We start from the raw sequence: 72,089 nt of genomic DNA, 5'->3' as shown, positions 1-72,089 counted from the left end.
TTTTGAACTTTATAGTTTCAAAATTATTGATGAATAAAAAAAATATTTGACATTTGGCATCCTAAAAAAATATCACTACAAATATTAAATTTATATTTTTAGCTTTAAAAAATCATTTGGGGTGCATTATGCATGATTTATTGTATTTCGAGGGTGCAAAGTGCTATTAATTTATTTCGAGGGTGCAAAGTGCCAAAATGGTATATTTCAAGGGTGCAAAGTGGAATTAAGCCTTATTTTAATAATGATGGATCCAGCTCCTTTTTCTTTATTAGTGGGAGACCCATCCTTTTTTTATTCTCAAATTTACCCTTCCTCTATTCACTACCTATTATAAACTACTTTGATTCACTTTTATTTTTTTATTATTTTGTATTTTAATTTTAATTTTAATTTTTTTATTTATTTTTTATGTAAAAAAAATACTTTTTTAACTTTTTTATTATATTTTTTAAAAATATTTTTTTACTATATTTTTTTGTCTTCACTTAAAACAACTATATTTCAATAAAACAACTATTATTAAAACAACTGTTATTAAAACAATATGATTAAAACAACTATATATCTCCAACAACTCTCATTTATCAAAATCAACTATTACATTCAACTAAAAAGTAATAAAAACAACTATATTGCTGACGAAAACAACTATATTGCTGTACGAAAACAACTATATTGTTGTACGAAAACAACTATATTGCTGTACGAAAACAACTATATTGTTGTACGAAAATATCTATAAATCTGTAAATAACACCACACAATTTCAACAAAAACAAAACCTACATTATACTATTGATTGAACACAAAATTAGCCTTCCATATAAGAATTCAACGAAAAACTCCAATTAAGAAAATTATAAGATTCGAGAATTGGATTCCAAAAAAAAAAATCAGAGAAGAAGAAGAACAACAACAATGAAACAATGGGGCGGTGGTCTGTATTGAAATCTCAGACGCAATATCAACCCTAGCGCCGCTGCATAATCTCGTCTTTCTCCCTAGTGAAAACCCTAACGCCGTCCTTGACGAGAGAATCCCAGGGGTGAAGACCATCTTCTTTTCGCGTCAGTGGAGGGAGGAACGCCGTTGGGAGAAGAGAATAACGATGGCGGCGCAGAGATTGAAGATGGTTGGAGGCGGTGGCAGAACACAGATGGAGGAGAGTTGGAGGCGGCCGATATGTAGAGAGAAAAGAGAGAGAAGAATAAGAGAAATAGAGAACGTGAAATAGGTTTAATTATTTTAGATATAATAGGGCAAATTAGGTATATTAGTAATGTCTAAAATAATATTAATTAAAAAAATATTATTTAATATAAAGTGGGGGGTTTTCACTAATAATGAAAAAGAGGTTATATCCACCTTAATATAAGTAAATGAATTGGGGGGTTTTCACTAATTATCCCTATTTTCAAACACATTAGGTTTAAAGTACTAGTTCTATACACTTTTTTTCAAAACTTGGGCCAACCACTAAACATTGACAGACCTTTTTATTTATATAAAAAAAAAAAATTCCACCCTAAACATCTACTTAGAAATATTCTATATGTATTAAAATATTGAATTTACAAGAATAAACATATCACAAAAAAGGGCATTTCTTCATTTATAGGGGTGAAAATTAGAGCCATATATTTATTATTATTATTATTATTATTATTATTATTATTATTATTATTATTATTATTATTATTATTATTATTATTATTATTATTATTATTATTATTATTATTTTGGAATAAAATTTTCCATTCCAATTTCGGAATTTTGATTTTCATTATTTTCGATTTGTTTTTGGAACAAAATTGGGATTCGTATTCACTTCCGAATAAATGATATTTTCCAATAAAACTAATTTTATCCGTCCAATTCACACCCCTATTCATTCCAAGCTTAATCGGATCAATTTATCACAACCAAAATGTATTGGGATGGACCCGAAGAGCATCGGCATAGGCGTTTCGGGCCTCATCTTTCAACCGTTTATTCTCGTAATCTCAAAACCTCATACACCTTTTGGCATTATCTTCTATCAACCGAATCCACCAAGTCTTCCACCGCCCCCGCCACCCTCAATTCCGCCCTCTCGAACAGCGCGTCCCCTCTCTCTTCATCGCTCAGCGCCCAGCAGATACAACGTCGCATCCAGTGAATCGAGAGCCCATGTCTTGAACCACAGTAGCTCGAGCGCAAGCTCCTTGAGAATGCGCGGCCCGACTTCCTTGGGGTCGAGGGTGATGGCTTTGTCGGCTTTGACTGCGGCGCATGATAAAGCAGAGCTTGGAGAGGAAGTTTTGGGGGATATCGTTAATGAAGAAGAACATGAATAGCAAGACATACGTCTTTGATGTATGTTAATTGAGATTTGAGGCTTCGAAATTCAAAATGAGGATTTTGTTTAAAAAAAAGTATTCAAGATATGTTGTTATCATTTTCTATTTATGAATATATATATATTTTTAAACTACTTTGCCATAATAACTTCAAATTAGAATATTGTTACCGGATAAAAAAAAAAATCTAATATTTGAATGATATTACAGGTCAGATTTGCTCTTATTGACACTTATATATCCAAAAAGGAAATTGGTGCCTTTGTTCCGGCAAAGAGAATTGCTATAGGCGATCTAATAGATGAATGGTTTCCAGTGGTAGGATCTAATGGGACTTATACTGCAATAAGATTGCAAATCACATTCACTCCTTGTGACATAAATCCAAGTTACACGAGTGGAATCTCTGAAGACTATTCAGTAAAACGTAGTTACTTTCCCATGCGACACGGAGGAAAATTAACTCTTTATCAAGACGCACACGTGATTGATGGGAGGCTACCCGAAATTGGGTTGGATTATGGAAGGAAATTTGAGCAAAACAAATGTTGGGAGGATATATGTCATACAATATGGGAGGCACATAATTTGATATATGTGATTGGGTGGTCTATATACCACAAGGTGAGGCTCGTGAGGGAGGATAGTAAACAACTGCCGAATGGTGGAGACTTGAATTTAGGTGAGTTGCTCAAGTATAAGTCTCAACAAGGGGTGAGAGTTGTACTACTCATTTGGGATGATAAGACTTCACATGACAATTGCTTTATTAAAACCGTAAGAAATTGATTTTCAATTGTTACATTTTGTTGTAATATGTACGTAGAAGCTATTGTTGTAGATTATTTGATGATATATGGTTGAACTATTCTAATACAGGGAGGATTGATGAAAACTCATGACAAAGAAACTCGAAATTTTTTCAAGCACTCCCCTGTCACTTGTGTGTTGGATGCTCGTTACAGAATTAACAATGTCATACCGCAGGCATGCTTTACAATTTACTTTATGCAAATTAATTCCACTAAACTATTGCCTTAATAATTTCGAATTTTGGTTGATTTTCTGAAAAACCTTGGACGATGATCATTTGTACTTTTCATCATCTGTTTAGGTTTGTCGAATATTCTACAGTCAACATCAGAAATGTGTGATAACAGACACCAAAGGACATGAAAATAATCGAAAAATAACTGCATTCCTTGGTGGTTTGGACCTTTGTGATGGGCGATATGATACACCAGATCATCAATTATACGATGACCTCAACACTCTCTTTAAGGATGACTATCATAATCCTATATTCCGTGTAAGCCACTTCTTCATTTAAATCTCTTGCATCAATTCTTCATGCTTATAAGAATGCACTTGGTTAAAGAAATATGATTGGTGATAAGAATATGAGAGGATTGTGAAAAACAAGTCTTATAATATGTAGATAATAAATAAAACGATTGGGTGTTATGGTCTAAGAACTATCATCGCTCTTTTTTCTACTTAAACAAATTCGCAACAATATCTTATAGTATCTTAAGGATGAATTTAAAAGCTGAAAGTTTCATCATGTAACTTAATAACTTATTATGTGCATTTTCATTCTTGAATAACTTACTCATGCACTTCTGGATATGTGAATTTTCATTCTCGAATAGTTTACTCATGCATGTCCCAATTGAAAGGGAATACACTTTCTTATTCTAATTCGCGAATAATTTACTCATGAACTTCCCCATTAAAAGGGAATACACTTTCTTGCTTCCTTTCTTGTGTTTTGTTCCACTTCGTTGGAAATAAAAGAAATTAAAATCTAGCATTAATGTGGATGTTATTGCCAATACCATTTTATGATTTTGCATCAAAAGCGGTAACAAACATGTTAATAAACCAAACCCATTAAGTTATATTTGAATATGCATGTGGTGTAAGTTTTCACATAAAATTTTTATTTTATTTCTCAATAGCAAAGAGAAAATGGCCCAAGACAACCGTGGCATGATTTACATTGCAAAATTGAAGGTCCAGCTGCTTACGATGTGCTCAAGAACTTCGAGCAACGGTGGAAAAAAGCCACTGAGTGCTCTGAGTTTACACGGTTTTGCAAAAAAATATTAGGACGGGATGATTATAATTTAGTTGACATAGAACAAATTTCACAAATATCCAGTCCTTCAGGAACCATTCCCAATGACCACCCATCATTGTGGGCTTCCAAGGAAGATGATCTTGAAAACTGGCATATTCAGGTAATGCATGTCTTACTAATGTAGAAATATTCTCTATTCAAAATTGGGTCATAAAAACTTGATCTTGTGTGTTATTTGATTTGAATAGATTTTTCGGTCTGTGGATTCAGAATCGGTGGTAGGGTTTCCAAGAAATGTCCTTGCAGCAAAGGAACAAGTAACTAAAAGCTTTCACCTTTATTAAACCTCCATGTATATATATATATATATATATATATATATATATATATATATATATATATATATATATATATATATATATATATATATATATATATATATGTATGTATATATGTTGACTCGACTTTTTAACTTCTCTCTTTCTAGTAAATATGTTCATGAATATTTTGTTTATTGCAGAACCTTGTGTTTGAAAAAAAATGCGCAATAGACAGGAGCATTCAAATGGCCTACATCCAGGCAATACGATGCGCTCAACGTTTCATATTCATTGAAAATCAATATTTCATTGGATCATCTTTCGGTTGGACCTCTAAAAGAAAAGCGGGTAGGTTGCCTCTAAAATTATTTATTGTCATATGATTATTCAAATAATGCACCCATGTATTCGTCTTGTATTAAGTGATTTGAAATCTACTGGGATATATGATATAAATTGTTTTAAGAAAGAGAGTATATGGTTTAAATAATCTCTTGAAGAAACAGTTAGATCATTCTCTTTTAACCGCCATAAAATTTGAATAAATAACTGGCTTCAGGTAGGTTGCTAGCTAATACATATTACTAACAAGAGATGTTTAAATATTTGGCGTAAATTTTTATTTTGGCCTAATTTTGGAGGAGTTATACGATTTAAAGACCAAAATAGTTATTAGTATTTTAGCGCAACAACTTTCTTTTGGTTAAATTTTTGTCCTATGCAGTTATGTTACTTGAATGTTTCATAATTGATTTTGCCAGGTGCTAATAACTTAATCCCAATGGAACTGGCACTAAAAATTGTTAGTAAAATAAGGACGAAAGAGAGATTTAGTGTTTATGTTGTTATCCCAATGTGGCCGGAAGGCGAACCCGATTCCGACTCTGTACGAGCAATTCTTTATTGGCAGGTAATATTTCAGTTTAAAATAAGAAGGTTATCGATTTTGTGGTCATTAATCTTTTAAAATTAAAGCATGTTTGAAGAACTAATTGATTCATTACTTTTTAGCTACTACATTATTATTCACTAGACCAAAAAGACACTTTTCTACAGTTATATCCCTTAGAAATAATTTTCCAATGGAGCAAAAAAGTTAGAAATACTGCGTGAGAAATTCCAAGCCATAATATTCTAATGGATGAAACTGTTAATAAAATTAAAAATACCATTAATAATTAGTTCTAGCGGTTGCATCTGTTAGAAATCTCCTTCTAACTGTTTGGTTTGCAACACTTTTTGTTAAATTCCTGAAAGATATATCCGCTAATATTTTTTTTTGTAAATATTAAAAAATATTTATAAAAATAACTTTAAATAATAAAACAAAACTATTTTGATCAAAGTTCACTACAATATATTTTCCATCACTCAAGTTCAACCTAAAGTATGAAAATGATGGATGTTCATATTAATTAACTCAATTATAAAAAATATCTAGACCATCAGCCGTTACATGATATTCATCCACTAATATTAACCAAATACTAAAAATATCCATGTAAACTAATTAGGAAAGAGTACATAAACTCCACGACACTCTTGTGCTTGAACTTAGAACTTAGATTTCCTCATGTGTTTTGGTACTGTAAAAAAATCTCCACTCCTGGATACTCATGATCATGTAGACTCTACTGAATAAAAAATCTCCACTCCTAGCTGCTCAAGATCTTAAGGAAAAAAAAATTCAAAGTGGAATAAGAAGATGATGAAGATTTTGATTTTACCTATTTCATTTTGAGATAATAAGTAGCAACAAAAAAAGATGAAATTGAATTTAATCATTGTTTATGTACCTTTGTGAAGAGTTTGTTCATCGATGACGTCGTCAATTTTCCCCTAAAATTTATTGCAACCATCTTTCACTTTTATGATTAACATCTATTCTCCATTTACTTCGTTCCTAGCATCTTTCACTTTTATGATTACCATATGTGGGAGAGAGAGAGAGAGTTGAAGTTTTGAGCGACGATGAAAAAGGTGGGGAATGAAACAAGTACAAGAGACTTTGTGTTATTGGATTGATTTGGCAATTTAATAGAAATAATTTGTTACAAAGTTTATAATTTATTACTAACAACATAGCTACCGTTATAAATAAGCTTTAACATTTATGAATTTTATAAAAATTACGTATTACTAATTGTAACGGATTAGTAGAATTCCTAACGGATAATGACTGTAACAAATTTCTAACGTGTCTACTTTTAAGAAATCTTCATTTTGGTGCACTGATTTTTTAATTGTTCACTACTGTAGGGGCAAACAATACAAATGATGTATCAAATTATCGCTCAAGAGCTCAAGTCTGCTAATTTTGAGAACGCACATCCAAGCGACTATTTGAATTTCTACTGTCTTGGCAATCGAGAGGAACGCCATAGAGAAGAATCATCTAGTGTAAGTGTATATACTGTAAGTGTCCTTCCGTTTTATATATTCTCTTGGCATAAGGTTTTTATACATATTTTTCATGTTCATTGCTCAATTAGTGTAATGCATAAGACTTAGGTTCACACACAAATTGATCTTGTGATGAAACAGTTTTATACTAAATGTCTACTAATTAATCTTCACATCATGCAACTTTTTTTACATCGAACCCTTATTACACCTAAAAGATATGTATATCGGTACACTTATTTTCTTAAAAAATCAGCGATGCTACAATTAATTCAAGGAGAATGTCATACATGTTTGAACATCAAGAAAAAAAATTAGACCCTCAACTTTCCGAATTTTTTGGTTCACACAACTTAATATATTTCCAAATTTAGATACTTACAGTTTCAATCTATTTATTGAACAACATTTAATTGAAGCACGACTGATAATGGCAGGATTCAACTTCAGAAAAATATGATCGATTTATGATCTATGTACATTCCAAGGGAATGGTAGTGGATGATGAATATGTGATAATTGGTTCGGCCAATATAAACCAACGGTCTATGGCTGGTCATAGAGATACAGAAATTGCAATGGGCGCTTATCAACCCCATTACACCTGTACTAGAAAGAAGGAACATCCATGTGGCCAGGTTAGCTCCTTTTTGCATCTTATTTGACTTTTTAAATTTGATCCGAGAAAAAGAAAAAAAAGAGAGAATCTCCGAAGATGTTAAACTATTGTAGCCTACTATGATTATAAGACACATGCAAGAAAGAATTCAAACGATTTGCCACACCTTAAGGATGAATTGTTTTGCAAAACTCATCTACCCTGATATGAGCTCAAATTATAAATCATCCTTTTAAAATGAGATATGTGACTACTTGCAGATATATGGATATAGAATGTCACTTTGGGCAGAACACCTTGGTTGTATTGAGAATTGCTTCAAATATCCTGAGAATTTAGAGTGTGTAAGGTACATAAATAATGTTGCCGAAGATAACTGGAAGAGATACACAGCTGAGGAGTATAATCAATTACAAGGGCATATTCTCAAATATCCGATTGAAATCGGAGTTGATGGAAGCGTAAACCCCTTGCCTGGACACGAATTATTTCCAGACGTTGGTGGTCTAGTTCTAGGGAATCCACCAATTTTTCCTCCTGTGATAACTGCTTTATCAATCGAAAGAAATGAAATTGGAAAATAGTCAATTATTCTGCACTCCTTGTTGGTGACAAAGACAACTATGCTGATTTTTATTACTTGTTAGTTTACTTTATAATTTATATTAGACCCGTTTGTTTCACTTTTCATGTCTTTTATGTGTTTCCTTTTGCTTTATAAAAATCTATTCCTAGCGTCCTCTTTCTTTCCTTTTATTATGGTTGGACATGCAAAAGAATAAGGTAAAAACATGCATGCCAAGTGTGGTACATTCTTAATAAACTAATTACAATAATTCACTTGAAAATTTTAGTTAAAAAAAAAAAAGAAAAGTTGGTGAAATTGAAATGACAACTTTTCCAAAATTTCCAGACATAAGTTTAAATCTTTATTCTAATCAATTTTTATTTATTATTTTTACTTGCACCTTTTGGTGTATTTGATCATACTGCATATTCATAATTTATAAGAGCTTTTATGTATTGTAATTAGTGTCCAACTATAGAAAAAAACATGAAACTTTAGTTGATGCCCCAATGAACCAATCAACGTAAATTGAATTATGTATGGACTTGATTAATCGCACATCCATATATATTATTACTTCACAACAAAAGAAAAATTAATTATTACATATGAGTTTGACTCCGTTTCTGGCTATAACTTCACTTGAGAAGAGTGTTTTGAAGAATTGTTTAATTGAGAAATGTTTGATTCTATTTGACAACAATAACTCATTTGTTGTAAGAGTATATAATAAGAGTGTTTTGAAGAATTGGTTTTTCTTTAAATGTGAATAATAATGCAAAACATGTCCAGAAAAAAACAAAAACTAATGGAAGTGTTATTCCTTCTCCTTTCCATTTTTTGAAAATCCAAATTAAGAAGCTTTCATACGCAGCCTCACTTGAGTGAAAAAGAAAAAAATATTTGAAAAATAATGGGGATGTTTGTTTTCATTTCCAAAACTCATTTCTAGTTTTTTTTACTATTCATAAAATTGAGATCATGTTTGTTTGATAATTTTATCCAGAAAATCCCATTTTTTATTCTCAAATTTCCATTGGATATACACTATTCATACTTTTTTCAATTTTCAAACCTACCAAAACCTACTAAGAGCAACTCCAATGGAGAAACTAAATGGGGTATCAAACTAAAAAACTACCACTTTGATGCTTCAAAATTAAAAAATCCTCTTCCAATGGAGGCATTAAAGTAAGAACTGTTTTGATATTCAACCACCCCGAGGTGCAAAAATAATCCCTACAAAATGAGGTATCAAACATGTAACCACTCCATTAACCTATCAATTTTCGCTTCCTCCATTAGGGATTTGTGCGATCCCTATTTGGGGCTGTTTAGGGATGGGTTGGCTTTGTGAGGGTGGTGGTCGACGGGATGACAACTCCTTTTTTCTTTCTTTTTCTTTTCTTTTTCTATTTTTTTTTATGTTTATTTTTTAATGATTAAAATATAGAATGTTAGTGAATGGACAAATTTGCCCCTGAAAATCTCATGTGCAACACACGTGTTGTAATATTCCGGTCAAAATTGTCGGAATATTCCTTTTAGGAGGCACCGTGCAATGAATTAACGAGTTCAGGTAAGAACGTGCAATTTTTTTTTTTGTTTAGGGGGCAAAGTGCAAAACGAGCCATAGTTTAGGGGGTAAACTGCTTTTTACTCTATAATTATTCATATATTTAAAATTTGATAATCTATTTGATACTTGTGGTTGGAGTGAATTTTTTTCCCTAGAAGTATCAAAGTATTATATCAAGTATCAAATGAATGTTTAATGCTCCATTTTGATGTTTCTCCATTGGAGTTGCTCTAGCTAACCTATATATTTTATTCCACCAACTCATTTCTCTCTCCTTCTATTCATCACTCCTCATTAATATTTACACTCTCTTTCTCCTCTCATTTCTCTCTCCTCGTTAATATCTACACTCTTTCTCATCCCAATTTCTCTTTCTAATAATAATAATAATAATAATAATAATAATAATAATAATAATAATAATAATAATAATAATAATAATAATAATAATAATAATAATAATAATAATAATAATAATAATAATAATATAATAACAATAATAATATAACAATACTAATAAATAATAAAATAATAATAATTATAATAGTTATAATAATATAAGAATATAAACAATAATAATAATAATAACAAAAACAATAATACTGAAAACAAAATTAATATATGATAATAATAATAATAATAATAATAATAATAATAATAATAATAATAATAATAATAATAATAATAATAATAATAATAATAATAATAATAATAATAATAATAATAATAATAATAATAATAATAATAATAATAATAATAATAATAATAATAATAATAATAATAATAATAATAATAATAATAATAATAATAATAATAATAATAATAATAATAATAATAATAATAATAATAATCACTATCATCATCCTCAATCATTATATTCTACTTTTGCACGTACTTTCGTAGAGAAAATTCACCAAAACCAAACATATTCCCATTTCTACATCTACATAAAACTAAGGGTAAATAGCATTAAACCACCTAAACTTTTTGAGTTTTTGCGGATCACCACCTGAACAATTTTTTTTTGCACAACTTCACCTATACTCAATTAATTGTGCCACTTTACCCTTTTTTGCCGGTTTGCAGGTCAAAATGACCGGTTCTCAACTCATGTGCGTTGCACATGATAAATCCAAGGCTATTAACGTCTTTTCCATTTTAAAATGGAATAAATGTTAATTTTAATTTATTTATTTTATTTTATTTTTGTTTTTTGAAATGGAATTTTCTTAAATAGAATAATTAAAAAAATAAAAAGAAAAAGTAAAACGTCATCTTGTTCCCAGCAACTCAGCCTGGATTTTGAACCCATGGCCCGAAAACTCCGAACAAACCACCACGGACATAAACACTTTCTCGCTTCTGCAATTTCAAGGATTACCACTGCCGTCGCACCAATCTCACCACCCACCGCCCACCTTCGCACACCCGATCTCACGGCAGAGCGCCGCACACCTTCGCCGCGGCATGGGGCGGCCTCAATTGTGAGAATCTTCGTTGGAAGAAGATCTAGTCGATTCGGAGGAAGAAATCGAGAGAAAATAGTGTTCATATAACCTCAATCGGGGAAATGGGGAAATTAAATGAACATTTTAGACCTAATTTTAGGTCCAATTTCAGTCAAGATGGCGGCAGATCTGAAGAAGATGTGGTGGTGGACGTCAATGGCGGACGGCTACCACTCTGAAGAACAAAAGTGAGAGGAAACCCTTGCCCAAAATCCACTCTGACAATACCAGAAGATCGTCAATGGCGGACGGCTATAGGAAGCCGACGATGAGCCTCAATCAGCTTCACAGCCGATATCTCGTCGACCTCTCTGCTTCTCAACCTAATAAACCCAAACCAAAACCAGGTAAAATTTTAAAATTTCTCATGTATATATATGCATATCTGTAGTTATATACGCGAGTTTATCCTTGCCCTAATTTTTATTTCTATTTTTTTGGCGTTTGATTTTTGGAAACCTTAGTCGATGATGTAATCCAATCAACGGTAAAGCCCAATGAGAGATTTGACGATGTTCCCCGATTTGACTTCGGTACTCCTTCTCCGCCTGTTCAAGGTATTTTTATTTCCTTGTATGTATTTAAATTAAGAATTTCGTTTTTGTTTGAGGAAAATGAGATATCTTTTTTTGTATTAAATTGATGCACGGAAAGTGAATGATGAAGAGCCTGTGTCAAAGATGAAGGAATCATCTCCGTGCTTGTATGGTGGCTTTTCCGACTTTGATTCCCCTTCTTCCGTTCTTGGTATGTATTCTGACCTCTCTGTAATTTTAGGGGAAATAAAATTGCAGCAGTAGTAGCTATGGTGGGCTGGTGAACAAGACGAAGACCTTTGTTGTTTTTTTTTTCTTTTTTTTCTTTTTTTTTTTTATTTATTCTATTTAACATTTATTCAATTTTAAAAATGGAAAAGACGTCAATAGCCTTGGATTTGTCATGTGCGACGCACATGGGTTGAGAACCGGTCATTTTGACCTGCAAACCGGCAAAAAAGGGTAAAGTGGCACAATTAATTGAGTATAGGTGAAGTTGTGCAAAAAAAAATTGTTCAGGTGGTGATCCGCAAAAACTCAAAAAGTTTAGGTGGTTTAATGCTATTTACCCTAAAACTAAAAATACCCCTTCATCCAAACATATTCTCATTTTCTACACAAAAACCAATAATCTACTTTTTCCATCAGAAATTTTGAAAACTAGAAATTCCGATTGGAAACATAACCAAACATCCCCAATATATTCCAAACATAATATATCGTGACATTTTTCAGATATTTTGGGAAGTGATCATGAGATCTGGGTGGGGTTATTTTTGGGAGAGATACATCTTTTTTTTTTTAAATTTTCGAATGAATATTTTTGGGAACATGTTTGGAGTTTGCAAGTGAAGGGGATTTCTTGGGTTTAAAATTGACTTATCCCTATTACTAAGTTATATGAGGAGGTGAGATCAAAGTAGGGGTAGTCAAGGGTGGACTCAAGCCCACTGTCATTTTATAATTTTCCCTATATTATAGATATATATCTATTTAGCTCACCCATTTTTTTTTTAAATTAGCCCACCCAAAATATAAATATATGAAAAAAAATCTCTTAATTTTGTTTCTTTTTTATTTGTTATTTTCCGATTTTATGTATTTGTCACAAGAAAGTCCTAAATTTTTTTCACTGCGTTAGCCCCGAACCCCCGAAATTTAAGTCCACCCGTAACAAATTCCTGGTCTCACCATTGGATCAAGGAGCCCCTCGTTTATAAGACGATTAGTGAAATATTACTCATTTAAATTAGGATAAAATGCACTTCGCCCCTAGAAATTTTTACTTTTCGCACTTTGCCCCTTAGAAATTAAAAAATGAGACCCTCCCCCTTTCCAAAGTTTGTGATAGTTGCACTTTGCCCCAAATGGGATTTTCCGAAGTATGTTTCACTGGATTTTTCATATATATGTCAACTTGAAAGGCAATTTTGTTCTTTCACCAATTTCACCCAATTATTAATATTGTTAAAATCCTAGATGCTGAGATGGGCTTCGTATTTGCTACTGCATCAATATCGATCGAAGCTGCAATGGATTGGATCTTTTGCCTTGGAAATCGAAGTTGCCGGTAATTGAACCTCGGCATAAAATGCAGTGGCGCCTGCACCGTGTTTCCTCCGGCGTCGTCGCCGTGGGGGTTGGCGAACACGCACATTTGGGCTGCCTCGGAGGATGAGGGGGTGTTGCCGCGCCGCCATCGGGAGTGGTCACATGCATGGAGCATTTAGAATGTGCTGTCCGAAACGAATGTGGTCGGCACTGCTGGCATTACAACCCAAATGGCGGTGGCCGGCATGAAATTGCGTGCCTCATTAAGCTTCTCGGAGATTTACATGTGGCCACCAGCGCACTGTGGAAAGAATGAAGTGCAGATTTCGACGGCGGGGCCAATAGAGTTGGGCCACTCCTTCTGAGAGAGATGTTTATGCATAATAAATTGGCCGGAATTGTACCGGTACCAGAGCAATTATAGTATTTGGCTGGGATTGGTAAAATGACAAAAATGCCCTTCAAGTTGACGGAGATATGAAAAAACAGTGAAAAATACGGCGGAAAGTCCCATTTGAGGGTAGAGTGCAACTATAACAAAATTTGGAAGAGGGAGAATCTCAGTTTTAAATTTATATGGTGGAATGTGCAAAAACTAGAAATTTCTAGGGGGTTGAAGTGCATTTTGTCCTTTAAATTATATACCGAAAATTATGTTGACACATTTGTATGACTATTTGATATGATACGCGTTATTTTACCATAACAAGTTTTATTTTCTATTAACAGTACAAAAGATAAATATGCAAGAGTAATTAAAGGCAAGAAGACATTATTAAAAAAAAAAAAAAAAAAAAAAAAATGACAAGAAGAGATATGTACTATCACCTGTTACAAATGATTGTCTAATTATTTATTAATTATTATAATAACAATTATTAAACTACATGTCCTTTCTTGGTGGATGCCTGAGAAGAATTTGTGAATAATTCATCCGCTTCATCACCACGCTGTAATATCTGCATTAGAGAACATAAATGTCAAAACTATCCCTTTTATTATTTTTACCATTTTGTATTGTAAACTTATTTTTATTTTGACCTATTCCACTCTCATTTTATAATACTTTACTAAAACTAATTAAATCTTCATTATCACTTATTTATAAAATAATTTTAAAACTATTGAGTATTCCAAATTGACTTCTATTTATGATTATTTTTTCAACTAATTAATTAAACACGACTTTCACTTTATTCAGCTAGCTATCGTAGTTAAAAATCTTAACGGTTATTATCTTTATCTAAAATAGTTTATATCAAATTTCTATAGTTATTATCCGATAGTAATAACAATTTTCTAAATGTAACATGGTTTCTATGAATTATGCATTTACACTAGTAATAAATAAATGTCTCAACTATTTTACCTATTTAATAACATGCACAGTGAATCATATATTATTTATGAACGAAATAATTAGGTTCAAATAATTGTAAACCAAAAACTTACTTCCACATTTTGTACCCTTGGGAAGTCGATTGCGACAATATATTCCAAGGTCCACCACTTTAGTAGGCTTATATATCAGATCATACTTTGTCATCAATCTCTTGCAAAAGAATACTAGATCAGTCTTTTTAGCATAAGCACAACATCTTTCGTTTGGTTTGTAGAATATAGGATAAAGTTTGGATATGTAAAATGAACAATATACGATGAAGTTGGTTATACTCGAACAACGTGACAAAAAGCTGGGGGATTTAGGGTCTTGAACCAAGGTTATGTCATTGATACAGCTTGTAACCTTAATTATCATAAGAAAAATTACTAGCAAAACACTATGTGTGTCTATGTGTATGTATAATATTCAGTTTATGCTAAATATTTTTTTCTGACGTGAATTATTTATTACAATAGATTTCCTTGAAATAGGATTGGATGTCGTAAGATAAGATGCTCATTAATTTCATAATATACAATGGTGAGACAAGGTAATTTACAATTGATGAGCCCTTAAATATGTGTATAATCCTAGCTCTTCTTTATTTGTGAAAGTGAGGGGGCTTTTATGAGAAACTGTTTGAAAAACAATACTAATGGATCTCATAAAGATATAACACAAAAGTTAGTATGAACACGTAAATAAATGTCAGTCCCAAACTAGCAAGCCTAACTAATCAATTGGACAATATTGAAGTGATGAAGTTTTCATGACAAATTAAAGTATTTTTTCTTGAAATAATATTGGATTTTCTAAGATAAGTGGCTCGTGAATTTCGTAATATGCAGTAGTGAGATCATGTAATATACATTGATGAATATTTAAATTTTATTAACCGACACCTAACCTTAGCGCTTCAAGTGATAAGATTTCCATGATAAAGTGCCATAAAAAAGAATCAATGTCTAAAAGATATAAGTCAAATAAGTATGCATAAACAAATGTCACCTGTGTAAGTTGGCCCAACCTAATAAGTCAGAAACAACTCCTTTTTATTTTTGTCTACTAAGATTGTACACTATTTTATTGTGTTAATTAGATAAAAATATGCAATAATTAATTTAATACTAATGGATAAAATATATAAAATCTAATAAATTTAATACTAACATCAAACTAATGAATTTAGTTGGAATTGTTTTATTTTATAAAAAACAATTAAAAAATAGAAAATATTAAAATATAAAAATTTAAAAAATAGACAGAAGACGCCACTAGTGGTGGCGTCTCCTTCTGGTGCCGCCGTTGGAGGTGGCACCTCCAGCCGGTGCCGCCGTTGGTGGTGCCGCCTCCTGGCGGTGCCGCCGTGGGGGGTGGCGCTCAACCCCAATTCGTTTACACCCTCCAAAACTACACCATTTTAAAAACTCTTTTCTAAACCAACACCATAAAAAAAATTGCCCCCAGAAGACGTAAACTTCAACTTCGATAGTTATTGCACTATGTCACTTGTCAACTCATCCAGTTGGAACAACTTTGTTTTCCACCTTCATGTTTCCACTATCATGTTTTCTCTAATATTTACTGCATTGAGTTCTTAATATCTTGCTTTTGTATGTACCTTTTGCTTGTTGTAATATTTACTGCATTGAATTGTAGTTTATGATTTACGAACATGCCGTACGAAGATGAGGAGATTGTTGTTATTCTAACTGAAGTTTTATTTGACATAAAAATGTTTCTAATTTTGTTCATTGAAGTGTGGGCTTGAATTAGACGTCATCGGTTATGGTATACCACAAATGGCCCTACTAGGTACAGTCTGAAAACTAAAGTCATAACCCTACAAAAAAAATCCGAGGTTTGTAAAAAGTACACAAGACAACAATTGTAGAAATAACCTTCGAATGAATATGGACACATTTGAACGTTTGTGCTACTTTCGAGAGGATATTGGGTGGGTTTTTGCTGATAAGAAGTGTTGTTGTTGAAGAACAAGTTGCAATTTTTTTCTTCATTTTAGTGAATCACAAGAAAAACGTAGTTTGTCAAACTACTTTTCTACGGTCCAGGTACACCATAAGCAAATACTTTAACCAAGTTCGTAAAGCATTGTTGAAACTATACTCATTACTTCTCATCAATCCTCAACCTGTAGATGATGATTGTGATGACGAGAGATTTTCATACTCTGAGGTAAAATTTAATTTTCTTTTGTTAAACGAAAGGTAATACTTGTACATACAATAAATAATATATTAACCATTCAACCCTAATGATTTTCACATTTATTCAATAATAGGATGCCTTAGGTGCTTTAGATGGAACATACGTAGCTGCTAGAATTGCAAAGGCTGACAACCACGTTACAAAAATAGAAAGGGAGATATTTCAATCAATGTCCTCGCAGTTTGCGATACCAACATGAATTTTATATTCCTCTTAACTGGTTGGAAAGGATTTGCCGCCGATAGTTGGATTCTTCGTGTCGCAGTTACAAGACAAAATGGTTTAAAAGTGCCTATTGGTATGACTAGATTATATTCACAGTTTACGTAGAACTTTTTCTTTTTCCATTAATTACTCTTGTGCAGTAACTATTAACAACCACCTTAATTACAAATGTTCCAAGGGAACCACTAGTTGGTCGATTTTGGGTATACCTATGGCGATGGTTTTTTAGCGCCGTACAAAGGTCTTAGATGCCATCTTCAGGAGTTTGGTACTTCAGCCAATGTCCCTAAAAATCACAAAGATTTTTTTAATTTAAAACATGAAAAAGCACGTAACATCATTGAGCTGTCATTTAGTCTACTAAAAATCAAGATTGTGCATAATTAGGAGTGCAATGCACTATCCAATCAAATAAATAAACCATATTATAATGACAACACAACTTCATACATGCTAATAATGATCGTGATTCCGAGGAAGCTAGGGTTGTAGTGCAAACTCAAAATAACCATGAATACCAAGAAGATGATGTCACCGAGAACGTAGAGGCCTCACAACAATCGACAGATTGGAGAGATACTTTGGCGTTGAACATGTACAACAATTGGCTGGCATCTCGTTAAGTGTGTAACAAAGAGTGTATTCGACAAATTTATGATGTCTTAGTTGTATTCGACACAATACTTTATGTTGTTCAGAATCGATGTAGTATAACTTGGTGAGCCAGTATATTTTATATTTAAATTGGTAATGATGCAATTTGAAATTTTAATATCTAATTTATTTTTTTAAATTTTTACATGTTCATGTTTTTAGTATGCAGTTTGGAATTTGATGGTGTTCATAATTTGAAATGTTTTTTTTCAAGGTTAAATAGCACTTTACCCCCTGTGGTTTCAACTTGTTGCACTTAACCCCCTGTCATATCAATTTAGGCCTTTTACCCTCTGTGGTGTGCACAATGTAGCGGCCGTCAGTCTAGCCGTTAAAAGTTAACGGAGTGTGCATCTCACTCGCTAAAAAATTTAATGTTTAGGCCTTTTACCCTCTGTTGAGTTTTTTTTTTACCATAAATTAATGTTTTTACACCTTTTGAATTGGAAAATTCGAAAATTACAGATTTACCTCGAGTCATAAGCCCCAAATTGAAGTTTATGAAAATTTCAATTCAGTCTTCAACATTTTTAAAAACCACTCTTCTCCCAAAATAAACCAACACCATTACCGCAATTATCTTCATCTTCACTTTCCCCGCGAGCCAATGAGATTGAGAAGGAGAATCCCTAAAATCCATTTTCACATTTGAATTCACAAGAACAGATAAGCATTGCGATCTAGTGTCCGCGTCCAATGCCAGATTATTAGGCGGACGCGAGTGCCGATGAAGTGGAAGAGGACGGGGCTAATGGAGGGTCATCTTTGGCTGGTGTCGGTGTGTGTATGGTGTCAGATTTTGATGGAGTAGAGAGACGCTTGGATTCCTTTTCGGGACAGCATCTATTTAGAATCACATTCTTCACTTAAAAATGAGAGATGGCGGAGCAAAGAAGAAGACGGTCGCGTAGATGGTTGATAGGGGAGATGGAGCATGGCGTCAGAGAGATGAAGATGACAAGTCGGCAGAGATGAAGATGCAGGTTGCAGAGGAAGAACAGGGAAGACAAACTTCTCTCATCTATGTGTTTTTTTTTTTAACTTTTTGTTGTGGAGGAAGGGTTCCACGTGGAACTTAATGAGTTATTTTAATTTTATTTTTATTTTTATTTATTAATGATTTAAGGGATGTGATAAATGTCGTTCGAGCTTTAATAATACCGTTACCACTTCAAACGTGATTTTGATCATTTTTAATTCCAAATTTTGCAAAACCCGAAAAAGAGAATTTGTAGTATTCTGAGTTAGTTTTCTAATCCAACTTGAATCACGAAAATTGGATGTCAGACGAGAAAGATATACATGAATCAATGGATACATGCCACAACTTTGATGTATTGAGGTATCTAAAATTCAAAATATGACTCATTCATGCATAACTTTGTCAAACGTCATCCAATCTAGCGGATTTAAGTTGGATTAGAAAGATAACCCAAAGGACTACAGTTCTCGTGTTTCGAATATTGCCAAAGTCAAAATAGTAATATGTCAAAATCAGGTTCGAAGTCAAAACGACATTAGTAAAATTGAAAACGACAATTAACATTTCAGATATATTTTATTTATTTGTATATTTAACTCGGGGTAGTTTGGTCATTTCCTTTCAAGTCAACGGATTTATCTCGTTCAAGAGGCGGTGGGCTAAATAAATGAAACATGGGGGGGGGGGGGGTGATTGCTAATTTTTTTTAATATGAGAACTTATCCGACAATTAGACATTACACAAGGGGTTGTGTGCTGTAAGTGTATATTTTTACACTTTAACACATCTTTTAATTGGAGATTTTAGTATATTTTATTGATAATTGGTGCTTAACGTTTTGATTTATTGTGTTTCAGGCACAAAATGAAGAATTGAATAAGTTGTGGGTCAAAACTACAATTTAGAAGAAAAGGTGGACAAAATTGGAGAAGTCAAACATCCGAGAAGGAAAGACTGCGCAGTAAAGCAACTTCCTAAAGTTGCAAGGAAACTGCATTTTTCCCAATTTTTTCCACCTTATAAAAATCATCCAGTATCCACCCATCAAGGAACATAATTTTGAGATCAAGCAAGGCCTCTTGACAATGCTCCAAAATAACGGGTTATTTAGTGGATTGGCAGGTGAATATCTGAATCTTCACATTGTCAATTTTCTTGATACCTGTAACTCCCATCGTCAAAATGGATTTCCCAAGAGACGCTCCAATTAATTCTCGTCAAAACACTCCCTACAAGGGAGAGCTCGACAGTGGTTGATGTCCCAAGCCCATCACTCTATCTGGTCATGGTCTCAAGTCCTAAAAATTTTCATGAAAGTTTACAACTCACTAGAGAATGATGAACGAATACGACGGGAAATTCATAATTTCGTCCAAGATCAAGAGGAAGCATTATTCGATGCGTGGGAGAGATTTAAAACCCTTTTGAGGCACTGCCCAACTCACGGAGTGGAGAAATGGCGGCAAATCCACATCTTTTACCAAGAAATTATTGAGAATGCGAGAACCGTATTAGATGCATCAACTGGAGGTAATTTTATGAGTCAATCTATACTTAATGCCTTTATTATGTTGGATCAGATTGCGCATAACAGGTTTGACAAATCAAGCGAAAGGACAATTAATGGAGACAACAAGGTTCCCGGAGTTTTGGAATTATATGCAATTACGGCCCTTCCAGCTCAAGTGACCCAAATTGCTCAACAGAATCAGCTCCTTTTACAGCACATCAAGGCAAACCAACCACAGCAAGTCCAAGTCGTGGATTCTCCATGTTGTGAAATTTGCGGGGGAAATCACTACACGGTCCAATGCCAACAAGATGTGGAATCACTCAACTACGTCAACAATGCACCTCGGCTAATCCAAAATCAAGGGTGACGATCACAAAGGCAATACGGAGGAAATCAACAAGGCCAAGGGTACCAAAGACCTCAAGGTGAATTCCAAAATCAAGCCCATCCTCAACAAAGCTATCAAGGCAACTATCCACCGGCCCAAAATTCACACATTGATGAGGTATTAGCCCAATTATGACCGCCACTCAAGCCTCGTTGCGCAACTTAGAAACTCAAATGGCACAACTAGCATCGAATCAACAAAAGCGTCTAGCAGCAGCATTGCCATCAAATACGGAAGACCCTCCAAAGCAGAAGTTTGAGACTTGCCAAGCCATCGATTTAAAGATCGAGAAGAAAGAAGAAATTCAAAGAAAGTCACAATTCACTGTAGACGAAAGGGATGCACCAATCCCATAACCCCAAAGATTGCAAAAGAAAAAGATCGAGGCCGAAACTTGCCAAGCAGTCACCCTGAAAACGACAAGAAATTGGAGAAAACCCCACGAAAAGAGAAGAGAGACACGATAATCGAGAAACCGAGAGAGCTTGAGAAAAAAAAAGCAATTCAAGAAAAACCACCATCAACTGTGATTGCATGGGCCCCACCAATTCCATATCCTCAAAAACTTTTAAAGAAAAAGCTCGATGCCGAATACCAAAGCTTTTTGGACAAGTTGAAGGAAATTCACATAAATATGCCATTCATCGAAGCACTTCAAAAGATGCCAAAGGGGGTGAAATTCCTCAAGGACCTCGTGACTAAGGGGAGGACATTGCACGGGAACGACCTGATCCAACTCACCGAGCAATGCAGTGCAATTCTTACTCGGCCCCTTCCACAGAAACTCGGCGACTCAGGTAAGTTTACTATCGCTTGTACTATAGGAGGTAAAAAATTTAGGTCGCTTATCGATTTAGGCGCTAGCATTAATTTTATGCCTTATTTTACTTATAAAAGTCTTGGGTTAGGAGAGACTGAACCTACAGCTATAATTCTTTAATTAGCCGATAGGTCTTTAGTTTACCCAAATGATATTTTAGAGAATGTGCTAGTAAAAGTTGATAAACTTATCTTCCCTATTGAGTTTCTTGTACTTGATATGGATGAGGATATGGAGATACCTCTAATTGTAGGGAGACCCTTTTTAGCTACGTCTAGAACTCTAATTGATTGTGCTAGCAGTTATTTTACGATGACGGTGCATGATCAAACGATAAAATTTAATGTTTTTAGTGAAAATAAAAATCCATGTGATGATAACAATGATTGTTTTGCTATTGATATTATGGATTTTACAAATCTTGAAAACTGTGAGGTTTTGATCTTGAACCCTTAGGAAGCGTCTTTGAGTGCATGAGACGATGGCAGAAACAAGAGCATACATGAGCAAGTTTGTTTTGTAGACTCAACCACAATTCTTCCAAAGCATGGTCCTATGAGTTGGGGTGTTAACAGCAATGAGAGTGCGAAGAAACGGATGTTGCCACCCAAAGAGCCAAACAAGCCACGAGATATTGGGGTCGTAAGGATAGAATCAAACGAAAATTTCACGAAGGACAATTGGTGTCATTGTGCAATTATTCCCAAGCAAGCTCAAATCAAGGTGGTCGGTACGGTTCATAGTCCAAGAAATTCTTCCTCATTAAGTAGTCAAGATAAAAGACCGTGACTCGGATCGCACGTTCAAAGTGAAAGGAAGCCATCTCAAAGCTTATCGGGAAGCGAGTAAAGATTGCCAAGTGACTTCGGTCACTTCAGCTTGACAATAGAGAAGCAACGTCCGGCAGAAGACTCTAAACTTAGCGCTTCTCGAGAGGCAACCCGAGCTTTATTGTTTTTGTATTTGTTCTTTAATTTTATGTTGTGTTTTTATTTTCATAGGCATGCATTCTAATTAATGAATTTGATTTTTTTATTCAGGGTCGAAATTGCAATTAGGGGCTCCAAACGGCCGTCCAAAAATACAAGGGAAAATCCAGACGGTCGTCCTAGTTCAAGGGAGACAGAACCCAACTTATAGCTTTTCAGATGGTCGTCCGAGTTTTAGTTCAAAATCTCAGACGGCCATCCGAAATCCTGAAGCCGAAAGCCTAACTTACGTAATTTAAGACGGTCGTCCGGATTTTAGTTCAAAACCCAAACAGCCGTCCGAAATCCAGATTCCCAAAATCAACCTACGTATTGTGAGACGGCCATTCGAATCCTAGCACAACATCTGCGACGGCCGTCTGAAAGGCAGATCGGACGTCTTAAAAGAAGGAAATAAAAAAAATTCCCGCATAAATTCTCACACCCCGATGACGACGATTCCGACTAAATCATATGCTTTCTATCCTTGAACTTTGTTCTAATTTCGTTGAGGGCAACAAAAAGTTTAAGTTTGGGGATGAAAAAACAAGTATTTATGCTTATTTGCTTTAGTTTGCATGCATTAGGTTTTATTTATGTGGGTCTAATAGCGAGACCCCTCAATGTTTGTTTTAATAGAACTAAACCCGCTTTGTTATTTACAATTGAGACACCCCTAACTTCTCGTAACCTCATTTTACCATTACATTATTCCAATTTTCCAGCCCTCTTACCCACTATTTATATATCATTATTTATCTACATTTTTCTTTTTTCTTTTTAATAAATTCATTTATTTAATCAATTTGTTGTTTTTTCCCTTGCAGATTAACCATATCGTAAACAACTAAAATTTACAATAATCAACTACAATTAGTAAATTGTAATCGACTACAAATTTCAGTAATCAACTATAAAATTATAACACGACTACAATATATAACAAACACAACTATAAAAACAGTTCAATCCAACTACAATATTTAGCAACCAACTATAAGCTACAATTTATTTTAATCCACTACAATTTACCGAAAATAACTAAAAATTCATCAAAAACAACTACAAAATCATCGAAATCAACTACAATATTATCGGAATCTACTACGAAAATAGTGGAATCAACTACAAAAATCATTGAAATCAACTACTACTTATCGAAATCAACTACAAAAGAATAAATTATCTTATACTGTGCAACTAAATTGTAAGAAAAGGGCTGCAACTGATACCAAATCCTAGCCTTGTCGTGTCAAAACCATCGACGCCACCAAAACCTATATAACAACCAATACCAAACCTTATAGCCGTCTCCCAAAAATATAAACATTGTTGCGCGAAAAACAGTACAAAAACACCACCAATCGCGTTGTACCACCTCATCCGCGGATATCTAGATCACACCATCACGTCATTGCCGGAATAGAGGTAGTCTTACTAAGAAACGTCGTGGATTTCAAGTGGAACAATATCGTCCATGGAAAAGCACCTTTGTGGAAGACTTTCAGATGGTTTCCGTCGCCGGAGATTTCATCACAGCCTGGCAAGCCCTAGCCACCGACCTAACGCAGCAGATGATTGGTTTTTTGATTTTCGCCTCCGATCAGAGATTACCCGATGAGGAGAGAGAGAGAGAGAGAGAGAGAGAGAGAGAGAGAGAGAGAGAGAGAGAGAGAGAGAGAGAGAGAGAGAGAGAGAGAGAGAGAGAGAGAGAGAGTTGTGAAGAGCGTGATAAAGAAAATTTTAAAGAGTCATAAGAAAATGTAGACTTTATATAGAATATGAAGTTATACCAAATAATGTATTTATGTTTAATTAAAATATAAAATCAAGGGGGTCTTGCTAAGATGTAAAGAACAAATGGGCTTGAAGAAATGCAAATGTGTTTTGAGGGGTCTCCCTAATTAACCATATATATATATATATATATATATATATATATATATATATATATATATATATATATATATATATATATATATATATATATATATAATGAAATGGTTAAAACTTGCACTATCTTAAGGCTTAAGTGCACTTTGCCCCCTGTACTTTGGCCGATTTTGCGTTTTACCCCTCCAAATAAAAGTTGCACGTTCATACTTGGACTTACTAATTTTTTGCACTGGCGCCGAAATTGTCCATTTTTGGCCAAACATTACCAGAATAATGAACTCGTGCATCCCACGTGATTTAAGTTGGGGTAAATTGGCCATTTTTTTTTTCCACCCTTTCTATTTTTCAACTTCTTTTTTTTTTTCTTTGGTTTTCTTCTTGCACCCTGAACCACACCCCTGGCTTAACCCAAGAAACTCAATCTCAGCACCGCCAAGAAGAGAATCAGAGATGGGGGCAGAGTTTATCTGTGAAACCCATCATTTTTTTCTTCTTTCTTCTGTTTCAGCATCTCCTTCTTTATAATCCTTTTCACTTTGTTCACCACATGGGGTTATTCAAACCACCACCTCTACGATGGCCGCCACAAAAATCTCACTATACAGAGTTTGAAAGAATTGCCGATCTAACCTTTTTTTTTTTAGTAAAGTCAAGTCATTTACAAGGGGAAGTAGGAGGGAGGGGGGGACTGAACCCTAGACCTTTACCCTATTAGTAAAGGTTAGGTACCAACTCTCCTAATGAGGGCTGGTAAATTGCCGATCTAACCTTGAAGAACCCGATTGAAAAGTCCTTGAAAAGACCCAAGGAACCAACTCAATTATTTTCATGAGTTGCACAAGTGGAACTCTGACATTTTTTGAGCTAAAAATTTAATGTTCCCAATACATTGGAAAAATAAGTTTATATTTCTGAATTTTAGTTAAAATAGAATATATATTGTAGCTTTATCATATTTAAGCATGAAAAATGATCTAATTGATATAAATTATTCTAATAATGAATTGCATTTGATATGCTATGGATTCAGAACAACGTCCCAGTTTTATTTAGAGGTATTGGTATAAGATTAAAAAATAAGTAAATATTCATAAATTTTATTTAAAATAGGGGTTAAGTGCATTTTGCCCCCTGTACTTTGGCCGGTTTTGCGTTTTGCCCCCAAACAAAAAAAAATACACATTCATACTTGTACTTACTAAAAGTACTAAATTGGTGCACCGGTGAGTTAAATGTCCATTTTTAGCTAAAAACATAACGTGCCAAACCACCCCCCCCCCCCCCCCCCCACCCAATCCTAGTTAAGCTCTTGGACGTAGGTAGTTTGTCAATTTTTTGGTTAACAAGTTTTTGTTTTCTAGTAATATGGAGTTATGGGGATTTTCCCAGGTTATATCGAAACATTAATTCCCAGGTTATATTGAAACTTTGACTCGTGAAGAAAACCTTAATGGTGGTTTTTTTCTTACTTCCTAAAAAAAAGAGAAAGAAAGAAAAAAAAGAAAAAAGAACTAGGGCTTTCTGAAATCGAGATAATATAGAAATACAAAGTCGGAGTTACCGGACATGGCTGGAAGTAGCAGAAAGCTGGCAAGATGGTGCCGGTCAGTGAAGAGAGAGCGGGTAAAAGAGAAATGGTTGATCAGAAACGTCATAGGACGGGATTCAAGGCGCCGACAAGAGAGCACATCAGAAAAACGGCAAATCGAAGGCCGATGTTGGAGAGAAGTGGAGGTCTGGAAAGTGAACGATTTTTGGAGTCTGAATAATTGGACGATAGAGACGAGCGGCTATGCTGCACGGACACTTCTAGAAGGTGAAGAGTCCCCGTACCCGATACCTGGACACTCGGACACTCCCGGACACTTCTCGGACACCCGTATCGGGCCGTGTCATAATTTTGCTAAAAGTAGGACACCCGTATCGGGCAGTGTCCACAATTTTAAAAAAGTTGGGACACTTCTCTTATGTTGTAAGAGAAAGCTCTAATAAAAAAGAATGCGCATTTTATTTTCTCTCTAATACACTTTTCCATTGTTTTCTTTATGAGTCCACCCGAAACTCCAAAAGTCTAGCATGCGACGATGATCAAGAACACGAGCAACAAGGGCGAGTGGTTTTCTTATGAGATGACGACTTATACATATTTTTTACAATTTATAAATGTACCCCTATATTTTTATTATTTATAAATATACCCCTATATTTTTTATATTTACGCGTATCCCCCACGTGTCCGTATCCTAATTTTTTGGAAATGCCGTATCACCGTGTCCGTATCCGCGTATCGCCGTGTCCACGTATCCGTGTCTGTGCACCATAGACGAGCGGTGAGAAAATTTGGACTTCAATAAATTTTAGAGAAACGCTTAAAATCTCGTGTGCGATGTGTTATAGCTTTTTCCTAATTTTTAACTAATTATAGCATTTATTAACAAAACGCTATAAAAATATTCTATTAAAACCTAGTTTTCTTGTAGTGAAATATTATTAACAAGCCTCCACGAGCATGTATCTGATTCATTATGTTGGAGAATCGTTGTTTTAGTGGCTTAATGGATGCATTGTCCGAAAATGGTCGATCCCAAAAATTCGAGCTGCAAATGTCGCTTTTTTGTAGGGTGGATCGACATTTGCATGTCGTTTTCTTGGCCGACAGATCAACATGTCAAGTTTCATCAGCTTTTGTCAACATCTTGCTGATGTTGAGTGAAGATAAAAAAAAACATCTTATTGTCGTTCTTTGACTGTTATACTCAATCTCTGGATGTCGATATTCTTCTGTTTAACTTTCTTTTTTAATGTCATTGTCTTTTTCTTTTTGACATTTTAGTGTTTACCTGCATTCCTCTGTATTCCAATTTTTTTAGTTTAAATCTGTAAGTTACTAGCATGTTTCGGTCAGAACTTTTATTTTTTGGTATAATTTGACTCAAGTAATGGAAGTAATTTAGTGTTGACAAAATAATTAATTGTTGGTGAATGTCTTTTGGTAGGGTATTTATTGTTTAGTTATTTTTTTAGCAGAGAACCCTCGTGTGCGCCAAACTGCTTCTGTGCGCAAGACGAAGGCTATAGCCCATCCTCCTCATGCTCCACCGCGCCATCATATACGACCACCTTCTATTGATGCTGCTCAATTTTCCTGATAGGATTCACTGGCGGTTCTACTAGCTCCACCGGTCCGATCGACTACTGAAGTATGTGGGTCCTGTCGCCAAACGGCACTTGCGATCCCAACAGGTCCACAAATTCGTGAGCTAGTGCCAAATTTTGAGAAACATGCTTCTTACCAAGTTTTGAGCGGACATGTAGGTTTGCTAATGATCGTCTAATAATTTTGACTTTATTAATTCAACATGTTGACTTATGTTGTTATTAATTTTGTTTGTCACGGGGATTGGCTGCCTCCGACCCGATTTCCAATTTTTATTACCTTGCCCGTAATACGGTCAAAAACTCAATACATCACTACTAATGCCCTTTTAAGTAATGGAAATTACAATAAACCTTCTTATTCACAATGTCTTGTACAAATCAATCATACTTTATTCAAAAATAAAAATTAAAAAAATACTACAATTACCTCGTCATGAAATATTATTTGAGAGTAAAATTGGTATGTTTTGATAAATATTTCACATAATCAAAAAGATTCCATCAAAATTCACAATGTAAAGGGAACAATGTAAGGTGACAACAGAAGTGCGGTGACAACAGAAGTGCAGGGAGATTTTAGTAATCGTGGATCTTTCTCACACCAATAAGGTGAATTATTTTATAAATTGAATTGATGATATCTTGTAAATTACCCGTTTTTCTTCCTCCTTGGAGGAACTAAGGACCTTTCGCCGAAAATTCTTTAAAAATGATAGGACATTCTAAAAGATACAAGGGAAATGAAAACTAGAACTCCCGACCATTTGAAATACATTTGATGAATTTTGCTCTAATGCAATAGAATGCAAACAATACGAAGATTTGAACTCAAGTATAATAAATCTCTTGCTACACCAAGTAGACCACTCCTTGCAGGTAGAAAAGTTATACATATTTTTTTATATTTTCTTTTTAATACACGACATATCCTTAGCTTAATATCACTTTGCACTCTTTAAATATACTATTTTATCACTTTGCACCCTCGAACAAATTAATAGCACTTCGCCCCTTCGAAACACAACAAATTATGCATAATGCACCTTGACCCGAATGAATGTTTAAAGATAAAAAGTGATTTAATATTTTTAGTGCCATTTTTTTAAGAGGACAAATGTGAAATCAATTTTTTTATTTATCAATCATTTTGAAACTATAAAATTGCAAAAATAATAATACATCTCCTCAACATATTTAAAAATTATACTTTTTATCACAAAAAGATATTTTATGAAATAATAATAAAAAATCGTTAAGCTATTTCGTTATCAAGTAATTTGAAAAATGATATCTTCTTCCAAATATTTCTACCTAATATTTAAAATAAAAAAAATCCATCAATCGAATAATTTAAAAGTTTATGTTATTTTATTTTGTAAGAAAATATAGCTTTTCAAATTATCCGGTGTGATTTTTATTATTTCTCACTTGGTTTCGCTCGAAATTAGGTTGGAGGTTGAAGAAAATAACAATTTAATTTCTTATTTTGCACCCTAAAAATGAAAATAACTAATAAAAAATGAAATTGTCTTTATCATTCAACTCATGGTGAATTGTGATGTATTTATTGTGTTTTAAGGGGGTAAAGTGCTATTATTATTTTTCAAGGGTGTAAAGTGCCAAATTGCTCCAGTTTAAAGTTGCAAAGTGGGATTAAGCCTATATCCTCCTAAGGGCCAAAATTTGACGAAAATCGAAAATTTTGTTTCCACTATCAACCTCACCAATGAGTGAATGGGCTATTTAGATGCTACATCCGATAAAATACATCGGGTGATTATTAACTAGTGACGTGGTGAAATAAATTTCCACTAAATACACATATACATGATTGTGTTTGATTATATATAGTTCAACATTTAATAATCACCCGATATATTTCAAAGAATTGGACATCAAATAAACCGAGTGTAGGGGATTTTGGCCCTAAAATTATAGGGTCGTCACAATCAACTACTTTATGGGGATCACTATTTCAAATCCCAACTTTTGCTTACTTGAATACCAAAAAAATAAAAAATAATAATTAATTGTAAATTACTTTAATACCCTTAATGAAATTAAAACCAAAAAAATATTACAAATACTATTTTTCTTTCTTAAATACCAAATAATCAAAAACTCAAAAAAAACCATTTCCCTCCTTCTCCACCTCCTTCTTCTCCCTCCCCAAAAACCCTTCTAAAAAATCTTCCTCACAACAAACCCTTCTAAAAAATCTCACAACAAACCCTTAATATGGTAGTGTATGTGTCGAAAATTGCCGACGGGTTTCAAAAAAAAAAACTTCAAAATCGACTTCGAAGCTCGAAAAAAACATCGATACTTACCTTAATGGCTTCTCTTTCCACATATACTACCATATTATTGTCTTATAACTACATTTTATAAGTTTTGTGAGGTTTTGATTTTTTGAATTTGGAGATGTTTTGGAGGATTTAAGAAGATGAAAAAGATAGGGTTTAATTGGGTTGTCGCGGCAGTTACGAGCACGTACGGTGGCGTTCGGCGGCGGCGGCGGCGGCGGCGGCGGCGGTGAGGGTTGGAGAGGAGAAGAAATGGTGGAGGTTTTTTTGTTTTTACAACAAAGGGTATTTTTTTTTTTTTTTGGTTTTTGAATAGGTAATTTCTAAAAAAAATTGATATAATTGATATTTTATATGAAAGGGTGTTTTTGTACTTTTCTTTTTATTTTGGTATTAAAGTAAGAAAAAACTGATAAATATGTACTCAATTTTGATTTTAAACTTGGTAGTATTCAAGTAAGCAAAAGTTCGGATTTAAAATAGTTGTCCCCCTACTTTATGTTTCCATTGTAAAAAATACAAAGGAAAATTAAAAGGAAAAAAAGGAATATTAATAGTAGTGAAAGATAGCATTATTGTGCAACAGTGAGCATTGGAATCGCAGCTGAAGCAAAAGTAGAAACCCTTGAATCTGCAAAAATAGAGTCCGATCGGAAGAGAAAGAAGTCGGCGGATCAAGCCGACCACCGCCACCACCACCACCACCACCACCACACGGACAAGGACAAGCACAAGCACAAGGAAAGCAGCAGCAGCAGTAAAAAGACGAAAATGTCCTCGTCGGAGAAGGTGAAGGCTTCCCACATTCTGATTAAGCACCAGGGCTCCCGCCGTAAGTCCTCGTGGAAGGACCCCGACGGCCGCGTTATCTCCGCCACCACTCGCGAAGAAGCCGTTTCTCAGCTACAGGATCTCCGCCGCGACATCCAGTCTGGCGATGCCTCTTTCAAGGACCTCGCCGCCCAGCACTCCCACTGCAGCTCCGCCAAACGCGGCGGCGATCTCGGTCCGTTCCCAATTCTTTAATTTGCATCATCTCTAAACCCTTGGACGCTTTTACTTTATAACTATGTGTGATTTTTGCGATCTTGTTTAATTAATTAATTAATTAATTTTTACAGGGGATTCCTTTAAAGATGCTGTCAATTCTTCCACTAATTATATGATATGATATATCTACTTTGGGAATTTGATAGGAATGTGTAATTATGATTTTATGATTCATCAAAATTTATTAGGAGAAGATTGAAGCTTATTGGATCCCTTAAGAAATTACTATTTTCCTCATGCAGTTATATTCATTCATTGAATTTTGTGCGTGGTTGTGAATATTTCTTCATGAGCATAAGGGAATTCTAGGTTTTTGTTGTTTTTTTTTTTTTTAAATAAGGAAGGAATCGGTATGCATCGAGTAACCTTGGTTCTTGTTCAATAAAATTTGCATAAATGTAAACCCGTATTTCATATAAACATGATTGAATCCTTGATGTAATGTTTTCTACACATTTTGATCTAGCTGTCGAAAAATTTGTGAATGAGATGCGCTTACTTCAATGCTCTTTATGTGGAATTTAGTTTGTTGTTTATGTTGTTGGGAGAAATATGGAGTGATTGTTGAAATATACTGACTGATATTTGGGAAAATGCAAAAAAAATGCAGGTCCATTTGGAAGGGGGCAAATGCAAAAGCCTTTTGAAGAAGCAGCTTTTGCACTAAAGGTTGGAGAGATAAGTGAGATTGTTGACACCGAGAGTGGAGTTCATATCATTTTGAGAACAGCCTAATTCATTTATTCTCACCATTTCACACCCACACAAACACCTCTTCTATTTCTATTTCTATTCCTGGATGGTTAATTCACATAAATCAAGCCAGACATTACAACTTAAACGCTACAACTTCTCCTTCTGATTGAGGGCATTATTAGCACCCGGTCTGTAATGCTTACTTATGGCTCCAATTTTAATATTTCATACTGTTCTCTCCCTCCCTCCCTCCCTGTGCGTGTGTGTGTGTGTCGTGTGTGTGTCACAGGACAATTTTACTATCAATTTCTTTCAAGTCTATGATTAGACAAATTTTGTCATTGTCATGTAGTTTATCTCATCTTTTTTCTTTTACATACTATGATTACACTTCATATCGGATCTCGTATATCCCATAAAATGTTTGTTTTTCTTTCGAATTTGATCTCCTCAAAAATGAGAGAACTAATGCAGCAAAAATTTCATCAAAATTCCATTAATTTAACATTCTTTCTGAAGTGCCTGGAATTCTTGCAAATTAGCACAAACTATTGAAAGAAAAAATAGTTTGTTTGGTCTTTGTGTTGTATTTAATGAAGGATTGTCAAGTATCAAAATTTTGTAAACTCCGTTTTTAGGGATGAGTTCAATGTGTATTTCCAGTATAAAAAACAAAAAAAAAAAAAAAAAAAAACAAAAACAAAAATGTTTGCTACCAATTCCGTCCGGCACAATTTTCCGGGCCACGAAGTGTACACTTGATCCTCTTTGCTACTGGAACATCAACACTCCCACCATCCCTCGAATGCTTAGACATGTCATGCTCGTATAGGCAATTGTAACCATTCCGACATCCTTTTGGACTATTGAAATACATGCAAGCCTTCTTCTCGTGTTTTTTATTTGTTTCAATTGATGTGGTTCTGTTATGTCCCAATTCTAGTCCTTGCATGTAATAATGACCTCTAGGCTCGCTAAAGTGACGACTATCGTGCCTTCTTTCTCCATGTTGCTGGATTGTGGACTTGTAGTGCAAGTCCGGTGGAGGGGGGGGAGTACTGAGGTGGGGATATAGGGGAAATTGAAAATTACCATTTGCATTGAAATTCGACTCCAACATATTGGGAAAGGCATGAAGATTTGATGTATTTCTCCATCCATGATCCGCTACTCCATATTCATCAATCATTCTCTTAATCCCTCCCATATTCGGTGAAGGATTAAGAGGCAGCACATACCCACCAACACCATGTGGTGCTGGTCCATATTTTGCAATCAATTGCTCAATTGTTTCTTCCTGGGGTCTCAAATTGCAATGCCTTACCTGGTTTACCTGAGCAATACGACGTGGTGGTGGTGCATATCGCTCCATCAATTCCTCGATCGATTCTTCGCCCGTTCTAAAGTTGCAAGGCATTATTAGAGGTCTTACCTGAGCAATAACACCAGGTGGTAGTGTGTATTGGTCGACCAATCTGGTTTCTTCATTGGGTCTCGAGTTAGGAGGCACAACGGAATTTGAAAATCTTGCTAAGGGACTCAGCTTTCTTGATTTCCATATTGGTTCACTAGCAGAATGGATATCACCTTGTTTATTTGCTGGTTTGTTGATTGCTTTTTGGACTTCACTGCAAGGCAACGAAGGAGATTGATTATCTTTTTGTGGGCTGGAATTGGAAGTGAGCAACGTACTCAATGCCTCCGTTGATCCATCGGGTAGTTTGTCATCAGGTGCCAAGCTTGGTAAAACAGAGGATGGTGTATTTGCTTCTTCTTCTTCTGGTACAGGTGGTGGAGTTACATGTTCAACCATCTGTTCTTCAGTTGGCATGATTGTAGCAGCAGTAGCAACTTCCGTACCAACCCTTTCTAGACCATGTTGTAATATGTCGGCACAAGATTTGTCATGACCTTTCGGGGGTTGTGATTCGATGCAATTTTCTACTAGTGGTGATGTACCTAATGGATTTTCTGCTTCTCCTGCTTCTGCTTCAATGGGAATGATTGGGATTATCGGTATCTCACTATCATCCGTGTTTGCACCTCCTTCCATATCCGGTGAACTATAAGGGCAACAAGAAAATTGAAGGAAAAAAAAAAGGTGGATCGGACGAGTTGAAAAAGGAAAAAAAGTCCAAAAACTGAACATTTATTGCACATATAACGTACCTGGAAGGTACTTTAGAGAGATTAGGATAAACAATTTCTTGCACAGTTATTTCCCTAAACTTTTGAGCCTCTGCTTCCTGGCTTCCCTCTCCAGCAGCAACATACCAGCTTGTATTTAAATAAAACTATTCAAATAAAATAAATAAATAAAAGTTAGCATGTCATATCGGATGAGACACGACGCCTATCACTAATTATTAAGATAAGACTAAAAATAGCATTTCAATGCAACTTACTTTGGGAGGGCATTTCCATTTGATCTGGGGAATTCGTGAATTCTTCTGTTCCGATGGCTTTGAATTTAATGCAACGTACCAAGCAAGATGATTAATTGACATCTTTGGTTTAACATGCACTTCTGAAGAGTGTTTTTCTGTTGCATTGCTCTTTACCTGATTCATTTAAGAAAACAATACATCTTTATATATTACAGACTAGACATAGATTGCAAGGAAATAACATAAAAACTTGATTGCCCCACCTTTTTCCATTTTAAAACAAATATATGATCAAAATGAACTAATTTTTCAACTAACAGAACATCAAGAACAATTAATGAGTCAAAAATCCACGCAGACATACGAGTTAAATTTGGCATTTTCTCAACCTGACCACGTTTATATCCTAATGAAATACAAAACCACGTTATATGCCAGACAATACTGAAAACTGTTAAGTTGGTCGTGACATTAATCTAAATCCCCAAAAGGCCCAAACCTGATTAAACCAAGCTCCCACACTAAATCTTCACAAAATTGAAAATAGAACACCACAATTGATGCACCTAAGAAGATAAAATCGACAACCCAATTGCACTAGACATGCATCAGAAAATAAGGAGAGGTAACTCGATTTGCCACTTGAGCAATAAAAAACACCCGATATTTACAAAAAGAGAAACGAATGACTACAATTTATAGAGAGGAAACTCATATCCACAACCTCATCTCGTGCTCCACTTAAGGCCCAACAAACACAAAACGGAAGCGGAAAAACCCAAAGTTAGAGTAAATTCAAAACCCTTGCATCTCTACATCCAAACACTTATATCAACAGAATAAACCACGACAGTAACCTTCTTTCACAATGTTAGATTTTTCTTAGCCATTCACTAAAAGATATAAGACATACACTACTACTCAAAACTAAACGAACATGTCAAAGACCTGTAAACCAGATAAATTTTATCTGAACACACTAGATACAAGAATTATAATATACAGGACTGTAATTAGACAAGAATATTGCACTTATGAAAACCTCTTTAGCAACTACAACGCAATAACTGGTTAGAAATTTCATATCAAGGTAAGACTTTGTCTAACGACGTATGAACATTAAAGAATTGAGTGGACATGAAATTGTAAGAAATAATCAATGAGACCAACAATTTCATATCAAGTATCTCATAGTTAATACAGTTGTCACGCATGGGTAGTAACGGAAAGATTTTTTTTTAATCAGAGGTAAGTGAAATTGAGCTTCTAACGCAAAATGGTATTTTGCTAAAAGTCACTTCATAAATATAATGTCTGATAGCTAGCTGAAATCTTACAGCTTAAAAGAGAAAGAAACAATAAACTTCTTTCGTGATATTTAGGTCATAGGTTGTTAAGTTGGAGCATTAAAATTTTGATTTCCATAATCATCGTTTACAACTTAACAAACTAGGACGTACTCACTAACCTTAATATTCATAATGGCCAATTAAATGTGTACTAAATATTCAAAACTCAACACTGAATATTCAAAAACTATAGGAAAACCTAACCAAGTACTCTACCACCTAAATATAAAATATGTGCTCTATTTTCTCTTCTTTCTTTTTTTTCTTCAGTCACTGCGACATCATCTTGAGTTAATTATTTACTTATAAATAGAACGAAATGCTGCCAGATATATGAACTGAGTGCAATGTTGGCATATTTTATCCCTTCTTAGCTTTAAGAAACTCTTGACGTATTATGCCACGCGCTAGTATGCGATAAATACTACAAGCAAATACGCGAAGACGTACACTTGTAATAAATGTGATCATTTATGCATAGTTTATGCATGTGCGTGTTCTTGTTTTATCTTTGATATGAATCTTAAAACAACCATCTTTATTCTCATTTATCCACCACAAACAACCAAAAGATTTGATGCATTTTTTTCACAGGATCACTACACAATTGAAGACCAAAAGATACAGAGAATTCTTATTTATGCTCTTTTCTTTTCATTTAAATTTATAACATGTTTTAATTTTGTCATAAACAAAAACATGAAAATCTAGTAATAAAGGATCAGAGGAAACAGAACAAAAATCAAAACTCAAAGTAAGAGATGAATTCACAAAACAAAACAAAAATCAAAATCGAACTTAAGAAAGAGAATGCAGCTATATACCTTACGTATGTTGGACACAGGCGCCTGCGAAAGCTTAACCCTTTTTCCGGAGTCCCTCATTTTTACGATGATGCGAGGTTTATCTTATTCAATTAAACAATTTTCCTGCTCCAAAATTACAATTAATTACGGTGATGATCGCAAGTACTTGAAGAGTTTTCAGGCGCCGCTCCAGGTGATTTTTCGAAACAACAAAAACTAAATACTTCAAAATTCAGGTTGCTCGAAACCCTACACAGGCGATGATTGTATGTGCGTGTGCCTGCGGCAATTTTGGTAAGAGATTTTCTTTCCATGTCGTTTTAACAGCTCAGCAACGGGGTGTCGATTGGGTTCACGCGCTTGTCTCTTGGACTGCCCAGGATTAGTAGGACTCGGTTTGGTACCACTATTGATATGGTCTGCTAAATTATGATTTTGGTATACCTTCTGGGCCTCTTTGGTTTGATTGACATGATAATAAGGGTGGGATGAGATATTTAATACTGTGATTAAAAACATGATGAATGTTATTAGTCATATCATTTGGTTAGTTGTATTAACTCATGACTAATAATATGTTGACTATTCAGTTTCCATTTTGTTTGCATGATTTAGAGAAATCAGCTGGGATTAAAACCATATTGCCGTAAATACCCTTACAAAAGTCATATAATATTTTAATCAAAATACTAGAAAGTATCTCAGCTGCAATTTCTCGTATTTCAATCGATTTCGAGTCGAGAAATTTAACAAGAACCGTCATAAACCCTGCATCACCCATTAACTTCTTAGCTTCCTCCGAAGTTCCACATAGCCAAAACGCAGCCTTTAATGCCAATTCTTGTACGGAAATATCGCCATATCGAAGAAAATAAAGTATATGATCCATAAACGAGTAATTTATAAGTATACTTATCAAATTTTCCGACGAGGAACATATACTCGTAATTCCCCTAAATGCCACTTCTCTTGTCTTTGTTGAAACCGATGATTTTGGATCCAAAATCCGAACCAATGCTCGAAGTCCGCCTTCTTTAATAATCGTTTCCCTAATCGACGAATCTCTATAAGCTATAGTTTGCAGTAAATCGAGCGAGCCTATTTGTACAATATCATCTTTAGAACTAGCAAGCTCAACAAGTTCAACAATGGCTCCTTCCTCGACCACAAATTTCTTAATTTCTTCGACAAGAACGAGATTTTTCAACACCCCACAAGACTGAGCAATCAATTCACTCTCACTACTGTTATCACTAGTGCAAATCTTCAACAGGGCAGGCACTCCGCCGTGGGCGGAAACCGACCATACATTATCGGAATTCTCCGTGACTTTCATCAAACACCTGGCGGCAAATTCTTTGCCCAACTCACTCCCAGATTCTAGAACCCTTATCAAAGGGGCAATCACCCCTGCACCGATTAGAACACCCTTGTGGGACAGAAAACCTGCAATTAAAGACATCGATTTGGCCGCCTCATCTTGAATTTCGCTCTCCTCGAAATCGAGAAGATTCACGAGGAAATTGACGAAACCCTCGAGTTCGACGGCGGATTTCACGTATCTGTTGTCTTCTAGGACATGATGAACACGAAAATCAAATCTGTAACAAACCGATTTACCGGAGCAAAGAACAATGACCTCACTAACACAAACGACTTTCAGTTACTTGGTAATGGTGTTGTTTTCCTAACAAAAGATATGGTAAAGATCTAATGCGTATTTGTAAGATTGAGTTATAGATTTGCTGAATCTGAAAATGGCGGAGAATAACAAACTTTACCGTCCAAAAAATTAGGGTTCATCGATGTTGGGGGAGAGGGATTTTTCTAAGGGAAAAAGCTATTTATATGTAAGGATTTTGTTATTAATTAAGTTGTTTGAGGTCAAAAACGACATTGCACAAGGACTTAAATGATGGGATTACTTGATGACAAACTATCAAGCCGAATTTGGCTTGACTATTAATAATTCAAATGGGGGATGAAAACAGTGGGCCCACTTATCAACATTTGATCAACTACCAAACCAAACAGCATACTGAGAGGTATTGATTGTCCCATCAAGCCTAATAATGCAAACCAAAGAAGCCCTCTATATACCAAAATCTTTGTATATAGTACAATATGCGCACAGTTCACTTAAATTTATTTGCAAATTAAAAAAGCACTTTTACATAAATTCTAACATTAATTTCTTGAAACTTAATTCAATTTCAATTTTATGATTTACACCTCAATTTACTCCAATTATACCAATTAATCGATATTGACCATTATTCTAATTTCGACCAGCCACCGCTGGTGACCTCCGGTCAGCCGCCGGTCTCCGGCATTGACTTTTTTCTTTTCTTTTTAAAATTTTGTTTTTTCCTTAAAAAAATTATTTTTTTAATATTTTGCTGCTAAATTATTGTTTTCAACAGTAATTTAACTGTTGGAGACAATAATATAACTGTTAATTGTTTTTTTCTTTTTTTTTTTTTGAAATTTCGTTTTTTTTTTTTTAATATTTTAATTGATATTATTGTCTTGGCTGATAAATTACTGTCTCCAACAGTAATTTAACTGTCTGAGACAGTAATTTAACTACATTAATTAATTTTATCGTTTTTGCCTACAATTTTGCTGTCTTCGATCGTAATATTACTGTCTCCGACCGTAATATTACTGTCTTATGCAATAATATTAGGGCTCTTTTGGTTGGTAGGATGGGATTACAAACACATGATTGATTATTGATTATTGCACTATTCACCACTATTTAATAGGGAAAAAAATCACATTTTGTATGAAGGATTATTAATACTGAATAACTTAAATTGATGTTTGCTTTTAATGATTATGATTGATTATTCTTGAATTTACAAAACAACCCTTGGTCAAATTAATTTTATTGACTCACAAAAACGTTTAAAAAAAAAAAAACAATCCCAATTTATCATGCACCCCTTATTAATAATTATTGTAATTTGTAATTACAATAATTCTATTATTTTAGGCTTTGGGATAAAAATCTATAATTTTTTATTTCTATAATTTTTGAAAATATTTTTTTTGACTTAATGTAAAAAAAAAATCTGACTTTCGCAACTATATAATGTAAAAAAATAAAAACATGACCTAATATAAAAAAATAGTTTTTTTATATATGTTTTTGAAAATTGTAATTTGGTGGATGTGATGAGGCTTTATTTGGGGGCTTTTTTTGTATTTTCATTAGCATTGTCCCTATTGGATAATTTAATCACACCTATTGGGTGGGATAAGTTATCACTCATTTGGGGGATTGGATACCGGGCCTTGTATCAATACCGGGTTTATATCATTCACACCAAATACCGGATTATGGGTGATTAATCTGACAATCACTCTTTATCCCACCAACCAAAGAGCCCTTACAGTCTGGGACAGTAATATTAGTAATATGGGGTCATTAGCAATAAACCTCTCGTATAGATATTGTGATATGTCCACCCCTTAAATCTTTCTTTGTGATAACCCTTAGAAATTTTATTCTCAATTCTACCCTTATGTCAATTAGCATAATTAATCTTAATTATTCTTTTTTTCTCTCTTTCCCTAACAATAATCTAATTCCTAAAAATCTGCTTTCAAATTCCTAAAAAATGCTACCAAATAAAAAAACTGATTTTTTATTCTTTATTTTTTATTATTTTCGGAATTTATTTAGCCATTTTTTTTTTTTTTTTTTTAATATTCTTTTTTTAATAAAAATATTTTTTAATTTTTTTAAAACGAAAAATTGAAATTCTTTTCTGGACAGGTTTACAACGCCGAATATGACTATAGTTGAAGTATCACTATACGTGACTATATTAATTGTATTCATATTTTTTCTTTATATTGCAGTATTTTACTTTTTCAACTTAAAAATTCCGATTATATAGTGTGGTATAGTCATGTTTACCAAATTATATAAAACAACGAAGATTCCCTATTGTTTACGAAAACAATCAAATCAACATCCACACAAAAAATCACAATTTGAATCTAGTTATTTGCAGTCAACTTGAAAACGAGAAGATATGACATATTCGAATATGATTACAGCCATATTAAACAATAGTCATATTCGAATATGACTACAGTCATATTCGAAAAATACATAAATATAACTATCACTAGGCCAAAATGCAAGACTGGCGACGTTTTTTTTCGCGACGGTTATGCGTTCGTCGCACGTTTGCGACGTTTCTTTGCTTAAATCGTCGCTTAAAGTGGAAAATCTAGTTTTAATTCAAAACCTAGCGACGATTCAGGATAAGCGTCGCTAGCTAGCGACGCAAAATATACAAACGTCGCCAATACGAAAAAAAAAAAAATTACTTTTCTTGGCGACGTAAACAGTGTTTCGTCGCTACGTTACATATTTTGTGATTTTATATTTCAGATGTTGCGACGTAACAGGCGGAATCGTCGCAAATATTATTTAAAAAAAAAAAAATAATATACTTTGCGACGTTTGTTCATAAACGTCGCTAGTAGTACCCAATTATTTGTAATTAATTTATATGTGGCGACGGAAAGGGAAAAACGTCGCCACTGTTTTAGTAAAAAAATTTTTTTTTAATATCCCGGCGACGGATTTACAAAATCGTCGCAAGAAATGTGCACAAATTTTTTTTTTCGAATTTAGTAGCGACGTATTCTTCGATTCGTCGCTAGTTCTCGGATATGTTGGAGACGAAAATTGGAAACGTCGCAAATATTGACTTATTATTCAATCAGACCCTAATTATATCTATTTCCCCTCTCTCTCAAACTCTCCCCCTCTCCATCTCCCCGGCCCTCTCTCTCAAACTCTCCCCCTCTCTCTCAAACGTTGCCGTCGCCGACATCCGCCCGCCGCCGCCGTCTGCTGCTGACCCGTCGCCGACATCCGTCCGCCCGCCTTTGCCGTGGCTGACAGTCATCCCGCCGCCGTCATCCAGCCGCCGCCGTCATCCAGCCGTTGCCCCCAATCTCCGCTGCCGATCCTTTGCCATCGCAGCCGTTGCCGTCGCCGACAGCCGTCCGCCGCCAGCCCTCCGCCGTTGCCGACAGCCCTCCTTTGTTGTTGTCACCGTCTGCCGCTACTCCTCCTTTTTCAAGGTAATTTTATGTTTTTTTAAATGTTTGTTTGTTTATGTTCAAAATTACGTGGGTGTTCGATTATCGATCTATTTTTAGGTTTTTTGACGGAATTATGTGTTTGTTTGTTTTTGTTGATTTGATGAGCCTTTGTTGCTCGATTTATTCGGAATTATTGTTGCTCGGAATTATGCGAATTGTTCTTGGGTTTTATGTTGCTCGGAATTATGTGTTTGCTCGGAAAAGCCGTTGCTCGGAATTATGTTTGTGAGTCTGTTGTGTGTGTGTGTGTTTTGGTGAGTGTGTATGTTTCTTTCTTCAGTTTTGTCTGCTTTGCTACTGTGTCGGTGGTTCTTTTTTTTTTTTTTTTTTTTTTTTTTTTTTTTTTTGAGAAAATTCTGGAAATTTTCGAAAAATAACTGAAAATGTCCGAAAAAATTCCGAAAATGAAGATTTCCGAAAATTTCCGATTTTCCGAAAATTCCGATAAAATCGGAATCGGAATCAATTTTCCGAAACACCCAAATCCGATCCGATCCGTCCGATTTCCACTCCTAATTATGACTATAAAATATATAAATAAATAAATAAACCTTTTCGAAAAAATATTGAAAAATTGCTTTAAATTAGGGTAAATTACAATCACATCCTAAGGTAAAGCTAAATTATGAAAAATTGCTTTTAATAATTGTGATCCTTCCCAATTTCTAGGTAATCTTGTTAATTAAAGCATGCCAAAAGATAGGAGTTGGGTTTTATTAGGTGATCGTCGGTTAGCAGCATATCAAAATGGTTGTGTGGAATTTATAGATTTTGCCTTCGCTAGATGTGACGTTGATAATAAAATAAGATGTCCATGTAGAGACTGTAAGTGTCGTAAATGGGGGGATCGTGAATTCGTTCATAAACATCTACTTTGGAGGGGTTGGGATAAGATGTATGGGCAACGCCGATGGACTCTGCATGGAGAGTCCGAAGAACAATACATTGGCGAGGAAATGAACAATACTAATCATACAGAAATTCCCGAAGTTGCAATTTCAAATGATCCTGTTGATGTACGTGATAACATGGAAGACTTACTGCATGCGTGTCTTCATCACGATCATCATCACGATCAAGAAGATCTGCACGAAGAACCCAACCCCGAAACTGATGATTTTCGTACACTCATTGAAGAGTGGTGCATCCCCGTTTATGATGGATGCCGGGTATATACTAAACTTTCTTTTGTCATGGAGTTCTACAAAATTAAGTCTCGTGGCAAGATGAGTGATAATACATTTACTTAAACCCTTCACTTAATGAGAAAACTTGATTTTTTAAATATACCCGACTCTTTTTATGAAGTTAAGAAGCTCATCGGTAAATTGGGGTGTGGTTACGTCAAGATTGATGCGTGCGAGAATGACTGCATGCTGTTTTGGAAGGATGACTTGAACTTAATTTTCCGTCGCTAACAATAAAAAAATGAATTTTTTCAGAAAATACGGTTTTCGCGACGAATGGATGGTTTCGTCGCCAAGCGTTGCGACGCAATTGGATTTTCGTCACTGACTTTGCGACGGGGCAGTACGCGACGATTTTTGAATGATATGGCGACGAAATTAAATCGTCGCTAACGGCGAAAAAACGTCGCTACATGATGAATTTCGTCGCGAAATTTCGTCGCCAGTGTTGCATTTTGGCCTAGTATAGTCATGTTACTGTTGATGTTCAGATCTGAAACTGTATTTTCAGATCTCAAAAAAAAAAAAAAATTCGGAAAATACATAAATAAAGAAAGAAAAATAACGAAAGAGAGGGAAGGGGAGTCGACGACAATGGCGCTGGTGGTGGTGGTGACGGAAAGAGAGTGAGAGAGGCGGCGACGGTGGTGGACAAATCTGGAGAAAAAAAAAACACCATAGAGATCGATAAAGATAACGAAAAAGAGAGAAAGAGCCTTACGTGGAAACGAATGAGGAGGCGGCGGCAACGAGCGGTGGCGGTGGTGGTGGAGTACAAATCTATGTGGAGACGATGGTGGTGTAAAGAGAGAGAAATCGAGAGAGACAATGAACACGAGAAATTAATAAATAACTAATTGAGCGAATCAACAATAGTCATATTCGAACTAGACTATAGTCACGTTAATGCTGCTGCGTCAGATCTGGAGAGAAAAAAAAAAAAAAAACAAATAAAAAATAACGAAAATGGAGGGGGAGGCGACGACAACGACGATGAATATATGATAGAGAGAGAGTGGGGAGGCGGCTATGGTGGTGGTGGTGGACATATCTTAAGGAGAAAAAAAATGAGAATCGAGAGAGATAGCGAAAAAGAGGAATCTCCATGTACAAATCACGCATCTGATGAAGGGCGGCGAGGGGACTTCGGCGGTGGTGTGAAAAAGAGGAAGGAGGGCGCCGGAGGTTACAGATCTGCATAAAGAAGAAAAAAAAAAGAGAAATTGAGAGAGAGAGCACTAAAATTGTATCACGTTAAAAAGCTAACCACATAAGGGCATTTTAGTCTTATCATGTCTGGTAGGGGGGTCTCGCTAATTAAGAATGAAACTTGGGTGTAGGCAAAAGTCTTTAAAAGTCAATTGGGTTTAGTTTAAAATATTTTCCATTTGAGGGGGTCTTGCATATTTCCCCTGGTAATATTACTGTTCGGGAAAGTAATATTCATAATATTAATGTCCCGAATAGTAATATCGTTGGGCCAAACAGTAATTTTACTGTTTGGGACAATAATATTAGTAATATTATTGTTTGTGACAGTAATATTAGTAATAATATTATTGTTTTGGTATTCAATATTACTATTCAGACAATAAGTTTGTTGTTAACACAGTAATTTAGAGAAAAAAAAAGTCAACGCCGGAGACAATATTATTACTGTATCAGACAATTAAATTGCTCTCACTGACAGTTAAATTACTGTTGGAGCAGTAATTTAGTAGCCAAGATAGTAATATTAATTAAAATAATTTTTTTAAGAAACAAAATGGAAAAAAAATTAGAAAAAGAAAAGTTTTCAAAAAAAAAAAATCAACGCCGGAGAATCGGCTGGAAAAAAAAAATCATAAATAAAATTATTTTTTCAATATTTAAATGGGAGTTAATGTGATATATTTTTTTAAATCTGGAGTCAATGTGTAATATTGAGAAAATTAGAGTATAATAGATGGGGTACTTGGAACAAGGGCCAATTTTTTTTCTAGGGCAATTGGCCCAATTTTTTTCGAAAATAAGATACTTTTGACTAGTATTTCATTTCTACAATAACGCGTTACTTCTAACTGCGCTTTTTAAGAATGCGACAAGTGTCAGATAATGAAGACGCGCTGTTGCAAATGACGCATATTGTATGCCCGCCACGTGTCCAGTATTTGTTTTTTCCCAAAAAGTTTTAGTTTGCTGCTGAGCTTTTTCGGTCCCTTTTGTCCTTGTACCATTCAATGCAATGTCCAACTTTACTCTCTCCTTTCAATCTACAATTGGCTATCAGTTTCTCTATCTTCAATGAAAATGTTGGACTCTTCTCCTTTCCGAAATATATTATTTTTGAATCATTAATGAAATTTGTTGACTCCATTTGATATACACCTCTCGAATTTTGATATACACTTCTCGTATGAAAATATTTATAGTTCACCCTTAAAAATCTTCCTTTGAGATATCCTTAGAGAGGTAAAATTATTCAATTGATGGATCTTTTATTCCAACTGTTGGAAATATTAGGTAAAAATATTTAGAATAAATATAATTTTCAGATAAGTTGATAATGAAATACCTGAATGAATTTTTTTTATAAAATATTATTTTGATAAACAATATAATTTTTAAATATGTTGACGAGATGTAGTTTTAATCTTGCACTTTATAATTTCAAAATAATTGAAGAATAAAAAAAATGATTTGACATTTATCATCCTAAAAATATATCACTAAAAATATTAAATTACCTTTATTAGCCCAAATAATAATTTGGGATGCCTCATACATGATTTATTGTGTTTTGAGGGCGCAAAATGCTATTAATTTGTTTCGTTTGTGCAAAGTGATCAAATGGTATATTTCAAGGGTGTAGAGTGAGATAAACAAATCTACTTGTAATATTTAAGTATTTTATTTCAAAAATATCATTGTAATCTGATTATTTATTTATTTGTTTATTAATTTTTAGTATATGATTAATAAATTCTAGTGTAAAGCATAATATATTAATATACAGTATTGGCAAAAAAATGTTTTATATTAAAATTTAGTAATTATATATTTAATAAATAAATAAAGAATCAGATTTATACATGTATTTTTTTAATTAAAGATAATAATAATTACAAAAAAAATATATATTTGTAGTAATCTGATTAAAAAAACATTTATCTGTAGTATTTATGTTTTTAATTAAGACAAAGATTTATAATCTGATTATTATTTATTATTATGTAGTATATAATTAATAAAAATTAAACTTTACAAAATATATATATCCATATAATTTTTTTTAATTTATAAACTGCAAAAAAAATGGGAGGAGAGAATTTTCATAAGCTAGGAAAGTAGGGATGAGGGGGAAGTGGAAAAAAAGGAGAAAAAAAAAATGTTGGCGGACACGTGGCGGAAAAATAAGACAGCCATGTGGCGGCACATTAAGAAGCGCAAGTAGCAATGCCTGTTTTAGATGCCTTATTTTTGAAAGAAAAAAGTCAAACAACCGTAGAAAAAAAAAATGCCCCCTTGGAACAAATTGCCCCATCCCTTCAAAATGGAATATATAGTAACATGTAGTAACATATGCATGTGATTGTGTATTTTCGATCTGTATTTTGTTGTTATGAGTTGATTTATAACGTAGATATTTAAATTGAACTTGATTTTTTTGTCACAAGTTTTGGTGTTCGAATAACTTCTATGCAATAAGTTTTTGCCGAGAGGACATGGTGTTCGTTAATTCAAAACAGTTCTTTTGCAATCGATAGATTGGAATTGTTGGCGTGTTGAAAAATGGGATTTGAAGCTATAAATACAAACTACACTATATATGACTATACTTATATAGTCACATGTGGTCATATACATGTAGTCATATATAGTCACATGTGGTCATATACATGTAGTCATATACAGTCACAAGTTGTCATATACATGTAGTCATATATAGTCACGTGTAGTAACATATGATAATATATAGTTATATATAAGCTCTGTGATTTTTTGTACAGTAGTGATAGTGTTTTTTCAATTTTTTATTTGGTACTAATTGATTTATAGTATCAAGATTCAAATTGTGAATTTTGTTGTTGGTGTAGATAAAGTTTTTTTTTATATAAACCAATGGTTTACATAATCGATCGATCATAATTTTGGGATAAAAAGACAGTACATGATTATATATAACTAACTATACATGATTGCGGTATGCTTTAGTCATGTGTAGTATACTATTGTCATGTGCACTCAATTTCATATCAAACATTTGAAAAAAAATTAAAAAATTAAAAATAAATTAAAAATTAAAAAAATGAAAAATAAAAAAATTTAAAAATTTAAAAATAAAAAAAATAAAAATTAAATAAAAAAAAATACAAAGGGGTATATATATAAAAAATAATAATAAGATAAACATTTATATTTTTTATTAAAAAAATCTATAGAAATGATAAATGCAGATTCAAAAATGTTGAATGCAGTTGGCTATAATGCTGAATGCAGTTGGTAAAATACTGAATGCAGCTGGACAATAATTGCACATAAGAGCATCTCCAATGCAGAGGGGGGGGTTTCCCCCTCCCCCTCCCCCTCCCTCTACCTACGTCGTTTCCAACCGTTCGGTCTTATATTACTTTTTTTCCAATTCTCACTCTCACCATTATAATAATAATAAAATAATAATAACAACCATAATAATAATAATAATAATAATAATAATAATAATAATAATAATAATAATAATAATAATAATAATAATAATAATAATAATAATAGTAATAATAATAATAATAATAATAATAATAATAATAATAATAATAATAATAATAATAATAATAATAATAATAATAATAATTTAATTATAATAATACAATATTCAAATAAAAGTAAAAGAAATAATCTTCAACTAATTCAATAATTGAAAAAAAAAAAACAAGAATAATAACCACTAATACAACATTTGGAAAACAACAAGGATAAAACCGATTAATACAATAAGAATCCGAAAACAACTAGGATAATAACGATTACTACAAACAAAAATTAATAATTAATTGAACAAGGAATTGTTTTTCGTTTTTTTTTTTTTGGCCAAAAAGTTGTTTTTCGATTTATATTTATGAAATAACGAATAGGCCTCGTCAAAAACCTTGTGGGCCGACACAAGGAAAATAGTACCCATATAAATCGAACAAGGGAGATCAATCAAACGGATTAAATCCGTCGTCGTTAAATGGGCCGAAGAACTTTCAAATAAGTCTTTGGCGATTTGTTTCCTTTGTATCTCTTTTCTTTTCGACTTTTCAGTATGCTTTTGTACCTGGAGTGCAATCACTTGTATCCATTGCCATAACTCTATGTTCTTCTTGCATTTGTTGGATTGCAATGTTTTGATCATGCCTAAGCTTTCGTCCGGCCTCTAGTATTTCTACTTGATTATTATAATTAGATTCCGCATTAGAACTAGGCGACGCCTATTCTTTGCCTTTACGGGCTTTTTTCGATCCGATAGGTCTCTTACTACGTTGGTCAGTATGTGTATCCACTGGTGGTAGCTCATCCCGTAAAACATACGGTGGTGGAGAATAACTGGTGGGGAATTCATTGGTTGAGATGAAGGAAATGTGGACTGCGAATGAAATAACTCCATTTCAATTCCATCCACCATATCTTCTTGCGCATTTAGCATCACCCAATCCTTACCAACTTCCCAACAACGTTGCAAGTTGAAAGCTTTTTTAGCATTTCTTCGATAGATACTCAATGCCAGAGTATACTACAAATACAAACTAAAAATTAATATACTTCATGCAAATATATAAATAATACAAAATACTATTATCATAACATTTACCTCATCGACCAGGTTTCCTCCGCTACCGCAAACTTTTGATGCTTCTTGAGTTGCCGAATACCAGTGGTTCAAATACTTATCCATATGGCAGAGACAGCCGCAACCGAGACCTTGCGCGAATTTTGCAAAACAATATTGCGGTTGTATAAAGATGAGTACCTTCGTGCTCCGACAAACGCAGATATGAAAAGGCTACTTGACAAAGCGGAACGACGCGGGTTCCCTGGAATGATCGGTTCACTAGACTGTATGCATTGGACATGGAAAAATTGTCCAACTACATGGCAGGGGAGCTTTTTGGGGAGAAAACATAAACCCACAATTATTCTCGAAGCAGTGGCTTCATCTGACACTTGGATATGGCATGCCTTCTTTGGCGTACCCGGTTCACAAAACGATATCACTGTCTTGGGTCGTTCACCCTTGTTCGACAACATTGTTCAGGGAATTTCCCCAAAAGTTCACTATCAGGTAAATGAAAAAGATCACTACATGGCATACTATCTTGCTGATGGCATATACCCAAAATGGGGTACGTTAATTCAATCTATTAAGCAGCCGAGAACACATCAAGAACAGTTGTTCTAAAAAATGCAAGAAGCATACCGCAAAGATGTTGAACGAGCTTTTGGAATTCTTCAAGCCCGATTTGCTATAGTGAAGCAGCCTGGAAGAGGGTGGAATCTGAAGGACCTAAGAAATATTATGATGACATGTATCGTACTCCACAATATGATTGTGGAAGACGAACGAGATGAATACGCTGATGCTGAGTCAGATGACGATGAAATGGGGAATTAGATTTAAACCCAGAAACAAGCGGCATATCCATAAGTGATTATATGAGACGTCGTCACACAATTCGATCGGTTGAAGTAAATCGTAACATTTAGTGTGATTTAATAGCTCATGCGTGGGCAAGACACAACGGAAATATGTAATAATTTTACTTAAGTTTTTATTTACGAATTAAGTGTTTGATTTTATTAAAATTATATTGTTATTTCAAATTTATGATAAAAAGTAAAATACTCGTATTTGTTGTTTTTTTCTAATTTTTACAATTATAAAAAAATATATTAAAAATTAAAATGAAACAAAATAAAATAATAATAATAATAAAATTAAAAATAAAGATATAATTCAAAAATAAATAATAAAATAAAATATAAATAAATGAAAAAAAAATATTAAAAGTCTTTATTTACAAATTAAGTGTTTGATTTTATTGAAATTATGTGATATTAAATTATGTAACTAAATAATTGAAATAAAATAAAATAATGATAATATAAAAAATAAATACAAAAGAAAAGGAAAATAAAAAAGTAAAAAATTAACAAGTAAAAAGAGAAAAGAAAAAAAAAACTAACTTGTATAACAAATAAAAAAGAAAAACGAAAAAAAAAAGAGGCGTGCCCCCTTCCAACACGTGAGTTGGAATGGGGCAGCTCAAGGGTTTTCTCCCTCTCCCCTATCCCCACCCCTACCCACCCAGACCCTCACTTCCTTGACTCACATCTATTGGAGGTGGTTTTACCACCCCACCCCAAACTATACCCATCTTCATTGGAGATGGTCTAAGGGCACAATAGTACTTTTATCTTTACAGGGTAACTCAAAGGAAGAATTTTAAGGGTGGACCTATTTCTATATATTTTTCATATGAGGGATGTATAGGAGTGAAAATCGGATGGATCGGATCGGAATTAGCATTTCCGGAAAATTTCCAAAAACCTTCGGAAGTGCAAAATCAATTCCAATTCCAATTCCAAATCCAAAATTTTCGGAATCTAAAAATTCATTCCAATTCCAAAAGGCCCGGAAATTTCGGAATTTCAGAAATCATATAAGATTTAAAATTTCAAAACTTAGCCGAAATTTTCTAAAATGTTTATAATTTTTCGAAAATAAGAACATCCACGTCGATAAAAGTAACTACGAAATTTCAGTTCAAAAAAATAAATAAAAATAAACACAACATAATATCCAATAAAACTTCTAACAACAATGCATTACGTCAAAATCCAAAAAGAAAACTTATAGGTGTATTTTTTCGGAAAATAAGTATTATATAATATATACTATTTATAGGTGTATTTTTCAAAAAAAAAATCGGAATTTTTTGGAATTAATTTCGGAATTAAATCGGATCGGAAATCGGAAATTCCCAATTTATTTTATATAATTCCAATTCCAATCCAAAAAAATCGGAAAATTTTAGAAATCGGAATTTCGGAAGTTGGAATGAAAAAAGTTGTTCCAAAATCAGAACTTTTCGGATCAGAACCGACGGAAATTGGAAAAGCGGTTCCAACTTGCACCCCTAGGGAGGTATATCAAATGGACGCTTGGTTGAAAATATATAATGTAAATCCTTTAGATGAATAAAATAATGCGTTCTAAGAAAAAAAAAAAAAGAATAGTACATTAGAGTAGAGAATAGAGAAAACTTCCCCATCATTAAATTTTGCAACCCCAACCCCAACACACATCATTCCCCCATCAATAAATCTCCAGTCTTCATTTCTCCATTTCTCCATTTCTCAAATACCTCCTCTCTTTAACTCTTAATTAACTCCTCCAATGGCGGCCACCACCACCACCGCCGCGAGATCTGAATCTGAATCTAAATCTGAAAACTCAGCCGCCGCGAATGGAAATGAAAACCCACAGAGCCGCCGTAAAATAGCTCTGATCACAGGAATCACCGGACAAGACGGGTCATACCTAACAGAATTCCTGCTGGAGAAAGGGTACGAGGTACACGGACTGATTCGCCGATCATCAAACTTCAACACACAGAGGATCAACCACATCTACATCGACCCTCACAATGCCAACAAGGCCCTCATGAAGCTCCACTACGCCGACCTCACCGACGCCTCCTCCCTCCGCCGCTGGCTCGACACCATCCTCCCCGACGAGGTCTACAACCTCGCCGCCCAATCCCACGTCGCCGTCTCCTTCGAGATCCCCGACTACACCGCCGACGTCGTCGCCACCGGCGCCCTCCGCCTCCTCGAGGCCGTCCGCTCCCACGTCTCCGCCTCCGGCCGCTCCCACATCAAGTACTACCAGGCCGGATCCTCCGAGATGTTCGGATCCACACCCCCTCCCCAGTCGGAGACCACCCCCTTCCACCCCCGCTCCCCCTACGCCGCCTCCAAGGTCGCCGCCCACTGGTACACCGTCAACTACCGGGAGGCGTACGGCATCTTCGCCTGCAACGGGATCCTGTTCAACCACGAGTCCCCCAGGAGAGGTGAGAATTTCGTGACCCGGAAGATAACCCGGGCGGTGGGGCGGATCAAGATCGGGCTGCAGAGCAAGCTGTTCCTGGGGAATCTTCAGGCGTCGAGGGACTGGGGTTTCGCGGGGGACTACGTGGAGGCAATGTGGCTGATGCTGCAGCAGGAGAAGGCGGACGATTACGTGGTGGCCACTGAGGAATCACACACGGTGGAGGAGTTCTTGGTGATGGCATTCGGGTACGTGGGTCTAGATTGGAGGGAGCATGTGGTTATAGATAAGAGGTATTTCAGGCCGACTGAGGTCGATAATTTGAAAGGGGACGCAAGCAAGGCGAGGGAGGTGCTGAAATGGAAGCCCAAAGTAGGGTTTGAAGAGCTGGTTAAGATGATGGTTGATGAAGATGTTGAATTGGCTAAGAGAGAGAAAGTGCTTGTTGATGCTGGTTACATGGATGCTCACCAGCAGCCTTGAAATCAATTTCTTCATTTTTTGAAATGAATTTCTTGATTTAATTGTTATTACCATTTACCAGAAAGGAAGGAATTTTATAGAGAGGAGGGAGGGCAGAGCATAATAATATAATGTGGTTGTTTTTAATCAATCACACATTGGTTGGTTGGTTGGTTGATTATATAGTTTTTAAGAATTGGCTTCTTGTTTTTGCTGAGTTGAGTTGAGTTGTAGCTTAATATGCTTCTTTCTTGAATGTACTTCTTGAGTTGTAATTCCACTTCATTGGATCTTCTCTAGGAATGGAAATTGTAGCCCAATTTTTTTTTTTTTTTTTTTTTTTTTTTTATTTTGAACAATTTCATTCTTAAATCCGAAGCTTCGGATTTCTGATTATTTCTTTATTATTACTCTTACGAAATTGTAATACATATTAGATAATGATTTATTTGTGTTCCGGTTTTAATTTCCCGAATACATTTTCGAAATTTCAGATGTTTTTTTTTTCTTCTGAAAAATACAATCATATTATTATAGTTTTATTTTATAGGTGATTAAAAAATAAAATTTCCTAATTCTGCTAATAATCCTAGTCGGAAAATTTCTGATTGGAACAAGTTTTTTCGTTCCAATTTGCAAAATTCAAATTTTTACATTTTTTTGGAGCGGAACTGGAATTAACAACACTTGAAAAAGAAAATGGAATTTTTCGGAAAGTGTGAATTTCAATTTGATTTCCACTATAATATTCGGTAATATTGAGTTGAATTAATGGTAGTAAAAATTTCCCTGGATTGTGAACTTAAAATCAGCTGACATTTTCTACAAAATTTATTGCTGATATTTTCTACAAAATTTATTGCTGACATATTTGCAGACGTATCTGTAACGATTCATATGCAACCCCAATCCCAGTTTTTCAGCTAATTTCGATATAAATGACGAACGGTACTTTGTCGGCAATGCGATTGTTTACTTCCAGTTTGCAATATAAAACGATAGAATACACTTTATTAAATGTATGTATTATTTTCTGGATCTCTGGGGATCAGATCTGAACTTCAGGTTTCAATTCAAGCCTAAACTTACTCCGTCGGTGTCGGTTGGTGCATTTATCTACACCAAACAAATGTGGGCTCAAAAGTCTGACAGTACATGTAGTTCATGTTTTCCTGCCAATCTCTAAAGTTGCCAATGCAATTTGGTTCATTTTTTCGTCAACATTATTACGACACAAAGCTATAACATATAACCACCAAAACGTACTCGTATCTCTAAATAATATCAAGTTTGATAGGCGTCGTACTTTTCTTCTTAGATTGGGAATATATGTGCAATGAACTCATGGAAACAAGACAATTCATATTCAAATAAAAAACGTGAACTCTTATGTGATCGTATAAAATAATCAAAATGCATAATCACTTGGAATAAGATCAACTATACTACTAATCAATCACCAGTACAATTGGTTTTCCTTTGGAAATAAATAAAAACAACTTTGCCAGATAGTTAAGTACAATTTGGTGGGGTATAGTCGGGTTGTTTGGCACGCGAAAGATTGCAATTCAACCTAAGTGCACTTCTTTCAACACTGTACAAAAAAAAAAAAAGAAAAAAAAAAGAAGGCTAACTCGACTCCTGTGATAAATGATCCTCCTCTGGAGAAGAAGGCAAAGATGGTAAAAGAGACTTATGATTAGTGGAGGCGGCTGCTGTTAATGGTTCGACAGAAGATTGAAGTGATTCTGGTCCTTCATTAGCAATTCTCTTGCACAATGCATCACAGTTGCTTATTACCTCGGTTAATCTTCCTTTTAACTCTCCAAGTTCCACTTGCAAGCCATGTACTGCACATTTTCGATAATTATCACTATCAGGGCAGCAGCAATTATTACTCTCTATAAGCTATACATTTTTCAGCGTGTAATACATTTTTACAAAACAAACATGCCATTTATTCAATACTAGTATAATAACCATATCCACTAATAAATTTGAAATTCATAATGAGACGATCCTACTAGGTTTCTGCTACCCTTAACTGAACTAAAAAATCAGTACATCCCAATTCGATTAGGCCAAAGAAAACTGCATTGGAACAATAGTGAAAGAAAGAAAGAAACCCCTATAAATATAATGCATGACTCACCAAAATGGCTCCATTCCATTCTAAATTAATAATAACCGACACTACAGTTGTAAGATGTATGCGGGGTTACCTTCTGATAGATGATTAGATGTCGTCTTTATTGCTGAGACAGAGTAATTGAAACGTTTGAGAAGTTTGACAGCTAATGCATCAGCTACTTCTATCTTATTTTCTATCTCTTCCTGCATACAATAATCAATTGGATCAATTATTCTGGATCTAAAGATAACCAATGGATGCAAACACATAAGAAAACATGACATGGCGCTTCATAATTCTACAGAAAAAACTGCCTTATCTATTATTAATATTTATCATCAGGAGTTTGTATCAAATTTAAATATACTAGTAGACTGTTACTAGATCAACACTTTTGAGTTGATCATTCCAATGTTTCGATGATCCTAGTCTTAGATAAATGTGCATAATTCGCCAAATAAGTTTAATGGAAATTATGAGAATTAAAAAACATATTGTTAATAAGTCTACCGTCAGGTAATTCATATGATTCTACACTGATTTGCTACGTCAATTACGTGACATGATCATGACCTACTCGAATGAATGAGAATGGAAATGCCAACCTGTCTTTTACTTATATTTTGAACATTCTCCTCTTGCCAGTTGCGATACGTCGAAAAGAGCTCCAGTAGCACATTAGGATTTACAGAACCTAGTCAATACATCATTAAAAAGAAATACATAAATTTTGCAGTCAACCAGATCGATTAAGAAATGACAAGAAATTCTATTCTGGCACATATTAAACATAGTTCGCACGCCCACGAGTCAATATATCACATTTCGCTTTGCAAGTGCATTTTTACAGTAATTCTACCGAACAAAGTCGATTTATCAGCTATACCAAAAAGTACGTTGAGGGTTTCAACTGTAATGTTGTTTACTTGATTGGGTTTTTAGTGATTCGTTTCCTTTATCCAATGCCTTTTTTTCTGTTATATGCATCTACATGACTACATATGACAGAAAACATAAACAGCTCGTCCAAATATTAGTGGTACAATCATAATATCCCCATTCGATACGTGATCTGCTTTCTTGGATATTAAAAATCAAAGAAAAATAGATAATGTAAGATACCGCTGGTTCAAAGATTGTAGTCACTCTAGCAGTGATGGTATAAGCTACACAGGTGTCTGAGGCTATGTTTTACTTTTCTCATATCAAAGTCAACCAAACTAGCTAATTAGATGAGTAAAAGCATTTGATTGTCCAAATTGCCAAATAGATATGCAATACTACAATGTGCTTGAAAGAAAAGGTATTTTATTTATGCGTTTATGACATCATTATGACAACAAATGATATATATAGCTAGCACAAGTGCCTATATTTTCAAGCAAATTGCTCATATAGTGTATCAGGAATGTGATATGATAAATAATGCAGAGGCACGTGTCATCGGTCTTGAGCGTCAGTCTAATGCCTAGAGCCTTCCTACTGACTTAAAGAGTATCTTTTTTAAACTGAAAACAACTTACTGATTTATGCTCCCAACTCTTATTTCCAAGCAAAGACTACATACATACTTGGAGGTCAACATATAAATGAACTCTCAAAAAAATCCAAAACATCAAAGGTTGCACTTCCTCGACTATGATCTCAGATCAAAGATTAACCACATATTTGGAATCCCGGATTTCAGATCGAATGCCAAAATAACAAGTAACAACATAAGAGCTAAAGAGACTTTCTGCATAAAATTTCAATGAGCCATTTGAACTACCAAATTCAATCGACAATTTAAGCAAATATATATCATATTCATCCTGGAGGTTTCTACCACCACGAGTTCCCAAATACTAGTATTGAACCTGTTTTCTTATGAGGCGAACAACCGAAATGCATCAAACTCCATCTTTGAGAAAGTAGTCTACATGTACCCTAATTCGACAACACTAGTCTCCTTAAGGAACTGCTCAAATAAAATAAAAGATTTTAAAATATTTTTCTACAATGCCTAGGACTCAAGATAGACCAGCTGAAGAAGCTCAAATACAGCCTAGTGAAGCTATTAGAATGCCAAGGCTGCTTAGCCAAAATTATGTTAAGCTGCGAGAATTAGGCGAGCATTGCAAATTTCAAGTAGATCAATAATGTAAATAGAACAGGTAGGCACACAGAAAAAAGAAATAAAGGGGAAAGCCCGAAACATCAAATAAATAAATAAAACATGTAAACCACACACCCCTTGTGTTTTGCACTTTGCACCACCAGAAAAAAAAAACAAGGGCATGTTCTACTACAAACAACTATGCAAGTATAATCTGAACTCAAAAGATGGAAACTTTTATCGTTGTTACGACTAACTTTCTTCATGACAAGTCGCATAAAGTGTCATGTAAAATTACCAGCATTTGCAAGCTTGATTAAAGTACCACACTACAGAAATACAACCAAAAACAAGTAATTAAATGTTTTTTTTTATTTTACCAGAAGTGGAAGAAGAGAATGGTTTTCGGACGAGGATATCCGTCAAGCTACTCTCTGCAGGGGCTGACGTCAGTATCGGCTTCGTCTGTTCACACATACATACATACATACATACATACATACATACATACATACATACATACATACGTAATTGGTAATTGGTAAAAATTAATCAACACAAACAAAAAAAAAATAATGAAAAATAAATATAAAAATAGCAATAAAGGAGTGGGGAGCTCACAGTTTGAAGGGATTGAAGCTTCTGTAAAATAGGGTCAACGCCGTGTGTACGCTCCGAAACAGTGGTGATCCCATCCTCCGGATTCTTTTTGATTGGATACAGAAATAATGAGAATTACAATAATCAAACAGAAATTGCAAAGAGGAATGAGTCTGAGTAAATATTTAATAAATTGTATGAAATACAAAAGGAAAGCAGCGGCCATGGATATTGGGGCTAGGGCTTACCCGGGAGATCGCAAGAGATGATTCTGAAGCGCCCATTCACAAACAACAGATTACTTAGCACATTTATTTTCTTGCTTACTGTCACCGCCGAATAAGAAGAAGGGAGATTTTTCTTTTTTTTTTTTTTTTTCCTTTTCAGCGCTTGGCTTGCTTTTTGTTTATTTATTCTTATTTACAATATACAATCCCAATGGGAGTTGATTAAAATTTAGATTACAAATAAGATGATTCTTTAACTACAAACTCTTATAATTTCTTATTAAAGGATAATTGGCTCAAACTCCTTATTTAGAACTTATATGGATGAGATCCATTTTGTTTAGTTGATTAAAGCTAGAGGTACTTGGCCAATAAATATAATATAAATTAAATTATTACTGACATAAATACTCTCAATTGATATTTGGGTAAATGGTAAATAAATCCACGACAAGAGCACTTAATTAAAAGAGGGATATCCAACTTTTTTGTCTTTCAAATAAATCTAGCACATTCAAACTTATTTGCAAATAAGGAAAATCCTTTTAGATATATCAAAATTACCCACAATTCATTGGAACCCAATTCAACTCCAATTTCATGATTTACACCCCAATTTAATCCAATTTCATCAATTAACCAATTTTAACCATAATTTCAATTTTGACCCCAATTTTGACCCGCCACCACCAGAGACCGCCGGTCAGCGGGCGTTGACCTTTTTTTTTTTTGAAAACTTCTTTTTTTCTTTCAGAATTTTTTTTTTCCGGTAGGTCAACTGTCGTTGACCATCAGGTCTCCAGCGTTGACTTTTTTTTTTTCTTTTCGATTTTTTTCTTTTCAAAATCACCAAAACAAAAGGAAATAGAAATACAACTCAAAACAACCGAGATTTTGATAATATTACCGTTAAGCAAAGAAGCTGCAAATTACTGCACAATCAATTTCACGCTTAAAGGCTAGCAGTTTGAACTGGTGCTGCAACAATGTAATCAAACACCAAAACACCATCAACAACATCATTCTGCTCGTTCTCGAAAATCTTTTTTTTTTTTTTTTATAATTTTGTTTTTTCTTAAAAAAAATATTTTAATTAATATTACTGTATTTGTTGCTAAATTACTGTCTCCAGCAGTTATTTAACTGTCGGAGACAGTAATTTAACTGTTAATCGACTTTTTTTTTTCTTAAAATAAATATTTTTAATTAATATTACTGTCTTGAGTGCTGAATTACTGTCTCCAGCAGTTATTTAACTGTCGGAGACAGTATTTTAACTGTTAATTGACTTCTTTTTTTTTGAAATTTTTTTCTAAACAAAATTATTTTAATTAATATTACTGTCTTGGCTGCTACATTAGTGTCTCCAACAGTAATTTAACTGTCCCAGACAGTAATATTAATAATATTACTGTTCGGGAAAATAATATTCATAATATTACTGTCCGAAACAGTAATATTACTGTCTGAGACAGTAATTTAGTAGCCAAGACAGTAATATTAATTAAAATATTTTTTTCTAAGAAAAATAAATCGAAAAAAGAAAAAAAAAATCAACGCCGGAGACCGACGATCTCCGGCAGTCAACGCCGAAATCTGGCCGGAAAAAAAAATTCAGAAAAAAAAATATGTTTTCAAAAAAATATTATTTTGGGGTAATGTGATATATTTGTTTGAATCCGGGGTCAATGTGTAATATTAAGGAAGTTATAGCATAATGGATGGAATTGATTAGAATTATATTATGGAGGGTATGTTAGACTAAATTCATAGGGATGAGTTTATTTGAAAGACTGTTTTTTTTTGTGGACCAATGTGCATTTAAATCCCATATGATGAGTCTATTTGTCATTCGCCCTTGATATATATATTAACAAGTTAGTTATTGAAAATATGAACAAAATCACACACTTCACTCTATCTCTCTTCTAATCCCCCTCTCTCTCTCTCACACCTCTATATTCTTTAACTCTCTCTCTCTCCTTTTTTTTCCCCTCCCTTTTTTAGTAGCGTCACGACCCTCCCCCTCTAAGATGTATCAACAAAATACAAGTTATAATAGCAAATTGCAAAATACAATTAGCAACATATAAATTGCAATTTGTAACAACAAAAATAAATAGCAAAATAAATAGAATATGGAATCACCTGGCATATGTCGAAAATATTAGTTTACAAATGTCTTTTCACAACAACACAATATGGAACTAATGATAATTTGCTCAAACATCAGTACTCCAAGTTTATTTTCCTCGACCAATATAAAATAGTTTTAAAAGATAAAATGAAATAAAAGATGATATAACAAACTAACAAACCAATTTTTGTCTAGAAATAAATCAGTACATTAAACACAAAATATTGTTATATACACACAGTGTTGCAATATAGTCGGCAAACAGACCACAATCTACCATATAATTGATTATGGCTGAGGTGATTTCATAACGGACATAGTCTCGACGTCCGACTGAATTCACAACTTCATAACGTCCTCGGGCGTCTTCTAGAAACTTGATTGTGTCAGTAGCATCAACCGACTATAATTGTAGCGACGGTAAAATGCAAGTTCAATTAAAAAAGTTTCCAATTATATATAATAAGCACAAATTTGCATCAATGTATATTACAATATCAAAACGCATCATACATGTCGAATCAACTATTGAATTAATAAAAAAAATTGGACACCATGTCAGCCCCTATAATCCATGATGATGCTAAAATATAGCTCACCTGGGGTGGTGTAGAAAATGAGCTGGGAGAGCAAAGCAGATCAGTAGCTTGACAACTTGATGATCCTGAGGTACCTGCGATCATAGAACACATGAACTAAGCCGGGGGTTGATCCGGCGGAAACCCCTCCGACGCTCAAGTCAGACGTGCTGATCATAGAAAATAGTCCAGAGAATACAGTTGTAGTATTGCTCAGTTAATAGGACATACCTTAATAAAATGAGTAAAACCTCTATTTATATGTCGTTTATTGGGTCGGGTTTGCTTTGTTGGGCCCAAACCTTACTTGAAGGTGTTTGGGCCTCGGTGATATTAGTCTTCGATATTGGGCTCGTAGCCCAGTAGGTAAAGAAATTGTAGGCCCATTGGGTTGGCCCAATTAGGCATATCATTAAGCCCCCCACTCTCGAGTCGATGTGGGGGCCATGTTGTGATGGGTCTCAAATCGTGTCGAGAGTAAAAATTGTAGAAGTCGATCGTTGGCGTATGGCCTAATGGTATGCGAAAACGCGTTGGAGCGTGTGTCGGAGGGGCGTGAATGTGCGTTGGCGCATAGCGCGACAAGGTCGTCGCGATGTAAGTTAATTGAGTCGTCGGTTTTGTCCCGCGACGATGTAGTAGCGAATTATCGCCTCGTGGGAGTTGTCTCGTCGCGGGGTAATAGTGTTGATCGAGTTATCTCCTCGTGGGAGTTGTCTCGCGATAATGTAGTAGCACGGATCAAGTAATCTCCTCGTGGGAGTTGTCTATGGGGTAATCGAGTTGATCGAGTTACGTCCTCGTGGAAGTTGTCTCTAGGGTAATCGAGTTGATCGAGTTACGTCCTCGTGGATGTTGTCTCACGATAATGTAGTAGCACGGAGCTAGTATTCTCCTCGTGGGAGTTGTTATTTTTCGACATTGTCAATGTTTTGACGCGTTGCTTATATGTGTTTACATATAGCCTTGTGCGTGATGTACTTGAGGAGGGGATCAGACTCTCAAGATTTTTTTTATGGGGGTCGTGCCCCTTGTTAGACCTCGTGGGTCTTAAGTATGTTTGGACCGTGGCCACGTTTTAATGAATGACCCATCGAAAACAAGTAGATAAATTTGAGTAATCAAGCTGGCCAGGCTATATAGATTCTCATAATGTCTCTAAGTGCTTCTAGGGTTGTAATCGTGCTAACTTGAGCTTGTGATTATATAGTGAATTTCGGGCGAGTTGTCTCCTCATGGGAGTTGTCTCGCGGTGAATAATATTTATCGAGTGAGGTGGTTGCACGTGGGAGTTGTCTTGCAACGGATTTGTAGTATCGAGCGAGTTGGCTCCTCGTGGGAGTTGTCTCGTTGCGGGTTGTGGTACCGAGCGAGTTGGCTCCTCGTGGGAGTTGTCTCGCTGCGGGTTCGTAGTACCGAGCGAGTTGGCTCCTCGTGGGAGTTGCCTCGCTGCGGGTCGTAGGATGGAGCGAGTGGTCTCCTCGTAGGAGTTATCTCGTTGTGGGTTCGTAGACCCGAGGGAGTTGACTCATCGTGCGAGTTGACTCCACGTGGGAGTTGTCTCGCAACGGGTTATATGACTGAGCGAGTTATCTCCTCGTGGGAGTTTCCTTGTAAGGGGTTGTAGGACCGAGCGAGTTGTCTTCTCGTGGGAGTTGCCTCGCTGCGGGTTGTATAACTGCGCGAGTTGGCTCCTCGTGGGAGTTGTCTCGCAAGGGAGTTGTAGGAGCATCGGATGGCGCGCGACTGAGGAGCGAGCGGACTGAGGTCGCTTTGAGCGAATTGTCTCCCCGTGGGAGTTATCTCGAAACGGGTTGTATGGCCGAGCGAGTTGTCTCCTCGTGGGAGTTGTCTCGCTGCGGGTTGCAGTACCGAGCGAGTTGGCTCCTCGTGGGAGTTGTCTCGCTGCGAATTGTGGGACGGGCGAGTGGTCTCCTCGTGGGAGTTATCTCGCTATGGTTATGAGACCCGAGGGAGTTGGCTCCTCGTGGGAGTTACCTCGCAACGGGTTATAGGACGGAGCGAGTGGTCTCCTCGTGGGAGTTATCTCGCTATGGTTTCGTAGACCCGAGGGAATTGGCTCCTCGTGGGAGTTATCTCGCTGCGGGTGGTAGTACTGAGCGAGTTGGCTCCTCGTGGGAGTTGTCTCGCAAGCCCCCCACTCTCGAGACGATGTGGGAGCCACGTCGAAAAGGGTACCGGATCGTGTTGAGAGTAGATCGGTGTTGTAGTGTTTCTTTATTCGTTGGCATGGCGTGGAGAAATAATTTTTTTATTTATTTTCCATTTGATAGCGAACGCAATTTGGTAGGTGCGTTAAAGAACTCGCGCAATTTGGTAGAGCGCGTTGAAATTCTCTCGCGATTTGGTGAAGCGAGGTGAAATCTACGCGCAATTTGGTGGAGAGTAGCAAAAGTTGTGCCCAATTAGGTGAGAGCGCGCGCTCCAAAGTGGCCTTGGGAGGCGCGCGCGCGTGCATGGGAAGGCGCGCGCGTCTGGCGCGTGCTGTGCATGCACGCCTCCTTTCCTCTTTTTTTTTTTTTTTTTGTCTTCTTATTTTTTCTTCTATCTTTTTTCTTCTTCTCTTTTTTCATTTTCTTCTTTTTTCATCTTCTTCTTTTTTCTTCTATTTCTTCATCTTCTTCTTTTTTTTTCTTTTTTTTTTTTTGGTGGTTGATATTCACCCCCTTGGGGATGTTCTATTTTTTGAGTAGGAAGATTATCCTCGTCTCTTGCGATGTGATGTGAACCCCCTTGAGGATGTTCTATTTTTTTTTTAGTAGGGAGATTATCCTCGTTCCTTGAGATGGGATGGGCACCCCCTTGGGGATGTTCTATTTTTTGAGTAAGGAGATTATCCTCGTTCCTTGAGATGAGATGTGCGCCCCCTTGGGGATGTTCTATTTTTTGAGTAGGGAGATTATCCTCGTTCCTTGAGATGGGATGTGCACCCCCTTGGGGATGTTCTACTTTTTGAGTAGGGAGATTATACTCGTCTCTTGAGATGTGATGTGAACCCACTTGGGGTTGAAAGGTAAGGGTGATGCCCAACCTTAGGATGGGGATAACTGCCCACTGTAGGATGAGGCGCTCGAGACCTATGGTCTGAGGTGGATGTGCACGGTTGTGCCATTGGTTCGCGCTTGCGCGTCAGACCATTTTTTCTGTTTTTTGAAGTAGGGACGTGAAACACTTGATGGGATGTGAAACCCCTTGGGGTTGAAAGGTAAGTGGATGTACCACCCTTGAGATGAGATACCCAACTTTAGGATGGGATAGCCCCCCATTTAGGATGAAGGGATCACGAACCACTGGGGTGAGATGCCCAACCTTGGCGATATATGGTGTCACCGATTCAGTGGCAGCACGAGTTGAATCTTCCGTGATCATACGCTGAAGGTCTTCTTCGGTTATCTGAACCGTTCGAGAAGTAAGTAGAAATTGATCATGTTGAGGACCCAGTGGGGCCTCACGAGGAGGAGCGTTGGCTCCTGCTATGACGATGTATGGTGCCACTGCTTCAGTGGTAGCACAAGTTGAAGCTTCCGCGATTATACGCTGAAATTGATGTAGAGAGGTGAGGGGATACCCAGCCTTTGGGGATGGGATGTCCAACCCTTGGGGTGTGTTAGTCCCCCAGCTCAGGAGGAGTTACGTGATGCGGGGATGGTACGCGTGGCGTGGGAGCACAGGGCGATGATGCGCGAGGGATAGGCGCGCGGCGCTAGCGCACGTCGGCGAAGGCGCTCGGCGAGGGCGCGCGGCGCTAGAACGCGTCGGCGAGGGCGTGCGGCGCTAGCGCGCGTTGGCGAGGGCGCACGGCGCTAGCGCCCGCTAAAGGCGCAAGGCTAGGGGGCGCGCTGCGCGGTGTTGGGGCGCAAGGCCGGCGGGCGCGCGCGGCGGCAAGGGCGTGCGCGGCATTGCAGCGCAAGGCCTGGGCGTCGGAGGTCGCGTTTGCGCGTGGTAGCCTCGAACAAGTTGTCTCGTCGCGAGGTGGTAGGGCCGAGCATTTTGAGACATGTTTCACCACAATTTAGTTGAAGCGCGAGAGTTGTCACACGGGTAAGTAGTAACTGGGGAGTTGTATCGCCCAGATGTTATATCGACTCGAGAGTTGTCTTGAGGCTAAATATTATTGTCGCGGAAGTTGTCCCGCTGCGACGTGGTAACGACTCAAGAGCTGTCTCGAGGCTAAGTGTAGGCGTCGGGGGAGTTGTCCCGCTGCGACGTAGTAGCGACTCGAGAGTTTTCTCGTGGCTATAAGACATCTCATGTACTTGAAGTAGGACATCCGATGTAGTTGAAGTAGGACATCTGATGTACTTGAAGTATGATATCAGATGTAGTTGAAGTAGGACATCTATCGTACTTGAAGTATGACATCAGATGTAGTTGAAGTAGGACATCTGATGTACCTGAGGTAGGACATCAGATGTAGTTGAAGTAGGACATCTGATGTACTCGAAGTATGACATCAGATGTAGTTGACATCTGATGTACCTGAGGTATGACAGCAGATGTAGCTGAAGTAGGACATCTGATGTACCTTAGGTATGACATCAGATGTGGTTGAAGTAGGACATCTGATGTACTCGAAGTATGACATCAGATGTAGTTGACATCTGATGTACCTGAGGTATGACAGCAGATGTAGCTGAAGTAGGACATCTGATGTACCTTAGGTATGACATCAGATGTAGTTGAAGTAGGACATCTGATGTACTCGAAGTATGACATCAGATGTAGTTGACATCTGATGTACTTGAGGTATGACATCAGATGTAGCTGAAGCATGACATCTGATGTACCTGAGGTATGACATCAGATGTAGTTGACATCTGATGTACCTGAGGTATGACAGCAGATGTAGCTGAAGTACAACATCTGATGTACCTTAGGTATGACATCAGATGTAGTTGAAGTAGGACATCTGATGTACTCGAAGTATGACATCAGATGTAGTTGACATCTGATGTACCTGAGGTATGACATCAGATGTAGCTGAAGCATGACATCTGATGTACCTGAGGTATGACATCAGATGTAGTTGAAGTAGGACATCTGATGTACTCGAAGTATGACATCAGATGTAGTTGACATCTGATGTACCTGAGGTATGACATCAGATGTAGCTGAAGCATGACATCTGATGTACCTGAGGTATGACATCAGATGTAGTTGAAGTAGGACACCTGATGTATTCGAAGTATGACATCAGATGTAGTTGACATCTGATGTACCTGAGGTATGACAGCAGATGTAGCTGAAGTAGGACATCTGATGTACCTTAGGTATGACATCAGATGTAGTTGAAGTAGGACATCTGATGTACTCGAAGTATGACATCAGATGTAGTTGACATCTGATGTACCTGAGGTATGACATCAGATGTAGCTGAAGCATGACATCTGATGTACCTGAGGTATGACATCAGATGTAGTTGAAGTAGGACATCTGATGTACTCGAAGTATGACATCAGATGTAGTTGACATCTGATGTACCTGAGGTATGACAGCAGATGTAGCTGAAGTAGGACATCTGATGTACCTTAGGTATGGCGTCAGATGTAGTTGAAGTAGGACATCTGATGTACTCGAAGTATGACATCAGATGTAGTTGACATCTGATGTACCTGAGGTATGACATCAGATGTAGCTGAAGCATGACATCTGATGTACCTGAGGTATGACATCAGATGTAGTTGAAGTAGGACATCTGATGTACTCGAAGTATGACATCAGATGTAGCTGAAGTAGGACATCTGAATGGCCTAGTCGATCATATGTCGAATATCCTCTTTGGTTATCTGAACCATGTGAGGTGGAGCTGGTTGATGAGGGTCTTGCTGAAGGTTTCGAAGTGGATCTGGGGCGCGACCTCAAGTGTCATCTTGAAGATAGCCTCGAGGATCATCACGAGGGGGTCTAGAAGGGGATCTCGGTCACGACGTCAGGTGACGTCCTGAGACATGTCAAACCTGAACCTGCACGTGGCAAGTTGGTTGTTGTTCTGAGGTTGTGCTATGGGTGGAGCCACAGGAGGAGCGTTGGTTTCCGTTATGGCGATGCGTTGTGCTACTGCTTCAGTAGCAACGCGGGAAGATGCTTCCGTAATCATAAGTTGAAGGGCCTCCTCAGTTATTTGAACCGTTAGAGGAGCAAGTAGAAGTTGATGACCCATGGCGAATGAAATGTTTTGGGGGCACTGTGAAACCCAGGGAGTCGATAACCCTTGGCGAACGAAATATTTTAGGGGCAGATGTAAGCCCCCAGGGAGTCGATAACCCTTGGCGAACGAAATATTTTGGGGGCGATGTAAGCCCCCAGGGAGTCGATAACCCTTGGCGAGCGAAATGTTTTGGGGGCAGATGTAAGCCCCCAGGGAGTCGATAACCCTTGGCGAGCAAAATATTTTGGGGGCACTATAAACAGCCAGGGAGTCGATGGCGGTGGTGCCATATGTGGCTCCACATGTGGAGCAGGTGTTGGTATCGCGTTGGGAGCATCTGCTCCCATCGTGGCGATATATTGGGTCACGGCCTCTATGGCAGCGCGAGTTGAAGCTTCTGCTATCATGCGTTGAAGCGCACCCTCGGTTATTTGAACCATTTGAGGAGCAAGTGGTGGATCGGCGAGTGGTGGGTCCCGAGGGGGGATCACCTGAACCTCGCGAGGTGGATCCATGGGATGTGGAGGAGATGGTAAGCTAGAGCCTCCACGAGGTGGGAGGTCATTAGCTGTGTCATTTTCTCTCCGAGCAGACGCCTCAGGAGGATCTTGTTGGCTACGTGATCTGGTTTGCATCGTTCCCACAGACGGCGCCAAAATGATGATGCTAAAATATAGCTCACCTGGGGTGGTGTAGAAATGAGCTGGGAGAGCAAAGCAGATCAGTAGCTTGACAACTTGATGATCCTGAGGTACCTGCGATCATAGAACACATGAACTAAGCCGGGGGTTGATCCGGCGGAAACCCCTCCGACGCTCAAGTCAGACGTGCTGATCATAGAAAATAGTCCAGAAAATACAGTTGTAGTATTGCTCAGTTAATAGGACATACCTTAATAAAATGAGTAAAACCTCTATTTATATGTCGTTTATTGGGTCGGGTTTGCTTTGTTGGGCCCAAACCTTACTTGAAGGTGTTTGGGCCTCGGTGATATTAGTCTTCGATATTGGGCTCGTAGCCCAGTAGGTAAAGAAATTGTAGGCCCATTGGGTTGGCCCAATTAGGCATATCAATCCATGTACATCAATTGCACATAAAAACATGCAAGGTGTATTTGGTAACAGCAAGTACAAATTGTAATTTGAAATAGTTACATATATTTTCAGAATCACAACTAGGGGTGGCAAACGAGCCGAGCCGGCTCGCGAACTCGACGAGCCGGCTCGAAAAAAGCTCGAACTCGAGCTCGGGTTTTTCGAGCTCGAGCTCGAGCTCGAGCCCAAAATTAGTTGTTCGGCAGCTCGCGAGCCGGCTCGCGAGCTGCCTTCTTTCTTTTTTTTTCTTTTTTTTTACATATATATATATATATATATATATATATATATATATATATATATATATATATATATATATATATATATATATATATATATATATATATATATATATATATATATATATATTATTCTTATTCTTATTCTTATTATTATTATTTTGATTATTATTATTATTATTATTATTATTATTATTATTATTATTATTATTATTATTATTAACTAAATAGTAAATAGTCTATAATAATAAATATATCTAGTATTTAAATAGAAACAAATCTATATTACTTAAATAATTCATAATAATATAAAATATTATAATAATAATAATAATAATAATAATAATAATAGAAAAAATAAAAAATATATATAACTAGAGTTCATTATTTATTTTATAATTTTTTTTATTTTCCGATGAATATTTTTTTATAAAAAATAAAATGATTTTAATAAAAAAATTAAATAATAATAAAAAAAAAAAAAAAAAAAAAAATAAGCTCGAGCTCGGCAACATGGACTCGAGCTCGAGCTCGAGCTGGCCAAAAGAGCCGAGCTCGGCTGGAGCTCGGCTCGTTCCCACCCCTAATCACAACATGCCTAAGAATATAATAACATGACAAATTTACAAAATTGATATGAGACCAAAAAATGTAAACTGGTGTTATCACAAAATGTCACTTAGAATTCAAGAGGATTACAGAACAACTACAAGAGTCAACCTTAAAACCTTTATAAAGTTTAAAAAAACTCTCGTGGAGGCACTTATTCAGAAGGAAATGGGAATATAAATATAAATAAGTTAATCATAATAATAATCTATTTACTTTACTTTTTGAAGAAAAAAAAAGAGCACAAAGTTATAACAAAGAATAAATGAAAACTTTCCATAATCAATTTACCTTTGCGGTGAAAAAAGTTTGGAATCAATTTACCTTTGCGACGAAAAATGAAAGCCGTGATTGACATGAACAGAATCAGTCGTCGCCTCCCCGCGCAGAAACCCTAGCACGTGCTTGAGCGAATCAACCGCAGTCAATAATGCCATAATTCTGAGTAAAATGATATACGCTTGAGTGAATCAACGGTCGCCAACAATGCTATAATTCCAACACCCCTGAGAGCATTTTGACATATCAGCGACGTCGTGGCCTCGCCGGAGTAATTTGTGCCGACAAAATTCAATTTAGACCCACTCGAGTGAGAGGAGAATTATCCAGATAGAGGTTGTAGTGGGGAATGAAGAAGGTTAGTGCGGCGTAGAGAGAGAGGATAGATGAAGATACAAACAGAGGAAACCGCTGTAGGTTAGCATGGTTGTAGGTATATTAAAAAGAAGGGGTAATGGCAAATAGGCCCATGACAAGGGCACTTAATTAAAAGAGGGACATCCAACTTTTTTGTCTTTCAAATAAATCCAACCCATTCAAACTTATTTGGAAATAAGGAAAATCCCTTTATATATACCAAAATTACCCCCAATTCATTTGAAACCCAATTTAACTCCAATTTCATGATTTACACCCCAATTTAGCCAAATTTCATCAATTAACCAATTTTAACCTTAATTTCAATTTTGACCCCAATTTTGACCCGCCACCACCGGAGACCGCCGGTCGCCGCCGTTGACCGACGTTGACCGCCGGAGACCGCCGGTCTCCGGCGTTGACTTTTTTTTTTTTCTTTTTTTTTTGAATTTTTTTTTCCTGAAATTTTTTTCCGGCCGGTCAACTGCCGTTGACCGCCGGGTCTCCGGCGTTGACTTTTTTTTTTTTTTTTTTTTTAATTTTGTTTTTTTTTTTAAAAAAAATATTTTAATTAATATTACTGTCTTGGCTGCTAAATTACTGTCTCCGGCAGTTATTTAACTGTTGGAGACAGTAATTTAACTGTTAATTGACTCTTTTTTTTTTTCTTCAAAAATATTTTAATTAATATTACTGTATTCGTTGCTAAATTACTGTCTCCAGCAGTTATTTAACTGTCGGGGACAGTAATTTAACTGTTAATTGACTTTTTTATTCTTAAAAAAAATATTTTTAATTAATTTTACTGTATTCGTTGCTAAAATACTGTCTCTGGCAGTTATTTAAGTGTCGGAGAGAGTAATTTAACTGTTAATTGACTTTTTTTTTTTTCCCTTAAAAAAATTATTTTAATTAATATTACTGCCTTGGATGTTAAATTACTGTCTCCAACAGTAATTTAACTGTCTTAGACAATAATATTAATAATATTACTGTTCGGAAAAATAATATTCATAATATTACTGTCCCAAACAGTAATATTACTGTCTGAGACAGTAATTTAGTAGCCAAGACAGTAATATTAATTAAAATATTTTTTTTCTAAGAAAAACAATTTAAAAAAAAAAAAAAAAGTCAACGCCGGAGACCGGCGGTCAACGGTGGTTGACCGGCTGGAAAAAAATTTCAGGAAAAAAAAAAGTTTCAAAAAAAAAAAAAAAAAAAGTCAACGCCGGAATCTTGCCGGAAAAAAAAAACATTTCAGAAAAAAAAATTATTTTCTGCAAAAAAAAAAGTTTTGGGGGTTAATGTGATATATTTGTTTAAATTCGGTGTCAATGTGTAATATTAAGGAAGTTAGAGCATAATGGCAGGAATTGATAAGAATTATATTATTGAGGGTATTTTTGACTAAAGACTTGGGGATGGGCTTAATTGAGAGACTGTTTTTTTGGTGGACCAAAATGCATTTAAGTCCCATGTGATGGGCCTTTTTGCCATTTGCCCTAAAAAGAAAAATGGTATTATAGGAAATCTTTTCTATTTTTGTTATTATTTATACGAATATGATTTATCTCAAAATGAGGAAAAAAAATATGGATTTATCCAAAGACAACTAGTAAATGAGGGGGGTTTTCTTAATAATCCCAAATTATATATAACTAGTCACTAAGGCCTATTTTGGTTGGAGGGATGGGAATGGATGGGATTCGAAATCTAACTGCACATGACACTGTAGGGATAGATGGTAAAAACTAGGAATTCATATTTGGTAGGTGGAATTGAATTCATGGGATTAAATCTTTGTTTATCAATCTTATGATAGGTATGTTGGATTGGTTGATTATTGTGATCATTTACAAAATTACCCCCACAAATTAGGATACTTAGTAATGTTTTTGCGCATCATTTCTTCTGCATGATTTCAAATTTTCATTTAATTTTCGTTTTCTCTTTTCTTCTGTATACATAATTATGCAAGCTAATAAATATCATTTTTTCTTTTGATGTGATGCCAAAGTTTGTGGAGCAGATGATGATTCCCGACTTGTTGGAAATGATTAATGCATTGTAATCTTTGGTTAGAAAGCATGAAGAAAAAAATGAATGGTGAAAATTGTTGATGTTTTAAGATCAATGTTTGTTGTCCTCAATGTTGGTATTTACCAAGTCTGAATATATAGTACACAAAAAGATTTGATTGGTAGCAATCAAGTACTTAAATGATTTCTGAAAATGACTGAAAATAAATTAGAGTGCACGGTGAATCTTCTCAACATCAATTTTGTCGACATCAATGAAATTCTCACAAAACCTGCAAGACTGTAACACCATTATTACAAGTCTATCGAACATTTATCAATAATAAAATATTCATACAATCATATATATCACGGTGGAACATCAAAGTGATACAACATAACAATTCTCATGAATACAATTGAACCAAATTCACAAAACAAACATAACTAACTACCTATCTCGTACCTATTCGATCCTAAGTAAAATAAATAAATACAACAATATCTTAACAGAAAAACCAGTGTGGAGTCTAAGTACTTCCTCTATTTCCTGCAGTTCTCTTTACTATCCGTCACCTGTTCGCAAAGAAGAAAATATAATAAATTATTTAAGTAAAAAAATAACAACGATAGAATACAATAAATTTGTAGTCTCGTTGCTTACTGAACTCTAAGGCATAACAACTTTATCTGATGGTCATGCTACCGATAACAAAATTACTGAATATATGCTCCTTTAAGCTTCCATTTTCTATATATTGAAATACCAGGAACCTGAAAAGACAAAAAAATAGTACTGCTAAAAGAATCTAAATCTATTTAAATTAGGATTTATTCAGGTACACCTTTAAAATATAGAAGTCATTCCATCATAAAATATCTATCAAACTGTTGGAGTAGGTGACCAACAAGCCAACTTGTGGCTGTGGTCTTTCTCGTTTTCCATGTAATAAAACAATCGTTTTTCGTTCGTAATAATAAAATATCTTATTTGGCATTCTATATATGTTATCCCATGCAAGCAGCATAGATATAGTCCTAACGAGTTACTCTATTACTGTGAGTTGATCTAGTAGAATCGTGAGATAACTCAGCAATGTAATGTAACTGTTAAACCTTGTTCCTAGTCGATGGGTTACGCCAATAATGAGGATACCGGCCTTTCCCTTTTGAGACTAGCACTTAGTGTATGTGTACTGCATCTCATCAGTCCTCGGTGTTGTGACATCGGCATACTTGAGTGGGTGCTCATACTGGATGAGTTCACTGAACTCCCTCGCCCTAGAAATCTATAAGTGGTTCTCATTCATCGAGTAATAGGTTTCTAAGATATAGTTGTACACCATTAGTCCTTAAGACCCAGACATCACCGTGAC

General features: G+C 35.5%; 6 protein-coding genes, 1 long non-coding RNA gene and 1 pseudogene across 8 annotated transcripts in view; 5 read left to right on the top strand and 3 right to left on the bottom strand.

Moving 5' to 3' along the window:
* The window catches only part of LOC105976937 (phospholipase D delta-like), a 10,160-nt gene extending 1,710 nt beyond the window's left edge, over positions 1-8,450 (top strand). Inside the window, exons 3-12 of the mRNA XM_088821899.1 lie at positions 2,553-3,119; positions 3,222-3,329; positions 3,457-3,651; positions 4,304-4,585; positions 4,674-4,742; positions 4,946-5,093; positions 5,507-5,655; positions 7,005-7,145; positions 7,586-7,786; positions 8,028-8,450. Coding sequence (XP_088678025.1) covers positions 2,553-3,119; positions 3,222-3,329; positions 3,457-3,651; positions 4,304-4,585; positions 4,674-4,742; positions 4,946-5,093; positions 5,507-5,655; positions 7,005-7,145; positions 7,586-7,786; positions 8,028-8,351 — 2,184 coding nt within the window. The 3' untranslated portion in view covers positions 8,352-8,450. The remainder of the gene's footprint in view (positions 1-2,552; positions 3,120-3,221; positions 3,330-3,456; positions 3,652-4,303; positions 4,586-4,673; positions 4,743-4,945; positions 5,094-5,506; positions 5,656-7,004; positions 7,146-7,585; positions 7,787-8,027) is intronic.
* A 2,634-nt stretch (positions 8,451-11,084) lies between these two features.
* Positions 11,085-12,242, top strand: LOC148768492 (uncharacterized). Its single transcript, XR_016033114.1, has 4 exons — positions 11,085-11,769; positions 11,887-11,979; positions 12,077-12,125; positions 12,200-12,242. It is a non-coding gene; the product is annotated as an uncharacterized LOC148768492 (long non-coding RNA).
* Positions 12,243-30,540: 18,298 nt separating this feature from the next.
* Positions 30,541-32,121, top strand: PIN1AT (peptidylprolyl cis/trans isomerase, NIMA-interacting 1). The gene is made up of 2 exons (XM_013002225.2): positions 30,541-31,040; positions 31,695-32,121. Exons 1-2 carry the CDS (start codon positions 30,806-30,808, stop codon positions 31,817-31,819), a joined length of 360 nt encoding a protein of 119 aa, XP_012857679.2. The 5' UTR covers positions 30,541-30,805; the 3' UTR covers positions 31,820-32,121.
* Positions 32,122-32,347: 226 nt separating this feature from the next.
* Positions 32,348-36,786, bottom strand: LOC105976954 (uncharacterized). Of its 2 annotated transcripts, none has more exons than XM_013002224.2 (4): positions 36,341-36,786; positions 34,186-34,341; positions 33,950-34,074; positions 32,348-33,843 (listed from the first exon to the last, which is right to left on the bottom strand). In XM_013002224.2, exons 1-4 carry the CDS (start codon positions 36,398-36,400, stop codon positions 32,493-32,495), a joined length of 1,692 nt encoding a protein of 563 aa, XP_012857678.2. In that variant the 5' UTR covers positions 36,401-36,786; the 3' UTR covers positions 32,348-32,492. The 2 variants fall into 2 exon arrangements, with proteins under 2 accessions (XP_012857678.2, XP_088678024.1); XM_088821898.1 differs by having other exon boundaries at positions 36,346-36,407.
* Positions 36,787-36,893: 107 nt separating this feature from the next.
* On the bottom strand, positions 36,894-41,256 carry LOC105976939 (uncharacterized). The gene is made up of 2 exons (XM_013002210.2): positions 41,165-41,256; positions 36,894-37,923 (listed from the first exon to the last, which is right to left on the bottom strand). The coding sequence occupies exons 1-2, from the start codon at positions 41,254-41,256 to the stop codon at positions 36,909-36,911; spliced, it is 1,107 nt and encodes a 368-aa protein (XP_012857664.2). The 3' UTR covers positions 36,894-36,908.
* A 7,319-nt stretch (positions 41,257-48,575) lies between these two features.
* Positions 48,576-49,273, top strand: LOC148768491 (uncharacterized; annotated as a pseudogene).
* Positions 49,274-50,843: 1,570 nt separating this feature from the next.
* GMD1 (GDP-D-mannose 4,6-dehydratase 1) lies at positions 50,844-52,394 on the top strand. Its single transcript, XM_013002228.2, has one exon. The coding sequence runs from the start codon at positions 51,059-51,061 to the stop codon at positions 52,196-52,198; it is 1,140 nt and encodes a 379-aa protein (XP_012857682.2). The 5' UTR covers positions 50,844-51,058; the 3' UTR covers positions 52,199-52,394.
* Positions 52,395-53,585: 1,191 nt separating this feature from the next.
* LOC105976964 (uncharacterized) lies at positions 53,586-57,510 on the bottom strand. The gene is made up of 6 exons (XM_013002234.2): positions 57,252-57,510; positions 57,025-57,108; positions 56,784-56,868; positions 54,914-55,002; positions 54,400-54,511; positions 53,586-54,027 (listed from the first exon to the last, which is right to left on the bottom strand). Exons 1-6 carry the CDS (start codon positions 57,285-57,287, stop codon positions 53,807-53,809), a joined length of 627 nt encoding a protein of 208 aa, XP_012857688.2. The 5' UTR covers positions 57,288-57,510; the 3' UTR covers positions 53,586-53,806.
* Positions 57,511-72,089: the final 14,579 nt, after the last annotated feature.

Source organism: Erythranthe guttata, chromosome 8 (genome assembly GCF_056151865.1).
Source record: "Erythranthe guttata isolate IM_541 chromosome 8, IM_541, whole genome shotgun sequence".
NCBI lineage: Eukaryota > Viridiplantae > Streptophyta > Magnoliopsida > Lamiales > Phrymaceae > Erythranthe > Erythranthe guttata.
This window is presented reverse-complemented; position numbering and strand designations above follow the sequence as displayed.

Excerpts from the sequence above, each read along its gene's own strand:
- LOC105976954 (XM_013002224.2), bottom strand. The coding sequence starts at position 36,400 with ATGAGGGACTCCGGAAAAAGGGTTAAGCTTTCGCAGGCGCCTGTGTCC. Across the intron at positions 34,075-34,185 it reads AATGGAAATGCCCTCCCAAA|TTTTATTTAAATACAAGCTG; the intron begins GTAAGTTGCATT and ends TTATTTGAATAG. Across the intron at positions 33,844-33,949 it reads CTCTCTAAAGTACCTTCCAG|TTCACCGGATATGGAAGGAG; the intron begins GTACGTTATATG and ends TTGCCCTTATAG.
- GMD1 (XM_013002228.2), top strand. The coding sequence starts at position 51,059 with ATGGCGGCCACCACCACCACCGCCGCGAGATCTGAATCTGAATCTAAA.
- LOC105976964 (XM_013002234.2), bottom strand. The coding sequence starts at position 57,287 with ATGGGCGCTTCAGAATCATCTCTTGCGATCTCCCGG. Across the intron at positions 56,869-57,024 it reads AGCTTCAATCCCTTCAAACT|ACGAAGCCGATACTGACGTC; the intron begins GTGAGCTCCCCA and ends ATGTGTGAACAG. Across the intron at positions 54,028-54,399 it reads ATCTAATCATCTATCAGAAG|TACATGGCTTGCAAGTGGAA; the intron begins GTAACCCCGCAT and ends GAAAATGTGCAG.
- LOC105976939 (XM_013002210.2), bottom strand. The coding sequence starts at position 41,256 with ATGACTGTCAGCCACGGCAAAGGCGGGCGGACGGATGTCGGCGACGGG. Across the intron at positions 37,924-41,164 it reads CGGATGTCGGCGACGGCAAC|ATTTGATTTTCGTGTTCATC; the intron begins GTTTGAGAGAGA and ends GGTTTGTTACAG.
- PIN1AT (XM_013002225.2), top strand. The coding sequence starts at position 30,806 with ATGTCCTCGTCGGAGAAGGTGAAGGCTTCCCACATTCTGATTAAGCAC. Across the intron at positions 31,041-31,694 it reads CAAACGCGGCGGCGATCTCG|GTCCATTTGGAAGGGGGCAA; the intron begins GTCCGTTCCCAA and ends AAAAAAATGCAG.